Here is a 72,089-nt window from a genome sequence, read left to right on the forward strand (position 1 = left end):
AATGAGACTAGTGTTGGTGCTAGTTCTTAGGAGTCCTGATAGAATTCTGCAGTGACTCCATCTGGTCCCACTGTTTTGTTTGGTTTTGAGACTATTATGGCTTCGGTCTCATTTCTGGATGCAGATTTACTTATCTCATCTCAGTTTAACTTTGTGTGTATGCTTCTAGTAATTCGCCCATTTATTTTAGATTTTCCAATTCCATAAAATAAAGGTGTGGTTTGGATAAAAAATGCCATCCATGACCTGACTGTCAGCTGCTGGTGCCATCTGAGGGGGTGAAGGAAGGAGGAAGGAAGGAGAATAAAGGTTATGTAGCCTTGCTGAAGGAAGCTTGTTACTAGGGACAGACTTTAAGAGTTTACAGCCACACCCCTCTTCCAGTCCACTCTGTTTCTTCTATGCTGTGATATGTAATCTCCTAGTGTCTGCCTTCAGCTGCCTGCCACCATGCCTCCTCTCCCACTAACCCTCAGGAACCATAAGCCAAAATAAAGTTTTGTCCTTAAGCTGCTGCTAGTCACCATGCTGGGAAACCTGCGGGTCAACATATAGAGAAATGAAACTAAATACTTATCTCTCACCCTACACAAACCACCCCAAATAAATGAAGGGCCTCCACGTGAGGCCTGATGCCCTGCACCTGCTAAGGGTAAAGAAGGGACAGCCTCAATTCTAGGCACAGGTAAGGACTTTCTAACTAGAACTCTGATACCTGAGGAAATAAGACAGGCAACTGAAACTAAAAGCTCTGTACAGCAAGTCCCTGATCAGGTGAGGAGGCAGCCCACAGGAAGGCAGAACGTCTCTGCCAGACATGCATGTAACAGACGATTGCCATCTAGAATATACAAAGCACTCACAAAACTGAACTTAAAAAAAAAAAAAGAAAACTACTTAACTTAAAAACTGGGCTATAATACTGACCAGAATGTTTTCAAAAATCCCTTAATAAATGTTTAACACCCATAGCCACCAGGGAAATGCAAATTAAAACTATGTTAAGAACCTCTCTCACCTCGGAATGGCCATGGCCATCATCAGGAATATAAAAGACAACAAATGCATGGGTGTGGGGGGAGGGGGAACTTTGTCACTGCTGTAGGAGCTTACTAGTAAAAGCACTCTGGAAATCCATCTGGAGGTCTCTGAACCTAGAAAATCACCATATGACCCAGCTATACCACTCCCGGGTATAGACCTTGAATCTTGTATTTTACTGTAGAGAGACTTGCACAAGTGTGCTTCCTGCCATTCACAAGAGTTAGATGCTCATCAGTGACAAACGGAAAACAAAAATACGCTACATATGCATTAGATGAACTATTATTCAGCTTCTTTAAAAAATAAGATAATGAAATTTGCATGTAAATTGATGGAACTGGGAGACTTTAAAAAAAAAAGAAGAAAAGAAAAACTTGCTAACAAATGTTGGGTGTTCTCTCTTATATGCTGGTGGTTGTTTCGAACTTTGTGTTTTGTGTTTTAGTGTAGAGTAAATGTAGAAGTCAGAAAACCAGTAAGAGGATGGTGGGATGGGAGGGTTAAAGGTGTATTTTAGAGGCGGGTGGGCAGAAGGGATTACAGGGGAGCTGAGAGTAGAGATGAAGCAGAGAGGTCCAAGCAGCTAGTGAAGTGACATGGATGGGAAGTGAGGGGACGCGGGGAGAGCGAACCAAGTGTGCATGGAGAAGCTACACGGGACATACGATCTTATGACCCAAGTTTAAAAATATAGTAAGAGGAGATGGCAGAACGAGTGTGCTGTGGAAGAGCAGACGGCAGGGGATGCAAGGAGCAAAGGATGCATGGGTGGAGACGTAAGAGGGAAAACCGAGCGGCAGGGGTTAGTTAACCCTAGTTAAGGATTACGAGGGAGCATTATGAAAGCCCACTAGTCTGTAAGCTAATTTAAGCATAATTTTTAAAAAGAAGTTTGAGAATTTCTGCTCCCAGAGGACATAGCTTATTAGGTGAAACTTAATACCAGGTTCAGGTTACCTCCCTATGAGTATCTGTCAGGCTGTTGCCATTGCTCTTGGTTGCCCTTCATAACTAGATGCTAAAATCCTGTTGCTGAAGACACTCGTGTTACATGCAGATCATAGAGAAATCATGAACTGACCAGCAAACTCTACCCCTAGCTTTCAGCGTGATGGAAAGCGCTACGCTGTGGCTAGGGTAGAATACATCAGTGGTTTCGCTCAGTGCTGGCTCCTGATGCTACAACAATGACTTGCTAGGCAAAATATGCCCACTGTGAAAGGCCAGGGAAGGCCACTGGTAAAGGTACAACCTCAGTTGGAGTTGATGGCCCAGGACTGAAGGGGTCATGCAAAGAAGTTGAGGCTTGGCACAATGAAGAAAGCCTATGAGAGGCTATTGGTGAAGCCTAGTTGCAGTGGAAGACCCCAGTCTACTGGAGATGCCAGTACCATGGGATGATCACCAAGAACAACAGCAGCATTGAAATGGATCAACCTAAGCTTAGAGTGCTACAGAGGACAGAGCTGGAGAAATGATGCAAGTCCTTTGGAAGAGCCCAGAAGATCATGTGTGGATCCCAGACAATAGAACAAGAAGCTGTAACAGTGAAGTTGCCTTGAAGACCCCAGGATGTTCAAGATGATATAGCCATGGGCTATTTGCTGAGGACAGCTGCTAACAGGAAGTAGAACCAGCCCAGGAGAAAGAACTTTGTTACAGTCAACAAAGATGAAAAGGGAGTTGGAAATCTGAAGACTGCTTTGACATCAGCCATGGAGATGCAGAGTTTGGAGTGTGTCCAGCTGGTTTCCTGTCTTGCTTTGGGGATTACAGTTAAGTGATTGGATGAATCTCAGGAGAGACTTTGAACTTTGGACTTTTAACATTGCTGAGACTGCTATAAAATATAGAGACTTTGGAAGTTGGACTAAATGTATTTTTTTATTATGCTATGGGTAGGTATGGCCCCCATAGACTCGTGTGTGTGAACAAGTGTAAGGGGGCCAGGGAGTGGAATGTGATGGTTTGTATACGCTCCGCCCAGGGAGTGGCACTACTAGGAGGTGTGGCCTTTTGGGAGTAGGTGTGGCCTTGTTGGAGTAGGTGTGTCACTGTGGGTGTGGGCTTTAAGACCTTTGTCCTAGCTGCCTGGAAGCCAGTCTTTTCCTAGCAGCCTTCAGATGAAAATGTAGAACTCTCCGCTCCTCCTGCACCATGTGTACGTGGATGCTGCCATGCATGGACTGAACCTCTGAACTTAATATAAGCCAGGCCCAGTTAAATATTGCCCTTTTAAGAGGTACCTCGGTCATGGTGTCTGCTCACAGCAGTAAAACCCTAACTAAGACAGGAGGATTGTCTTGATAGTTAATTGATATAGGACAGTCTAGGTTACTGTAGGCAGATGTTCCTGGGCTATAAGAAACCCAGCTAAGTAGGAAATGGTGAGCAAGCCAGTAGGCACTGTTACATCATGGACTCTGCTTCAGTTACCTGCCTGATTTCTCATTGATAAACCTAGAAGTGTAACATGATAAACCCTTCCTCCCTGGAGTTGGTGGGTTTGTTTTTGTTTTTTGTTTTTTGGTCATGTACTTGCCACAGCAACAGAATGAAGCTAATACACAGGTGGCATCTACTTCCCTCCTCCCAACTCAGAGGTGTAGCTGAGGAACTGGGTGGGTATAAAGCAGGTCTCAGGGCTTAGATGATCCTCCCCGCCAACAAAATATTTGCTGGTTGGCCTCTGACAAGCTAGCGGACCCTTGACCCAGGTGAAAGAAATTAAACTGCAATCTCACTCTTTGCATCTGGTAATATCCTTAAGTTCCATTTCTATGTCTCTAAGGCTGGCTGGAATGAAGCCAGGCAGAGTGGGCTGGGGCTCACAGGCTCTGGGTTCTTGTCCCATGGTGACAATCTGCCCTACTGGTTCCCAATCTTGCCTTGAGATTGTGGAATAATAAATGAACTCTGGCCGGGTGGTGGTGGCGCATGCCTTTAATCCCAGCACTTGGGAGGCAGAGGCGGGCAGATTTCTGAGTTCGAGGCCGGCCTGGTCTACAGAGTGAGTTCCAGGACAGCCAGGACTACACAGAGAAACCCTGTCTCAAAAAACCAAAAAAATAAAATAAATAAATAAATAAATAAATGAACTCTGATTACACAGGGTGTCTCTCATTCACCTACTTAACACTTACAAGCTGCTGTCTACTATGTGCCATATCAGACACTCTTTAAGGACATAGACATATTTTTTATATTTTTTATTTACAGAATACAATTCCATTTCCCTCTTTCATTTCCACCCTCTAAACCTTCCACAAATCTCTTTGCTTTCTTTCAATTCCTAGCCTTTTTCCAGTTATTATATACATATGTATGTATATACTACATATGTGTGTATATATACATATACATATATATATATATATACTTAAATTCGTAAGTACAACTTGCTCAGTCTATATGATATTTATACACGTTTTCAGGGCTGACCATTTATTATTAGATAATCAGTTGGTGTGCTCTTCCCTGAGGAAGGCTATTTCTCTCACTCCCAGCATTCCTTGTCTGTTCTCGTGTAGAGCTGAGGTCCCACGAGCTTTCTTGCATCAGGGTTAGCATGTCTATTGTTGTCCTTGTTCAGATCATGTTTAAATGGTTGTATTGGTGAGGCTGTAGCTTCTGACATTTCCTTCAAGACACAATATTACAGCAAACTCCCTGTTTTCTGGCTCTCTTATAATCCATCTGCTCCCCTTCTACAATGTTCCTAAGTCTTAGGCTCAAAAAGCTAGGACCAGGTTTCAAATATATATACACTATATAGTACATTGTGGTAGTGATGTAATTTAGGAGAAATGAGACACGTGGAAGCTCAGCGATGGTGGGGACTTGTTTCTTTAAGGGTCTTAGGTGACATGAACAGACCACCTGTATGAAGCAGTAATACCAATGTATTCCAGGTGGAGGGAGCAGGCGTGCAAAGGCTCAGGGTGCTTAGAGACAGTAGGATGACTTTGAAGCAGAAACAGAGAAGATGCTGGGTTGCAAGGCTTGAGAAGTAAGTAGAAGAAATGTTAAGTGCTACAAAGTCTATGTTCTGGGCCACTGTGTGACCTGCTCTGTTGACTTAGAAGGAAATTGTGTGGATACCAAGATGAGTCCCAATGTCATAGGAGCTCCTTTGGAATCTCAGGCATGGATACAGTAACAGAAAGACCTGCAAGGCTTCAAGTTGGAAGACCAGAGGCTGAGGGAAACCTGGGTAGTGGGGACTGCAGACTGATCAGGGTCTGGAGTGTGTTTCTGGCTAGACAGTAGAGTGGACAGAACAGTTACCTAGGCCTTACCTTCTTCAAGATGACTCTGCCATGGTTTCCAGATTGTTCCAGGGCCTCATTTCTGTCTCCCCCTGGTCCAGCCTGCCAGACCAGTATGCCTATATTCACCCAATTTCTTCTCCGAAACAGAAGCTCCTGGATAGCAGTGAGTAGGCTGGAAGCGAATATTTAACCAAGCTACTAAAGCCTTGAACAACAAACAGAAGCTGGAGGTGGGGATGGGGCATGACTAGTGGGGTTCTGGATAACTCCTTCCACTGGCATGAACACTGACTTAGTTGGGTGTGTTGGTTGGTTAGTAGTGTCAATCTAGAATTCTAGAATCTAGAATCTACTGGAAGATGAGCCTCTGAGAATACCTGTGAGGGATTATCTTATGTTAGTAGATGTAGGAAGACCCAGCTTGGGTGGGAGCATTCTGAGCAGGAGTTCTAGACAATGCAGAGAAACAGCTGTACTGCCAGCATGTATGCATTTCTTGTTATCTCTCCTGGCTGTGGTTATGATCATCTGCTTCAGCCTCCCACCATCCTGACTTTCTAACTAGGACTGTGAACTTGTTCCTTTAAGTTGCTTTTCTTAAAGCTTTTTTATCCTAGCCACAGAAAAAGAGACCAAGATAGAAATTGGCTCCAAGTGGGACCAACGTTGTGCTAAACCTGACCCTGTAGTTCGTAGGCCTTTGAAACTGTTTTAATGTGGACTAGAAAGCCCTCAAGTGCTAAAAGCAGAATGGTCTGTCCCGATAGGTGCTTGGAAGACAAAACTGCTGAGAAATCCAGGCAGTAGAGGCCCATTTCGAAGTTCCTTAAGTTGGGCTGAGTGTTTTTTACAGTGAGGTATTGTGTCTTTGACAAGGGGTAGAGTTGGGGTCGGTGTAGACTCTAAAATCAATTAAAATAGGATTCTGGGCATCTGAAGGATTTTCTTGATCATATTAACAGATGTGGGAAGACCCTGCACAGTGGTTCTAGAGGCTTTCCACATATCCGTCTTGTTCCCTTTAGATGTAATCACCTGCCTGAAGCTTTAGCATCTGGACTTTCAAACTTTTTAAGTTGAATAGTCCTTCCCCTGTTGAGTCCCCCACCCCCATCCCAACATAGACCTAGCTAACCTGGAACTTGTTATGCAGATCAGGCTGGCCTTAAACCCAGAGATTCACCTGCTTGTCTCCCTGGTGCTGGGATGAAAGGTGTGCACCACCACACCCTGCTGTTAAATTGCTTCTGTTTGGGTTTTTTACCAATGTGCCAACTGCAACTAAGACACTGGGTGTTTTAGAACTTTCTGCAAAAGATCTAAATGACAAACCTCTAATCCTTGAAGCACAGTGTTTTACTGCTTTGCTTCATGTTCGCAATGACCAAACACGACCCACCCTCCTCTTTCCCGTTCGAATACTATCCTAATTCCAGTGTCAGAGAAAAGACTGGGAGAAAATGCTGGTGGAAGAGAAGGGGCATCTTGCTTTTCCTGTAAAAGGCCTTTTTTTTTGAGGGGGGGGGACGTCCTTTTAGCCATCCTACTGTGTGGCTATTGATTGCTCTGTAGGTGAGAAACTGAAGTTGGAGAGAAGTGGTCAGCAGAGCTGATCCTTGTTCCTTTAATCTTGCCAGGCATGGGCGTGCACCTCCTTACTGGATCAGTGAGTCAAGAATCTAAAGAATCTGTTGGCTATTGTCCTTCCTCTCTGTACACCGAAGGAGACATCTATATTTCACACCCACTCAACTAACTGCATGGGGATATGGCAAAAATGCATTTATTGGAAATGTTCAAAGTTTGACAAAAGCAAGATCTGGTGGTGCATGACTCTAAAAAAAAAAAATCTTAACACTCATACACATAAACTTGTGGTTACATTCAGTGCCAACTCATTACCAGGGCTGAGGACAGAAGAATCCTTTCCAGAAGGCTTTGTCCCTAAATCCAGGATCTAAAATGGAGTTTACACAGTCCAAGTCTGTGTCAGAAGCCTTTTCCTCTAACACATATTCCAGAGTCCTGATTCTCGGATGTTTTGCTTTGCTGTTCCTTCCTAGACTTGAGGATCTCCTTGGGTTAAGATCCAAAATGTGTTTTTTTTTGGGGGGGGGTGGGGGAGACTATGTCAAACACTGAACAGTTGTGCTTTAACAAGTGCTGCACAGTGCCAAGAAAGTCAGAGCTCAGCTTTCCCAACTACGAGAATCCCAAAGGTGACTCTTCAAGAAGAGAACTATGAATGTGCTGAGACCTGGCCCAGCGTGGGTTCTTTGCTTTACTTGCTCTGAAGGTAGCCATTGTACTTCCACACCACATGGAAAGACAGAGGTCCAACAGGGCTGTTGTTTGTCCCAGCTAGCCACCATCTCATTATTACTTTAACTAGTCTGTTGAGGGCAGGTCAGGTCTAGCTCCGTCAGAGGTGCCAGGGCTCAGGCTCTAACTCTAACCTCAATCATAATATGGTGGCTCTGCCATTCGCCCGGTAGCAGTAAAAATCACAAAACACTCATTTTCAAATAATGTATGGCTTTTTTGACCCCATCAAATAACTTTATTCACACAAACGTCCCTTAATTTACAAAGTTTCAGTCATTCATACACATTAGGGGGAATCCACAGTGTTCAAAGAACTTAAATATGTTATCATACCAACCCAAGTAAGCCAAGTACAAAAAATATTCATATAAAGTTGTTCACACATAGGTCCTATATTACCAGCTTCTGTGCAAAAAAAAAAAAAGTAAAATTATTTTAACTAGTATTTGAAACTAACCTTGTGCCTGGCTTTAAACCTCCCTTAAAACCAAGTCTGACCCACATGAGCATTAAGAGTAACTGAAATATCCTCCAGTTTTGATGGCAAGGAGCCCTTGGGGTAAAAGTGTTTTGGGGGTGGGGGGAAGTCCCCTAAATAGGCTTCCTTCTTCCTATGATCTCATCTGGATTTAGAGGGGAAAAAAAAGGCCCACTCGTTCTGGTACTCTCCCCGATCCTAGGGGTCCTAGGCAACGAATGGCAGTAGACTTGCCCCTCAGTGATGGCTGTGGATACTGGTATCAGCCAATGGTATGAGTACCTACTGGGTTCTCCTTCCAGAGTATGTGTCCAGACTAGGCTCCTTTCCCTCAAAGCCGGGCCCGTGCTGACCTGTGTGCACAAGCTCAGAATCAGAGAAGGCAGAGGCCTCAGCCTCCAGAGTCTGCTGGTCCGGAGAGCTGAATAACCAAGCTTAGCCAATTCTGAGGTAGACTCCCAGTAGCTGTTTGGAGCTGACAGATAGGGAGAGAGAATCCAGTTAAGGGGAGAGGTAACCAAAGACCCATCTAGAGTTGAGCCACTAGTGCCCCCAGATGGGGACGGAGGAAGAGAGGTGGAAGAGCTCATGGTGGGCAGGGCTGGAAGGGGCACATCAGAGTAAGGCGAGGGTTGTAGAGTCCCCTCCTTGGAGGATAGCAGTCAAGCTCTTGCTCTTCCCACTCTTCAAGATACCTAAAGGTTAAAAGCCATATAACCCATCCCTCCAAGTTGTCTTCTCAAACAGTAAACAGCTAATAGCATAAACAGACTCCCACAATGCTCTTTTCCTCTTCTTGGAATAAGATTCACACAAAAACAATATAACTTTATTGCTGCAAACACTGGTTTTCTAAAATAGTGATATGTTAGAGCTGAGAATCTTGAAGGAGGGAAATGATGGTGGGGATTGGTGGGGCAAGAAGACTATGAGGAAAATAGGGAGTGGTCTTAGCACCACAGGGTTAGGAAGCAGAGTAAGTCAAGGGCCTCTGCTCACTCCAGGCTTCTCTGTCTTCACCACCACTGCAGTTACTACTGGCAGTGCCACAAAGGAGACCAGGCCCTATCCAGAGTCAGATCTTCACCTAGTGTGGCCGCATTTCTCCTCCAGCTGTAAACAGGTTATTTTCTTTAAGTAAACATTAAAACATCCCTCAGGCAGCCAAGGGCAAACCCTACAAGGTGGGACTAGTTCCTACTCCCCGCCCCAGTACCCCTAAGCTAGGTGAGGCTAGAGCCTGAACCTTGGTCTCCTGTGACCAGAGGGGGTTAGCTGGTGCCAGTTTGGATGGTGCAGTTGGTATCTTCCTGGCTAGAGCTAAGAACAGGGAGGGACAAAGGCAGTGTGCATATGTGGGCAGCAGCATTTGGTCCTGGTCTAAAGCTGCTGTGAGGGCCACAGAGGCAAGAGGGAGGTGTGTCTGGCTATAGCCCACAGGAGGTGGCGGGGGCTCAGGTTTCTTTCCCCTGTGGCTATATACAGGTCGGAGACAGTGACAACAAGTGACAATGAACCAGAAGACAGCCACCTGCTCCTGGCTGAGTCTGGACAGGGGAAGACAATGGAGTAAGTAAGGCACTAAGATCTGTCCTGCTGACTCCCTTCACCGACAGGGAGCTGAGCTCAGAGCACAGGGAACTGAGGCCAGGCTAGTCTCCCAACAGGCAATCCTCACCACCACCCAAAAGGACAAACGTTATGAGTTCTGCAAACTTCTAGAATGTGAACAGATTTAACAAACTTGGAGGCACCTAAGATCAGATGCCCCAGAGCTACTGGCAAGCCTGCACCCCAGATAGAGGCAGCAGAGGGAAGTAACAGGAAAAGGATGTTGGCCCCCAAAAGGGACAGGGAGCTGGACACTGAGAAGACTACAGAGCCCACAGGGGTCCTGACCCACCTGCCACAGCACAGCCAGCATGTCATGGGGCCAGTTTCCAGCTAGCTGGCAGGTGATGGCGTGGATTACAGGGAGGGAAGGATGCAAATAGCAGGAGCAGGCACTTGGGGCTCAAGACCTGGCTCTCACTGGAGCCAGAGAAAGAGGTGCAATCTCCAGGCCAGAACCAGCTGGGAGTTATGGAAGATAAGGTGCAGGGAAACAGGTACCCCTCACTAGGCTACCCACCTGCAACCTACAGGGGCTACACTGACACCAAGAACAGTACGGTGGGAAGCACTATAACTCAGGTCTTGGTTAGAGACGAGAGAAGAGACGAGAGAAAAGAATAAGGTAGACAGATAGTGATAGGCTAGGCTGAGCCGTGAGCAGGATGAGTTGGGGTCCTGAGCTCAGAGGCTGCTTTTCCCATCTGCTCAGGCGCAGAGACAGCAGCACCCCTGGGAAGGGAGAGCAGCAGAACAGAAATGGAATGTATCTTGCAATTAGGGGATGTCACTGTTCCCCCCCTCCCAGGTGCCACTCTGATTAGGCTCAGGAGGCTGCTTATAAAGTCACTCAAGGAGACGAGATGCTATCACAGTGCAGCACAAGGTGAGGTTCCCACCTGCAGTCATGCACCCACAGGAACAGCAGCTGATCTCTGGCCAAGAGGAGAAAGAAACTTTGGTGCTGAGTTGCCTAAGAGAAGGCTGGAAAGTGAAAAGTGGACAGAGCTAACTAAGCAAGGTCAGCTGTCAGGGTCAACTGTGCTAGCCTTCCCTGCACTAGAGGAACAAGGGACCCCTGCTTCAGGGAAAGCTCCTCTGACCTCTTATTTCTCTATCCATCCTGTGCTAGTTTAGGAAGGATAAACAAGAATAAACACAAATACCTTGTTTCCTTGTCCAGAGACCCCATCCCACGAGGCCAGAACAAGGTGAAAAGTCTGGAAGCAACCAAAGGTGCATCTAAGTAGAGAGCAACACCAGAGAGAATGGTGGGGTCCTTGAAGCAGCTGAAGGAGGGGAATCTTCCCTCAGGAGGCTGTAAGAACACTGCAAGGGAGTTAAAGTGTGTGCGGCAGTCATGGGGATCTAGGTTGGGGGTGCTTTATATGACTAGCTGCTATATGGGCCTCTAATAGCCACCTGGGCACCCCATCTGCCTCATACCTCCCTCTTTAAGGCAGGTCTTTTCTCTTCTTAGACAACAGTTGACATAGAGGTTGATCACCTAACATGAAGTCCCTGGGGATAAGAGAGATGGCGCTTGATAGTGTTACCCAGTGGTGACACTAGGAATCCTGGTACACGGGGCACACTTTCACTGTGAGGAAATGATGGCGGCGGCCAGTTGAGGGTACTCTGCAAGGATCAAAACTGGATCTTGGGACCTAGGTAGTCTCTATGACAGGCTGAACCTATAGCACATAGAGAAGACAATCCAGGAGGAGAAAGTGGAAGGTACTGGCCTCAAAGTAGTGACAAGAGGCCAAGGAAGACCAAGTCTGATAGGAAATTGGCACACCAGTCCTAACAGAAGATAGGCTTGTGCAAAGAGAGGGGGGTGAGGTCTCTTCATCCAAGTGATGGGATGACCATTCTTGGTCTCTATCCTCAGGGACCCCGGTTGGAAAGGGCAGAAGAGGGAAGCAACGCCCACTGTAGTGAGTCCTGGTGTGGCCTGAGGCTCCCAAGAACTTAAAGAGAACCAAACCTATGGTTTAGGTCTTCTTTCTAGAGTCCCTCTGGCCAAACCCTGGTGTTCCTCTTCTGAGAGGTTCTTCATCTCTGATCCTGTCTGAGGTCTGAGGGCTGGTCAGGCCCAGCCCATCCAAGGAGTTCAGCAGCTCCCACATCTGGAGGGAGGCAACTCAGAGGCTGCTTCCTTAGATCTTCGTATCCCTTTCCAGGAGAAATACCAAACTCTGGGTAGACAGAACTTCTGTGGGAACTGGGATGCTAAAGCAGAACTGAGATGTGTGTAAGAAAGAAAACAGAACATGAAAGATAAAACCAAAATTGCTTCCTAACTTAAGAAATTAACAGATTAACAGTGACTATATGCATAAGCTTTGTCCACATTCAATGTTCTTAAAAAAACAAAACCAAAAAAAGAAAAAAACCCAACAATAAAAAGGTGCCTGTCCAGAGTGTAGCCTTTTGCTCTTCAGAAGTCTTGATGGTTTAATGTTTAAAAAAATTATTATAATAATAATAAAGGAAAAAGAAAAGGGTAGAGTGGGAAACCCAAGCAAAAGCTTCACATTGTGGGAGGTCCAGCTGTCAGGAGATCACCACCACCTGTACCCTCTGCCATCCTGTCCGAGACATGATGAGACTGTGGGTCCCGAAGGATCGACCTGGAAGACAGAAGGCAGGCAAGGAGTGGACATTGGATCAGTGGGTGAAGGTATGAGCCAACACCCAAATCAAACTGACCCCAAAGCTGTGTACACTGTTTTCTAAATACTTTACATGAAATAAGCTGAGCTTCTACTACCTTTTCAGGTAAGGAAACTGATGTCTCCAAGGTCATATGACTAAGGGAAGACCCTGGAAGAGGGAATTTAAGGCATGTTGGTTCCAGCTACCAATCTGATCACAAATCCTATACCTTTTTCCTAACTCCAGCTTCCCTGTACCCCACAGAACCCACTCCAGATAGGTTGTCCCCAGACAACCCTAATAGTATTGGTTCTATTCAGCCTTTCTTCTCCACTCTTTTTGTTTGTTTTTTGTTTTGTTGTTTTGTTTTTCAAGACAGGGTTTCTCTGTTTAGTTCTGGCTGTCCTGGAACTCACTCTGTAGACCAGGCTGGCCTCGAACTCAGAAATCCGCCTGTCTCTGCCTCCCAAGTGCTGGGATTAAAGGCGTGCGCCACCACTGCCTGGCTTCTTCTCCACTCTCATCAATAACTGCTGTCATAGCCTCGAAGCAACCCCTGTAAGATTTTGCAATAGTGTTCAGCATCTGCGAATCTGCATACACTAAGTTAACCAACAAGTTTTAAGGAGACTACATTACCTCCTCCCCTTCCCGCCTCCTTGATCAGGTAGATGCAGAGCAAGGTTTCCCAGAACCGAGTGATAGGTCCCACTCTGCCACAGCATCATCTACTGCCGTTATAACTAAGTAAGCATTTTGGAGACAAAACTGTGTCTTATTCAGTTCTGCCAGCTGACTGTACAAATTCAAGCCCTCTGTTCTTTGGTCTCATAACCTATGTCACAAGCGATTTTAAAGATCACATAAACTAAGCTGTGCATGGCTAAATGAGACAATAAATGTAGAGCTGTCTGAATATTAGAGTATACTTATGGGACCACCATTGTGTTCTGTCTGCTATTGCCTGAAACATCATTACATGTAACTGTGCATATATGCATATGCATATGCATACACACACACACATACACATACACACACACAGTTCCTGGTCCTATGAGCACTGGCTGCTGTTTGGGAAGAGATTTGATGCCAGGCCTCAGGAATAAGACAAGAAGCTGCCCTTCAAGGAAATCTAGCACACAGAAGCCTATAGAGATTAGCCTTGGGTCAGGCCCATATTCTAAGCCACTTAATCACATAGCTAAGTACAGCTTTGTCTTAGGGCAGGTCATCTGGGTAGCAATGTTCTGCAGTTTTCAAAGTGCCTAGTTTCTCCCTAGACAACTGACCCATACAAGCCCTTTCCTGTACACGTGCAACCCTTCAGTGGCTTCCTTGTTCTATAGACACACCAAGCCTATCTACAGCTTCAGAAGTATGCCCTGGCTCCAGTCCAGTGTGCACAGTCTCCATTGAGCTGTGCTTAGTACAGTCAGACAACACTGGCCCTATAGCCTTAGGTCTTGAACAGGTACCCTAGCTCATTCACAGAGTGATACCAGAGTGGGCATGTCTGCCTCTCTCTTCCTCTAGAAGCCTTCTGTCCCTTTTGGGCTCTGAGAGGAATGAATATAAAGTATAGGGTCTACAGTCGTCCTGACATCCAATGAATTTACTTCTCCTTTGTCAGGGTCTCCAGCTAGACTCTGAATGTACCTTCAGCATTCAGCCATCTCAAGTGGTTGTAGGTGCCATAGGGAAGACATCCTTCACACTGATAGAGTGTAAGCAACCTCTGGGAAACAGCTGGTTAAAAACTTTTCAGAATTTCAGGTGTGCTGAGAGCTGGAGCCTGGTACTTCCACTCCTGGAAACCTAGCTTCACTGATAACTTTAAGTATGGAAAAGAATTCATGAATAAAAATGTTCAATTATGAGGCAATACCTCCGAAGTCCAAAACTAAAGAGACTAAATAAATGATCCACCAGCTCACTGTTAAATTCAATGAGAGAAGGATGGCATTTGTGTATCAGTAAGAAGACTGTTAATGGGTCAAGAGAAATACGTTGACTTACAAAGCTGTGTGGTAGAGAGCAAGAGTATAGTTTGTCTCTACAGGAGGATGTTACGGTCCATGCAAAGGTAATAAGGTGGTAAACTTGTGGTGTTTGGATGAATGAGGCCTTGGGAGGTGATGAGGATTACATAATCATTTGGGCAGAATCCCGTGATTAAGCTTTGATGGTCTTCTAAGAGGGAGACCCTAGCAGCTGGAGAGATAGCTCAGTGGTTAAGAACACTGGTTGCTCTTCCAGGACCAAGGCTCGAGTTCCAGTACCCACATGGCAGCTCACAACCATCTAGAACTCCAGTTCCAGAGGATCTGAGGTCCTCTTCTGACCTCCACTGGAACTGGGCATGCATATGCTGTACATTCATACATGCAGGCAAAACAGACACATACATAAAATAATGAGTAAATCTAAATAAAAAGGGGGGGGGTGGCGGTGCAGATCCTGGACACACATACACCATAGATCTTGATACATGATACCCTGTGTTGCCTCAAAATACAGCCCGCACACAGCAAGAAGGGCCATCCCCAGATGTGGACCTCTGACTTGGAACTAAAACCAAGAATCCCCTCTTTTCCTTATTTTTTAACAAACTTATTAAACAAAATAAGACATACATAAAAAACAGAACACACTGGAATTAACCAGACCCAATACATAAAGACTATACATAAAAGCATGTGCTCTGGAGACAAGTTAGGTATAGATTAGGGAAAACAGAATTATATAGTTAATAGGCAGAATTGGGGGTGGGGTACAGACTAGAATGGGAGGATCAAACTGAAAGGGGAAGGGAAAAAAGGAAACAGAAAGGGAATAACAGGAGGGACAATTAACACTGAGGACCACTGGAGGGGGTCACATGAAAACCCACTACTGTAGAAGTTTCTTAAAGTATATACATATGAAAGAAATCTAAATGGAGTCACCAAATAATGGAAGAGACAAATCCCCCAACTGGACATTTTTCTCTGCTAAGTGAAACTTCCAGTGCCAGGAATGGGTCACATCTAATTCAGTTGTAGGCCAAAGGCGTCCCAGAGAAAACCACCAACAACCCAGGGTATAGCCAAGGATATTGGTTGCTTTCTACAAATTGATGGGAAGGCCTTATTGCTAAAAACACTTACAGCCGGGCAGTGGTGGCGCATGCCTTTAATCCCAGCACTTGGGAGGCAGAGGCAGGTGGATTTCTGAGTTCGAGGCCAGCCTGGTCTACAGAGTGAGTTCCAGGACAGCCAGGGCTACACAGAGAAACCCTGTCTCGAAAAAAACAAAAACGAAAAAAAACAAACAAAAACAAAAAACAAAAAACCACTTACATATCTCTGTAACATACATCAAGCCTGCCTAACTAGAACCTTCACCCCTACAGACAAGTTTCCATGATACTGGAAGGTACTCTGCATGCTACCAAAGCAGAAAGGGAACCATAAGCCAGCTACAAACCCTGTGATCTACAATGGTAATCTGCTTGTATAACACACTTGTGCAATAGTTGAACAAACACTGTGGGAATAACCAACCTTGGTCTATCTGAATGGATTTAAGGTCCACTCCATGAGATGAAACCCATACCTGACACTTTACCGGTGGCAAAGAACCTGAGACTTTCTGCTATGCCACAGATCAGTGCTTTGTTCAGCCTCATCAGAGACTCTTTCTCCTGAAGTAGATGGGAACCAATAAAGAGATCTGGTCAGTACACAGAGAATGAGAGATGTCAGAGGAGTTGGACGACACCAAGGTACAAGGCCTCCTAGACACAACAGGACTGTGTTACCATGACAGGTCCAAGCTCGATAGGGTTCCAGCACTGAGAGGGAAAAACAGACAGAGCTTCATCAATAAGCAAGAAGCTATCTTCAATTGACAGCAGCTTGCAAAAGCAAACCTAGTTTTCTCCAACAGTCTCCTGCTATATTCAAGGACACCCCATCCCTGTGCCTAGCAGTAGATGGCCAATATAAAACAAACTCAATGGTATTGTGGATTGTGTTGTTTGTCACATATTGCTTTGTTTAGGCTTTTTTTTTTTTTTTTACTTTATTGGTCTTTTGTTTGCGTATCATGGGTTCCAATTTTGTTTTGTTTTTTTAATGGGTTTTGTGTGTCTCTCTGTGTTTTGGGTTTTGTTTTGGGATTTTTGTTTTAATTTGCCTGTTTGCTTTCTTGTTTTGTTTTTTTTCTCAAGACAGGGTTTCTCTGTGTAGCCCTGGCTGTCCTGGAACTCACTCGGTAGACCAGGCTAGCCTCGAACTCAGAAATCCGCCTGCCTCTGCCTCCCAAGTGCTGGGATTAAAGGCGTGCGCCACCACTGCCCGGGGCCTGTTTGCTTTCTAAGGAGAAAAAGAAAGCAGGAGTAGTTTGGTGGGTGGAGATGGGGAGAGCGAGCCTGGGAGAATCAGAGGGAAAACAGTCAGAATATATGAAAAAATTTCCAATTAAACAAACAACAGGGCTGGAGAGATGGCTCAGTGGTTAAGAGGACTTGCCACTCTTCCAGAGGTCCTGAGTTCAATTCCCAGCAACCACATGGTGGCTCACAACCATCTGTAATGGGATCCGATGCCCTCTTCCGGTGTGTCTGAAGAGTATACTCACACACATTAAATAAATAAACAAATAGATAAATAAATAAAAATTAAAAAAAAAACAAAAACAAAATCAGCATGCACAAAATTAACTAGGCCCAAAGTCTATACATAAAGAGCATGCACTCTAGAAAGAAAACTCTTCTCTCTGAGGCCTACTCTGTCACTGAATGCAACTGTTCCCCTACTAGCAATAGGAATTAAAAGATTCCCCTAAAAATCCACTTGGGGATTTCTTCTTAGTTTTCTTTCAACTTGGGGAAAAACTCATATACTCTGATGATTTGGCAGCTATCCCAGCCGTATATAGCTTTGCTTGTTGCTTTTGTCTGTTTTCTGTAGATCAGTAGGTGAAACAGAAGATAGACAGGTAGGTACACCTTCCCCAAGTAACACACACCACAGCATGCTTACAGGACGATGGGGAAGCACATTTTACCACCCCAATAAGAGTAGTAAAGGCCATCTGGTTTGGAGTCAAAGCAACCAGCCCTGAATACTTGTTAGCGGATGAACAGTGCAGGTCCCAGCCATGGGACCTTAGCTCCTCTCATCCTACCAGACACCATCCTTGGCTCCCTTGGTGAGCAGGGTATATAGCATGATGTGGTTCCTAGCATCAACCAGGGTTTTCCTTGTTGTTGTCAGTGGGACTCCTGATCAGAGCCCTCCTGAAAGTCAAAGCCACTTCTGCTAAGCATAATGATGAATGGTAACCATCTGTAGTAGACTTCACAGTTTGTAACTACATCCCACAATTCCTGTCAAGATGATCTTGACCGCTGGGCGGTGGTGGCGCACGCCTATAATCCCAGCACTTGGGAGGCAGAGGCAGGTGGATTTCTGAGTTCGAGGCCAGCCTGGTCTACAGAGTGAGTTCCAGGACAGCCAGGGCTACACAGAGAAACCCTGTCTTGAGGAAAAAAAAAAAAAAAAAAAAGATGATCTTGACCACTTTTTCCAAAGGAAAGGCACAGAGAGAGGGAGTAATTGGCACACATCACAAAAGTGAGAATAGTAGATCTGACTTAAACTGAACCTCTCCCAGTCTTCCCACTAGAACATTTTACTATGTGCTTCAAAGCTGGTGAAGCCACTGATCCTAACAGCTTACATTAGATTTGGTCTTGGGATAGAAGGTGATCTATCAGGTTTTCTATAAATGTTTACCTTTGTTACTTCAGCTCTTGGACTAAGGTATTTCAGGACAACTCAATTTCCCTATAACACATCTTATTGAGCACCTACAACTTGACAGGTGACCCAGCGAGGTGACTTTCAACCCTCCAACAAAGCTTTTCAATTTAAATTTGCCTCCTCCAGCAACTCTGAGGTAGGAGGTAGTGTCACCCTGGCTTAAAGAGGAGGAACTTGAAGCTGGAAGAAGGGCTACAGCAGTTTATACAGAGGCCAGTCTCTTTCAAAAGCCTCTACTTTTATCACGTGACTCTGTAGTGTAGACTTCTTTTAGACACAAGAGTCAAGTGTTAGTGCTCGAGGATTAGGCACCTGTCTTAGGCACTTGTCATATGCCCAGGGAACAGGGTAGAAAGGGGTGATAGCCACCAGGAACTCCAGCAGTCCCTCTGCCAGCTGAGCAGCGGTTTGCTCTACTCAGTGAGGGGAAACTAATGGCTCCTATTAAAGCCACAGCATCTCAGAGGTCAGACACTAGAAGATCAGGAGCAAGGGATGGAAAGATGTGGCCAGAGACAGGAATAGTGTTGACCTCCTGCCCTCCCCTTGACAGCCTCTCGTCCTGTATGTCTAAAATGTCGTTTCTTTAAATAACTGTTGATAATGAGTAGGAATAGTTTAAAAAACTGGATCCCTCCACTGGCCCCTTGTTTAATTGTATTCTCTTATGAAATGAGTTTAGAAACATGGCAGGTGAAATACAACTTTCGCATTCCCAAACTCCATGAAGGAAGGCATAGGCGACATCTGAGGGTTTGGAGCCAGACTACTACCTAATACTCACAACCATGAAGGGTGCCTTCAACCCTTTCCTTTTTTGGAAAGCAGACAGTGCAATGTACACTAGAGTCTGCTGCGAGGAGTGAGACTCTAGTCAACTGTCAGCAGCTCATTTTCTTCACTTACACTACTCAGCTCAGAGTGACACTCAAATTACTGCACTGTCATGTATTAGTGGTTATTTCAGCTCTTGGGGTGTCAGTCCAGACTACCTAGAACTTAACTTTTTTCTTTTATTGAAATAGGATCTTATTCTGTCACCCAGACTGGCCTAGAACTCAGATTGGTCTTTAAGTCAAGACAATCCTCTGACTTTAGCCTCCCTGAGTGCTGGGATTACAGGCACAAGTTATCATGACTTACTTGGAGTCCTCAAGGCTTAATTCAGGATCTATCCTGTATCTTCCCTATTAGGTGAGAGAATAAATGGTGGTAAACTCCATTCAGAGGATAGAAATCTTTACCATAATGGTCCCAGAGACAATTCTCCTGCTTCAGCCTCTTAGGTATTAGGTTTACACAGCCACACACTATGATGTCCAGCTTCAAGCAAATTCTATAACTTGGTGCCTAGTCAGCCTTCTCTTCAGGTGAAAGCGTCCTTCCTGCTTTAGGCTTTAGTGCCCACTGTTCTGCTTCCTTCCCTGTCTAGCTGTCACCTTAGCCTTTCAGATCCCTTTCTGTACCTTTTCTCAGAAAGCACATCCAAAGAGCAGTCTCTGCAAGGACTCTGCTTTGTGGTAAGTGGGCGGGCCTAACAATCAGTCTCTATCTACACTGTGGTCTGCTGATTCTCTTAGGGCTATTATAGTAGTGTTGGACGCTACAATGAACTCATACTGAATGACCGATAGAAACTGTCCTATCAGTCATTGCATATATGGCATATAAAACTAATTTACAAACTTCTCAGAGATATTTAAAAGGACAGCATTTTAAGAGAAAAAATATGGTTATAAAAACTTCTGTGTTTGACTAAGTTCCTACTCCATTGCCAAGTACTTACACACACTCACACCAAGTACTTACACTCACACCAAGTACTTACACACACTCACACCAAGCTTCTGAGCAGCACATCTATGAAGACTGGGCTACTTACTTCTCTTCACTCTGACACCTAGCAAGGGGCAGAGCTACCATGAAGCCCACACTGTTCTGGCACCACACTATCCATCCCTCGGCTCTCACACCATCGCAGCAGGACAAGGAGAAATAAAGCATCTGGAGAGAACGGACTCTTTGACATTAGACAGTCTACTGGTTAGAGGTTCCTGTCTCTGCTTTTTCTTCCCAGCTTCTGAGCATGAGAACCTCCCTCAAAGGAAAAGCAGATTCTACATGCATGTGGAGAGAGTTCCTGAAGCCCAAACGTGGCAAGGCTGAGAGGGATGGCTGCAGACTATGTCCCCTGGGTATAAGTCAGGTCAAGTATATGATTCATATCAAGAGCAGAATTAGAATCTGGAAACTATCTATCTATAAACTGGCAAATAAATAAATAGGAATTAATTTTTTGAAATGGCTTTACTCTCCTTAGCTGGCAAGCAGCTCAGGAGGTAGTCATGGAGTTCTGGTGGTAGTAGAAAGACTCAGACTCCACATTCCTAAGTCAGTGTCAGGAAGGGTAGCTGTGGACAGATGGCAGCTCTCAGAGGAAACCAGCAGTCTTCACTAGGAGACAGGAATCTCCCTCTTGGCCAGGGAGCCCACGCTCCCATCTTCTGCATACACATACTTTGCTCAGAGTCATCTGGCCGACAGATTCTTGGAAAGGCAGAATACCGCCTGGTATTCTAACACTAAGTCTTAGGCACAGATTCCCAAGTGGTGACCTATTCAGAAGCAACAGGAAAGACCTACACCTCTACATGATGGTAAGAGTAGATGAGAGGCCTAGCTTCCAGTGCCACTGCTTTTTCCTCTAGAGACTTCATTTTCCCCCCCAAGTGCTCAATGAAGAACTTGACAAGACAGAAGGATTTTTAATCCAAAACTCTTCTAATCTCAGTAATGTAGCATGAGTTCTAGAATCCCTGAAAGGCCTTAAACTCTCACAGTATATATGTCGTATGCAGTTTTCCTGTACTCAGATTCTGAGAAGCACCCATGCATGGCACAATGAATAATCAAACACAGGAGCCTGATTTATGCAGGCAAAAACTAACCAGAGGTAGCACATGAACGCCAAGAGAACTGGTCATGGCTTGGCAGGTAGGCACAGGTAAAGAGTACAGTCTGTGTGGCTGAGATGTGGGGAATCTGGTCAGTGGGAAACATTGAGGCCAACCTCAACTCAACCTATCAGAGCCTTTCCTTGTCTCTGAAGTCTTCAAGCAGAACCTGTAATCCTCTTTCAAGGACAAAACACCACTGAGAGGCATGGGCTCCATGTCCCATCATCTGAAGCTGGATCCACAGCTACCTCACCACTCTCTTAGAAACACATATTTAAAGAAGGCACAGCTACCAGGCCCAATGGACACCTGAGCAAGAAGGCTTAGTAAGAGAAAGGACACGAATAGCACGCTGCTGAAAACACATTAGCTTCTCCTCAACTGTGTCAGAAAACTCCACAGGGCAGTGAGTCTATGGCAACAGCACAAGGAGGGAGCTTTTATAAATGGAGACTTACTTAGTCTTACTATGTCAGTGACCACATTGTATTACTGACGTATACTATTTTAAATCATCTGATTTAAGTGTGCTGCCAAAATTGCTAGTATTAAAAAGTTTACCAAATGCACAAAAAGAATTACTAGCCAGGATGGAAGATTCTAGACTTAGAAGGCTCCATGGTGACCAACAGTAGGCAGAGTTGCCAGCTGAGTCATCCTGACTGTGTGAGAGCTTGGAACCACTGAGACTTCTGCTCTGCTCTGGCCTTGAAGGAAGACAATAGGTCTTAGGGCCGGAGCTGGGGCTTTTCTTTAGCACTTTAACTGTAAATGGGTCCTAAATTAAAAGAGAGGACATTTTTGTTCCTAGAAATAGCTCTGATAAAACTGGCAGTTAGATAAGTGGACATCATAACAAATACCCTTCCCTAAGCTTATTAAGTGTGGGGCTGAAATAAAAGCTGCTCACTGCCTCAGTGGGTCCTCACAGAACCAGGTTCAACTGTAGCTGTTATAATTAGCAGAGAAAGGGCTCCAGGAAAAAGTCAGAGATCCTGGGATTTCCCCAAAGGACACTTTCCCACCAGGAGGAAGCTAAGTCCTTGTTACTAAAGGAGAGGTCACTCTTCCATGTGGTGACAGAACAATTTGTGGTTATAAAAGGAAAGGCTCAAGACCAGAATGGTCTAGGCAAAACATTGTCTGGTTACAGCTCAAAGCCAAGCATGCTAAGGGAAACTCTCGGGGGTTCTTGCTTAAGGAATCTGTGGCTTTCTTAGGGGAAAGAAGAGCTCCACACAGGAGGGAGAGATAGTCAAATTCATGGTTAGCCTAGAAAGGTTTACCAAAAACCAAATACCATGATGGTGTTAAAAGGAGGCATGGCACTTCTGAATTCTTTGCTTGCTGAACTGCACTGCAGATAATGGTGTGAACACACAGGTAAACAACCCAGAGAGAAATGAGATACTCAAAGACACTGAGACAGAAGGGGGAGGTGTGGTTTAAATGAAGATTCCACAAATCCCTAAATGTCATTACTGTAAAAACGCAGGGTTTCCATGACCCTGGTTGTCTTCCCTCCTTTCACACAGAAAGGGACTGTGAGTTAGTTTCATGCCCTCCACAGAGGTATCCTGCCAGGTGTGGTACTGTAGCTCCTGCCCAGAGGGTCTGACCCACCCTCCTAAAATGCTAGAGGCTGTTCCACCCACTCTCCAGCCTCACCTTATATGCAAGATAAAGTTCCTCCTCCTTAGGCAGACATCAGAGCCCCTGGCAGCTGAGAGATATCTGACCTTTGTATGAGCCAACCTAGGCCTAAGCTCTTTGCATATATATTCTTGGAGCTCTGCCAATGCTCACTCTTGAGTTCTGCTCAGGATGCTGGCTGATGGCCTTTCTCCAAGTCTATCTAGACAAATGTTCCTGTCACCTACTTCAAAATACAGCACTCTTTTTCTCTGAGCTTCTAGTGGCCTTTAAGACAGCTTAGGATCCCTCTAGGGTAACCTATGTGGTCTCTTTCTTTGGGAGCTCAATGGAGGTGATCGTGGGCTAGAGCTCTTGCACTTGAGCTAGCAGATGTCTCCCATATGGCTAAATCCCTTACTTCCTCTCTGGAATGGAAGTGAGCACCTAGAGAAATGGCGGCCACACCAAGAACACAAGTAAGGATTGAACAAGATAAACAGTGGGAGTACTGAGTTAAGGAAGCAGGGTCCCCTCCCTTTCACATCCCACCTAAGAAGCCAGCTTGTTCCAGGCCGGCTCATCTGCAATAGCAAACAAGTAAATGCACATGTTCCTTATGTACAAGAAAGAGGACCAATGGATTCCAGGTTCCATTGCCAACAAGTGCCTCTCCTTTGTCCCATGTATCATTCAAACCAAGGTGTGAAAGGATACTGAAAGATACAAGTCTCCTCTCCACTAGGCAGAGGTCAAGTTAAGGCTACGATCCCCTAAGCTTTTGAAAACTGTACTCAGAGTCTTAAAGGCAGCTGAAGAGGACTGTGACGCAATGGCTTGAAGTTCTCTCTGATAGCAATTTACAGTCCTTGCTTATGGCTGTCTTAAGGTCTTGACACTGCTAAATTGGAATCACCTTCTGACACTGTCCTGTTTCTCCCTAGGCTATGGATTGGGACTGCACAGGACTCTCACCTAGTCTGTGCACAGCACCACCAGCAGCTCTCCGAGCAGGTGGGCAGTGGGGTTCTGTATCAATGGGATGGAGCTGCATGCTCGCCAAAGGCTTTTTATACCACACTAGAATGAAGCTGGGCCCTGAGATGGTCAAGGGACCTCTGGACTGTGTCAGTGCTGACGGCTGCACTTTACTTTCAGTACTTGGCTTAAACCCCAGAACAAGTTTTATAAAGGTAAGAAGTCACCCTGTTGTTTGTCTGGGGTGTGGTATTTTTTCACACCCATTTCTGCTACCCCATGCAAACCGAGAGCTCCTTCCAAACATTCACCAGATCCAAACAGGCAATCTGGTTACTAACAACAAATGAGTCTTTACTTGTGACTTCCAGTTTTCTTTATGTCTGGTACAAGGGGCTGGGTCCTGCTGGCAGTGTCTGTGGAGTCTGCCAAGATCTCACAGCAGCACACTCCTACTCCATGCCTGAAATCTGTCCTAGACTGAAGCTTTCTAGAAGAGCATGTCTTAGGCATGTCCAATAGAAAGTAGAAAAGGAAAAGCAAAGGGGTATGATACGTGGTTGCTAAGGGGGTTCCTTTCCCTGGAGGATGTATGTCAGTACATGCACAGTCAACTAGCTGCCTCACATCATCTTGGTAATTTTACTCGCTGGAAAAAATGATAAATATTAAAATCCAAAATGATACAGCCAATGTTTCTCCCATCACTGCTCTAGGACCACGCCTCTGCATTCAGAAAACACTTAAAAAAAAATTCAAACCATCATTCATAAGACTCCTTCCCCAGCCTCAAATCAGGATTAGTTCTGTAGCCAGGAAACAAGCATCTCTAGCTTCCTTACCATGCCAGGGCAGCTCTAAGACAGTCTTCCCAAGTCCCCAGACATCATTTTCTTTAACAAAGAAACAAAATACAGAATTCTTTCTGACCTGTTTATGTTGTGGGCTGAGTTACAGCTTTCCCCTGGTAGCTCTTACTGAAAGTGAAATTCCTTTAGAGTTGGGAAATTCACTGCAGTGTTTTATAGTATTGATTTATTTTAAACTTGGTTGGCATTTTTAAGAGCTGCCATGCCTCTGAGCCCTACAAATGCTGAAAGAAATCTCTATTTCTTCTGCTTTTGGAATAGTATGAGGTATTAGTTAAAATGAAGAAGGGCTGACAACTTGTCTGCTCTTCCCTACTTTGTCAAGACAAAATCTTGGGTCTCTCCCCAGGCCAGAATCAGCACTTGGGAACGGCGCCCTCCCTTCTCAACAAAGCAGCCCTGGGCAGTCTCCTCGGTCCAAGTGGTCTCTTCACATCCCAACTATGCTAGGATACTCCAAAGCTCCTCAAGAACCAGTCCTAAATACTCCTCCACAAAGACTTCCCTGCTATCCACTGAGCCAGTACCTATAAGTAAACTGCAAGCTCTCAGGAGACAGCAGTAAAATCTAAATGACCAATGTCACCAATGGGCTACACTGCTTGCTTGCCTTGGCCCCAGAATTTTAACACAGGGTTGCAGTAAGCCCCATCCAGCAGAGCAGACATTCTTGAGGACATCCCAGCTTTTTAGTCAGAATTTGAGAATTGAGAGAGAGCGGTCCCTGAGAATTACAGCAACCCTGTTGTTCTGTTCTGGGTCCTGGTCTACCTGGAATTCCTGGCTAATTCTTGAGAATGGGTTCCAGACAGGATGTTATGGCAGCTTCTCTTCTTTTCAAGCTGGTACTACACGGCTACAATGAAGACACTCCTTGGTTATATGGGTGTCTCTGTCCTAGACTGCCTTCCCTGCCAATGTCTAGGGCAGTGTCGGAGTAACTCAAAAGGAATCTGTACACAGGCTAATGATACCTAAAGCAATGGCTGAGCTGGTGGTCCTGCTGTGGTATACATAGCCAAGAGCAGCCGTGGCTGTGGAGGATACCCACAGGAACTATGTATGGAGTGCAATCGGTGTAGTTTTTTCTGGAAAAGAAAGCATTACCTGCTTCAAAGCATGAACCCACACAAGTGTTTAAGAGACATCAGAAGGCAGAATGGAAGGATGGAACCTCCAACCACATACACTTGTATCAAATTCTTACCCTTAGTGAACCACTGCTCTCTCATGTACAGAATGAGGACAAATGTAGAACAGCAAGTACATAAAAACAACTTATTCCCTGAATAAGTTCATTCACGGATAAAGAGATATAGGACCATTGGCCCAACTTATATGGGCCACTCAAGTAGGCTTCTTTGATAGAATGAAGCTATTACTTGGGTCAGTGAGAATATCTTTATATCCCCAAGGTCTCAAGAGATTCAAACTGAAGAAAAACAAGCTTTCAGACAGCTTTGCTGGCAGCTGGATGATAATCATCAGAGCTCCTTACCCAAGGGATGAGACCTCTGCTGGGTGGAGCTGAGGATGCTAGGGAAAGCCCTATGAGCAGCATATAGGCCTTGCTACCAACAGCCCCAGGGCAGGCCTGTTCCTTCCAGATGCTAGCATAACAGAGGACTCCTGCGTGGGTACACAACCCATTACAGAACCAACAGCTTGGTTTCCTCCTGTCAGAGCAGGAGCCATCCAGAGGTGGCAACAGGATCCCCCAGGAAGCTGCCTGGATCTGCTATCAGCCTTCCTCATCTGTGGAGGACAACTCCAAAACACCTAGAAAGACAAAGCCCTAGGGGACATATGTGTACACTGGTACCTAAGCCAAAGTCATCATAGTCAAAGGCAAAGTTTCTATTTCCTAGGACAAGAGAGAACCAAATATGGCATCGTCCTCAAAGCTCTCTCTTGGTATAACACTGTGAAATACTAGAGACACACAGCCCTGACCCAATCTAGTTCATATATAGACGGGGACTCAAAGAGATTAAGACAGAAAAGTCTCACAAGTCTGCCTAAGACAAAAACAAAACCCCCGCTAACTGTAATGGTTTGAATAGGTTTGGCCCCCATAGACTCATGAGTTTGAAAGCTTGGCTATAGAGTGGCACTATTAGGAGGTGTGGCCTTGTTGGAAGAAGAATGTCGCGGGGGGGGGGGGGGGGTGTAGGCTTTGAAACTCTCCTAAATCCCTGGAAAAGTCTGCTCTTAGCTTCCTTTGGATGAGGATGGAGAACTCTCAGTTCCTTCTCCGGCACCCAGTTTGCCTGCATGCTGTCATGCTTCCTGTTATAATGGAGTAAACCTCTAAATCTTTAAGCCAGCCTCAATTAAATGTTTGCCTTTGTAAGAGTTGCCACAGTCATGGTGTCTTCATAACAATGGAAACCCTAAGACAGTAGTCAATGGATCCCCTGTAGCCAAGTGATCATTCTACTTAAATAAAAGCCTCAGTCTTATATCTTATGGGTGCAATAATCTACTTGGGGCCACAAGTGTCAAGTCCCTCCTTCAACCCCACACACCTGAAGGGGGGGTGTGCATTGTGGCCAATTCAATGCTAAATAGACTAAAGCTAAAATCAGCTTCTGGGACAGAAACCAAAGGCCTTGGTCCTTTAGCTACCACACCTTTCCTTGAGACATTGCTTGGACCAGGACACTAAATCTGATTTAAGAAACTATCTCCCATGGGAAACCTACCAAGTTCTCTAGCCCCTGCCTGCACTCCAGACTGCTTAGAGCTAGACAGCCAAGCTCAGGCTGATTCATGCTAAATTATTCACTGAATTCAATTATGAGGATTTCTTAAGACTTACAATCTAAACTACACACATTAGCTCTATGACCTTCATCAACAACAAAAACTAGGCCTACTTCTTTGATATTAGATAACTACTAAGACTTCATATGGAACAAAGACTATTTTCTATGACCTCACCTCTCCACAGACACTTCAAGTCACATTAAGATCTGATTTCCTTCAGCAGGCTTTAGCTGCCCAAACCCACCACCCAAGAGCTTGACTTCAAAAGGTCCCAGTAATAGAAATGTGTGTACTGGACCACAGGCTTGGCTCTTAACGCAGAGGCCCTCACTCGTATCACAATCCCCTCCTGGTAAAGTGTGGGCTATGGCAAGACCACCAGTTTGACTGACTTCCTGCTTGGGATAAGGCTTGTGGCCAACAGGATTCATGAGAAATGGCTCTCTTCTAAAAGTGACATAAGGGGAGAAAGATAGGCTGTATCAAGTACTTGCTAAATGCAGACATGCCTTTCTAGAGCAATCAACTGGACAAGTTGGCTTTGACTTTAAAGGCAACCCTCCCAACACGAGGCATCAGCATGCTTCCATCTCATCATAAGTACACACCTAAAACCCACTGCTTCACTCAAACTGTATGTTTAGGGCACTTCAGCCCTATAAAATATAAATGGGAGTTAAATCCATTTTGTGAATAATAAAGCCAAAGCCCAGAGTGGTGAAATAACCAGCCTGATTATCACATAGCCAATAAACCAGAGATATAAGACTCAAACCCTACACTGTAGCCAATTATCTCTGCACAGGAATTCTACCTTTCCCCACCCAAAGTGCAGTTTCTCCCTCTTTTCACTGCTGCAAAAACTGCTCTTTCAGCAGGCAGTTGTATGTGATTGGGTTTATTCACGCTGGTACTGGGGCCAGGTATGCTTAACACCCCCAGCAATGACAAGTCAAACAGAAAGTTACCTAGAAACCAGCGTATTCAAGTTCTATCCCTAATTTGGGATAATCCTCAAATAAATCCTTTTTTTGTGTAGGATTCTAACTAGCATACACTTCTCAGATCCTCTTCACAGCACAACTACTCACAAGGAGCCGCCTGCGTTACTACTTCTCTACCTCCTGTCTAGTCTGGGAACGTATGAAGCTACACTTTTCATAATAAACAAGACACTGTTTGCCTTTTTCACTTTCCTTCTCCCAGTGGAGTTTTTCAGAAGTTACACAATGAGTTGTCTACTATATTATAATGCAGAACCCAATGAGACTATTAAGGCAAGAATTAAACAGATTTGCAAAAACAATGCTAGTCATCCTTAATTTTTAGAAATAGTTATCTTCATAAAATATAATTACTTATGACAATAACTGGTATGATGTTATTAATTCATTCATTCATCTGAAGAGAACATTTAAAAAATGTTTATTGGGGTTGGAGAGCTCAGTAGTTAAGTGGCTTGCTGCTCTTCCAGAGGACCTGAGTCTGGGTTCTAACAGCTAAATAAGGTGGCTCACAACCTGTAATTCCAGCTTCAGGGGACCGTCCCCCTATTCTTACAAATCGCTTTTACTAAATGTCTTAACCAATCAAACTCCTGAGTTGCGCCTCCTGAGCAGCCGTGCCCTGAGGTGGGAGGTATGAGGACTCACACCTCCAACTCTAGCCTCTGATTCTCAAAGCTAAGCAGATATGGCTCATCTGACAACATAACTCAAGCCTGAGGCACCAGTCATACAGCTGGGACCCATCCCACGATTCAAAGTACTCAGCTATGACAGGGCAAAACAGGCCTGTCAAACTAGCACCACAAACACAGCACTGACCAGCTGTCGGAACCACAGAATGATCGGGACATGTACTCAAAACCTAGTCCTCTCCTCTCAAGGTCATTTATTCCTTTTATATGAAGTTATTTCTTGGGGTTGGAGAGAGCTCAGTAGTTAAGCGGCTTGCTGCTCTTCCAGAGGACCTGAGTTTGGTTTCTAACAGCTAAATCAGGTGGCTCACAACCTGTAATTCCAGCTTCAGGGGCCATCATCCTCTTCTGGCTTACAAAATGCCTAACTAATCCACCTGACTTGTTTTCTTTAGCTGCAACTTTGTCCTGTAAACAAGCACACATCTCATGTGCTGAACCAAATAGGGTCCCTGATCTTAATTTAATTGAGACAATCCTATAATCCTAACCTAAATTCAGGTCCTTTTCCCGATGACAACCTTTCTCTTAAATAAGGAAAAATTGAATTCCAAGAGGTCTTTCAGAAACGCAAAGGCTAGGATGGAAATGGAAAGTTACAGTTAGAAATACCATCAGAGCACTGGCTAGCCAAGTCTACTGAGAACAAGACAGAGGTAAGCTGCTCAGCTCAGTACAAGTCACCTTTGCAGAGGTTCAGAGGAAGAGAGAAGCCAGGTCCTGTGCCAGATGGTCCATTCTTGACCATGAAACCAGCACTACCCCCACCAAGACATCAGCAAAATCTATGGACAGCTTATTTCTACCCTGTCATCTTGATAATCCAGGAAAAGGGGATAGGTAGATTCGGTAAGATATATTTGTCCTTAATTTAATGGGATAGGATATAAAATACCTACGATATGTGTAAAAACATCTAGCATATATGGTGGTCAATTTCTAATGTCCTGCCTTGTCCATCACACCTCAGACTTTGGTATAGTCTTAACCGCTTTGAATAGAAAAGTCAAGCATCTCCGGATACTCTGTTCTTTATCCTAGCTGGTCCATGTCCTCGTCCATCTCTATATTATCGGTATTCCACACTAAGACAAATTGGTCCATTCTCTCCATGTCCCAATTTTCTCCAGCATTAGGTCCCATGTGGACAGAACTGGATCCATAAACAGCAAGAACATAGTTGGGACAAAGTGCCTTCCCTGAAAACTGTATTCCTTTCAGCACCATTTTATAGGAGAATTTATTACTTGATAATAAGAAAAAGTGTTTCTAAAAAACTTGAAAGATTCAGCCTAATGTCTTTTCTCTTAAAAGACTTCTCTACATTTCTTATTTTGTACTCAAATAATCTGACCTATCTCTACTTGCCAAAATTTGAGGGCCAATCTGTATCAACAAGACTTACTTCCTGGCCCTGAATTTTCTCTACAACTCCAGAGTCTAGCCCAATACAGGACACACAGCTAGCCCAGGGAGTGTGTAAGTACAATAACAAAAAAGCACTCACCTAGTTTAAAAACACCCAAGAAGTTCAGCCCTGGAGTTTAAGCAGCACATGTGACCTGGTCCATTCGGGTTTCAAGTTCAAAAGCATCAGGTCGGTCCTGTGGGTTAGCAGCTAACATGTCTTTCAAGAGCTGCTTGACCCCCTCAGACATGGAAGTCCTACGTTTCTGAGGGATATGCAACTCCATCTTTGGGTTTTCTAGCAGCGCCTCACCAACAGGGACGATCTCAGTCCCTTGTTTAATGTAGGTCCCCAGGAGCTCCTTCTTGGTTTCAGAGTCAATAAAAGTAATTCTTTCTATCATTGCCCAGATGATAATGCCCAGAGCAAAGATGTCCGCCTTGGCTGTATAGTGTCCCTCCCAGACTTCAGGAGCCATGTAGAAGTCTGAGCCACAAGCTGAGGACAGCCAGTACTTATTCACATTCACATTTTTGTTATCTTGATTGCCCTCTTTGCCTCGAGGTGCCAGCCCTGCACAGACCTTGCTCAGTCCAAAGTCTGCCACCTTGAGGATGGGGGTGCCAGACCGCTCTGTGATCAGGATGTTGTCTGGCTTTAGGTCCCTGTGCACGATGTGGTTTTTGTGCAGGAAGGCAATGGCGCTTGTAAGCTGTAGCATGAAACTTTTGTTGGTGGCTGGGTCTGGTCTCCGGGACAGGACATACTGATTGAGGTCTCCACCTTCACAGTACTCCATGACAAACCAGAGATAGCAGGGCTCCTCAGCATAGCCCAGGATCCTTTCTCCTAAACCAAAGGACAGGAAAGAGCTTGAGTGGACATTCAGATTACTATATTAAAGAAAGAAGACGGTGACAAATAACTGTGCCAAGAGGATTTACACAACTGGCACCAAGCAAATTCTCTGCCCACAGTCCACTTCTACCCATACAGAACAAGTCAACGTATGGCAAAGGCATTAGGGCTAGGTGTCAAGCACCTGGGGTTTGAATTTAAGACACTACATTTGCTGCCATCTAGTTGACTTTGAGGCCATTTTGCGTATTTGTATGTTTTGAACTGGTGTACAATTCTATCCATTCTTTGTAAGACCGCTGGAAAGATGAGAATAAAAAGCAAACAAAAAGCTTTGTAAAGTGTGTGCTGTTCCTGCTACTACCATTTAGATAGTGCCCCAGCTTCTATGATTTCTAACCCATTCGAGGCAGATGTTCTTGTTCTTCTTTCCTGATGCACTAAAGCATTTTTATTAACACAAACAAAATGACATTACAATTTTATTTCAGAAGTACACGGCATCCCATCCATATCTTCTGCTAGTTCACCATACACCTAGTCCAAGCTAGGTCTGCATCACGCCCCTGGCTCTATGAACCTTGGCTTCACAGGTACCTATGACAGCAATTATCTTAAATGGAATGATGGCAATAAGGTCAACTTCTATAGAAGATCAGCACACACATGCAAGAATTCTAGGCAGAGATTAAAAAGATAATGGGACACAGGACAAGTGGATCAAGAAGGTATAAAGAAATGGAAGATACACTTAGGAAAATTTAACCTGATGGCACAGTGAAATCTGAAGTAGACAAATAAGGAAGGCAGAATTGGGTAATACAGATTCAAAACCAGGAAAGCTGGTGACTGGCACTTCCATGTCAAATCAATCCCAGCATGCTTCATACTGCAACTGATGGAACAGAGTTCTTATGTGTGAATTACTGGATGACAAATGCCCTATAAGCTAAGTCCAAGTAGGCAGATGTCTTATTTTGACAAAAAGAAGACTGATACTGTGTGTGAAGGCACGGGCCTTTAATTCTGCCACTTGGGAGGCAGAGGCAGGCAGCTCTCTAGGAGTTTGAGGCCCACCTGTTCTACATAGTTCAGTTCCAGGACAGCCAGGGCTACATAGTTGAGACTTTATCTCAAAAACAAAACAAAAATGGAAGGAAAAAAGAAGACAGACAGACTAGACTATACATTGAATGGCTACTTGTTAAGTGAATCAAGACCTGAAAATAGGTCCCTTGGCTCAGAGTATGCTATGTCCCAAAAGACAAGGCTAACATTTCCTCAGCCTCTGGAAGGAGGCTCTTTCTCCTAGCCATTTACTACAATATCATACTACAGTGACATAATAAGCCAAATGAGTCTCTGCTTCCCCAGTGGCCCTTAAATGACTAAAGTACAAACAAAATCTACCAAAGCCAGAGAGGTAGGAAGAGACATGACAGACATTTTTGGTTTTAACCACAATCTGTCAGACCTAACTTTCCCTGTAATTGTACAATTTATTTGTTTATATTACTCACAAAGTGATACAAACCAAACCAATTCAGAGCATATGGCTTTTTTTTTTTTTTAAATCAGTGTTGAACTGTTCCCTCAACCCCCACTCTATAATCCTTTTTGGTCACCAGCAAGCAGGCTAAGTCTACCAAAAAAAAACAAAAAACAAAACAAAAACCTGAAAAATGAAGCCACAACAACCTGAGGCCCCACCTAGAAACAGACAGAAAAGGGACAGCAAGAAACGTTCCATAATAGTACGACCAGGAAGGAATGCCATCAAATTCCTTCTACAAAGACCACATCACATAGCAATGAAACTTCTAATCTGAGATATGAATAGGGAAATTATTATTTTATACACAAAACTGGTAACTATGGTAACTAAGAGGCATAAAGAAAACAAGTTGGCCAAAGGAACTATAACACAGATCTAGGTTATAAGAATTCAAGAAAAGTAAAGTTAGATAAAAAGCGCTCTAAGCTAGTCTTTAGAAGGGGCACACAGATCCTAAAGATGCTAGAGAAGCCCTAGCACAGAAATGCCAACAGAAGCAGCAGGCTCAGAGCCCATCAACATCACTGAGCAAACATGGAACACTACAGAAGGACTTTTCTAAGCAGGCAAGGGTCTAGGCTTCCTTCAAGGGAAGAATGAGTCCCAGCTGCCCACCCAGAACACAGAAGAAACATTAGGATTCCAGTCCTCCCTTCAAACTGACCTAGGCCTCTGCCAACTCCTGCCCAAGACCAAGGGAGGAGACATGAACAGTGAAGAAACCAGGAGGAGACAGAGCAGCAAAGAGTCTGAGTGACTGCAGACTCACCCCAACCTCTGTTCTAATGGATTGTTAGCTCTTTGGCACAAACAGAAGGTAATAGGAAACGTTGGAAAAATCCAGAATTCTTATGCATCAAATATGAGAAGTTAGTATTTTGCAGAGCATAAAGATACTTTTTGGAGAATTATCTACTGACCATCACTAACATCCTCATCACCATCTGAACCAAGGTCCTTCAAAATCAACTGGGGGTTGGGGACTGTGTGCAGCTGCTGAAGCCAGAAAAGGGCATCAGATCCCCTGGAGCTGGAGTTACAGGCTGCAATAAGCCACCTAACACAGATGTTTGGAACCAAACTAAGGTCCTCTGGAAGAGTGAGAGAGATCCTCTTAACCTCTGCTCCCTTTCCCCAACCCCTAATTTTTTTGGTTCTTTGAGACAGTCTTGATATGTAGCCCAGGCTATCCCCAGTACTGGAATTGCAGGTGTGCCACCACACTCAGGTTGGAAATCATTGATTTCAATAATCCCAGTACTATACAGGTTACAGAATGTTACATGTTGGGCAAAAGATGAAAATTTAGAGCCAGGCAGTGGTGGCGCACGCCTTTAATCCCAGCACTTGGGAGGCAGAGACAGGCAGATTTCTGAGTTCGAGGCCAGCCTGGTTTACAGAGTGAATTCCAGGACAGCCAGGGCTACACAGAGAAACCATCTCAAACAAAACAAAACAAAAAGATGAAATTTAGAAAAAAGAAAGGTATATTGCTCCATCTACATACACCACATTTCTTGGGCCGAAGCTAGATCAGTATAGGTTAACTTATACAAGGGCACATCTCGGATCCTGGATGAGAAAGTTCCCTCTGGAGGCTGAGAGCCAGGGAAGACAGATGCGCAGCTAAGAAGTCATTAGGAGGTTCTGCAGCAGAGTGAGGAGGACAGTCAAGGGAGGAAGGTACAGGGGGCAGGGTCAAGGATTTGAAGGTTTACATCAGAATTTAATAACTAATCTCCTGTGGTAACTAATCAAAAGAATTAAAAACATTCTCTCTAACTGTCTCTGCCCCGAACTGTAATCCTGATAACTACACCCTTAATCCTGACAATTACACCCCATTTTCAGGTGAGAAGACTGAAGCTCAAAAAATTAACTATTTGTAATCTTGAAGCTAATTGGGGGGGGCGCAAAACTCAAAACTTCTCACTAAAGCTCTATTGTTTCATGGTGCTAGCAGCAATTTCACACTTGAATTTCCCTTGCTACACAAGTTCTTAGATGCAGGCTCTCACATACACCAAACAATTTAAGCTTCATCAAGTCCCTAGTGCTGGATTATCCAACTATAGAAAATACAGATTCCTTTTTATGGTACAGGATTTTGATTGACTTAAATGTGCTTTGTGAAAGCTACTCAGCAGGATTCAACTAAATAAGGATGAGAATTTGAGTCACTCAGGAGGATTCCTGCCCTAAGGATAGGGCTTAGAGGGCAAATCCAAGGTGAACTGATACTCTACTGGGGAAGTTAAGGTCTCCTGGAGAGTTTACACTATAAAAAACCTTCCCCAATGCAACCTCAATCAACCAATGTTCTCAATTAAGACAGGGTGACTTCTATCTCCTGGGGCTAGTCCCTAAAATCCCTACACATGAAAGGAAAACACTCAGTAGCAAAGAGTGTGCAATTGCCCCAAGGCATCCAAGAACAGATCAGAAAGCAGATACAAACTCTTTGGCTGCAATGACAGAGGATGGCGAAGAAAACAGTGCAATGAGCACTAATAAAGCATAAGTTAACAAACAGCAACAATCAGAATACATGACTGATACAACAGCATTAAATTCTATTAGCAAAGTATAATTACACATATTTTACAAGCAAGCAAGCAAGCAAACAAACAAACAATAACAACCAAACCAACAACAAACCACAACTTTAACCTTGAAGCCTCTACTTGACATACCCCTAGGCAATTAAAAGACAAGCAAGTCTGTGCTTGAATCCTGACTGGGTTACTTGTTTAGCTATTTTACATTATGCAACTTCTAATAGTTTTGGATGTCTAACCTGCAAAAGATGGTCAGGAAGGCTGGCTGAGCTCTGGTATAAAGCCTTTACAATAGCACCTAACACATACCATCAAGATTTTGTTTCTGAGACATGATCTCAGTCAGGCTGAGGACTCAGTCTGTAGTCCTGGCTGATCCTGCACTCACCCTTAAAGAGATGTGGTGGGTGGGAGCTACCACAACTAGCTTCATCCAGTAAATTTTAGTAAAATTGGGAATAAAACCTTTGGACTCTCAATCATTGTTCTATTGTATCCCATCAATTTTGAAGGTCCCCAGTGCCACTTTATTTCAAGATAGTCAAAGATCATCCAATCCTGTCTAAACGGAGGGTCTCTAAATTCCAAGGCCCATGCCACAGTAGTAAAGAATTCAGAGCTGCTTTGGGGAAGCCTGGGTAAAAGATAACTAACCCTGCTCAGAGCCCCTCTAGGTTCCCTTAGGCACTTAGTAGCCAGGAGTCTGCAGTTAATTCACTTCCAGACTCAGGTTCCCTTGTGTCAGCTACTTTTGTCATGCTTTCCTAGGCCACTGATGAAACTCAACAAGAACCTGTTTAATAGGATGCCACCACTTGCGACCTTGCAGCATAATCATTTAGGTGTACCCTCTTAGGAAGGAAAGCCTGCAAAGCCTCTTATGCAGCAACCTGGCTCACAGCAGCATTGGTATGCAGGGAAGAGTACTGCCCAAAAGCCCAGGTCAAACTCACCTTGAGCTACGAAAATATTCTGAGTAAACATCAGTACTTACTAACAAGTTAAGCTAGTGTCTCAGCTTTTCTAAATTTCTAGTTTTATGAGAGTTAATCCAAAATTCATGTGTTTGGGGTACATAAAAGTCAATCTTTCTGTCAGAAAAGTTTAGACTAGGGTAACAAATTTCTGAGTGCTTACTATTTTCTAAGTGGTGATGACCTTAAACTTTGTTTTAAGTACATTCAGGACGGGTTTTTAGGGATGGAAAACAAGGTGACAAAAGCAACCGTTAATACCTTAATTCCCTCTTTCCTTGAAGGACTTCAAGTTGAAGACATCAAATTTATAGGCTTTTTTAAAAAACCGTTGAGCTAGTTAGTGTTGTACCTTTCATTTGGGGCAAGTCTTGTCCTCCTTCCAGAGCTCTTATTTCTTTGTGAAACACAGGCTGGGGACAGAACACTGCTGGGAAAGTGTTTGCACACAGAGCTCTAGGTTTAATTCTCAACAGTGCATACGCCAAAATGATAGACAGTGCATAACTTTAGCCCCAGTTCTCAAGGCAGAGAATCCTTAAAGTCATCTTCAACTACATAATAGCCTGAGCTATGTGAAACCCTGTCCCCCATGATATGGGCCCCACAAACCACTGGACTTCTGAGTAGGACTTGCTTGGTCCGTGCTCAGAAAGGATGAATCTGATGTACAGAAGCTAATGGAGTAGGATACGACCAAGAACACAGTTTTGTGTTCTTTTTAAAAATGTATTTGATACTTATTTGTACATCAAGTTATTTCAGTAAACTCTAAAACTGCTTTCTGTTTATTCACTAGAAGCTGAGGTGAGAGAAGATAACTATCCTCGGCTACTTAAGGCTGGGCATTGTCCTCTCAAGATCATCTTTTCTGCTAACCATTCTCTTTCTCTCTTAAATCTCTCTACAACCTTCTGTTTAATGAGCTAGCTTGTCACACTGGAGAGTGACTACTATCACTATTATGCCTTCGAACTTTTCGTTTTGTTTTTGTTTTTTGTTTTTCGAGACAGGGTTCCTCTGTGTAGCCCTGGCTGTCCTGGAACTCACCCTGTAGACCAGGCTAGCCTCGAACTCTCAAACTCAGAAATCCGCCTGCCTCTGCCTCCCAAGTGCTGGGATTAAAGGCGTGCGCCACCACCACCCGGTAACTTTCAAACTTTTCAATAGCCATAAAAGTATTTTGTTTTCTTTTTTTCCCCTTCCAATACTACCAGAGGCATGCAGTAAATCATTCTGAATTACAAGGAACAGGGCAAAGTAAGGTTGTAAAGAACTTTTGGGTTTAAGCAAAGCTTTGATATCACTGGACATCAACAGCATGCTAAAAACACAGAACCATAGGCCTAACACAAGACTTGGAGGTTAGAGTCAAGAAAGCATACCCTAGAGAAATTTGAGTCTTTGTTTTCTACTTTAATGTTAGCAAGCAAAAATTGGCTATGTACTATTTTATCTGCTACAACATGTAAGCTTAGCTGTCATTTTTGTAAGTAGAGGCAATACATATTAAGACTCCAAATTAGCCGGGCAGTGGTGGCGCACGCCTTTAATCCCAGTACTTGGGAGGCAGAAGCAGGCGGATTTCTGAGTTCGAGGCCAGCCTGGTCTACCAAGTGAGTTCCAGGACAGCCAGGGCTACACGGAGAAACCCTGTCTTGAAACAAACAAAAAAAAGACTCCAAATTAAAACAGACATTTTAAGTATGTGGCCCAAAGGAAAAAATTTCTCTAGTTTTAGATCGCAAAGGGAGAATGAAAAAACTAGCGTGCCAGGCAGTGGTGGCACACGCCTTTAATCCCAGCACTTGGGAGGCAGAGGCAGGTGGATTTCTGAGTTTGAGGCCAGCCTGGTCTACAGAGTGAGTTCCAGGACAGCCAGGGCTAAACAGAGAAACCCTGCCTCGAAAAAAACAAAAAAGAAAAAAAGAAGAAAAAACTAATGTAACTTTCAACCTACTATTCCAACCCCACAGGAAATGTGTTCCATATTCAAAATTTGAGAAACTACAATAAGAACCCAAATCTCGAAGATGAAGATGGAAGAAATTCAGAAAGTAGTCTGAACTTAACCGGGCAGTGGATTCCTTATAGAATATTACTGACATTTCCAGCATGCACAACCTCATGACAGAGATACCCTATCTTAGGATAAAGGTACACTCCCTGTGGGTTTTCAACTTGTCATGGATCAGTTCAGAACAAACCAGGACTGCATCCAAGTCCCAAACTCCAGGGTGTTAAACACTTGCTATCCTGCCACTATTTACTGTAAAATTCTTTTTAAAATGCTATCTGTGAAGAAAGTTTTTATATACTGGAAGAATTAACAAGGGCTGTTAGCTGAAGTTCAAGTTTCAAGCTGCCAACATCAATGAACTGAAGTTAGAAGATATTGTTTGGCAATACAAATTCATGTAGCCCAAGGGAGTATTAAAACATGAACACACCAAACTATCACTAAGCATGTTTCACTCATTTGTATACCATCAAGAAGTCGTGTGTAAAAGGACTAAGAAAGTGAGGAGACTGAAGGCAAAGTAGAAGGCACTCCCCTAGGAAGTTTTCAGGCATCCACCATCCTGGAAATGATGGCCTTTTCAGAGTGGACAAGCAGGATGGGAAAGGCCCCCAGAGAATTCCATCACACTATCCAATCCACTGTTAAATGACTTCAAAACTCTGCAAGGGATTCTCCTGGGACATTACAATAAAATCTGATTTTAGGAAATCTAGTCCTGAATCCCACCCATTCTGCTAAATTCAACCTCAGGTAGGGAAGGCTGCATTACACCTGCGAAGATCTGTGAGTACAGACCATTGTGGCCTCCAAATACTACAAGGACACAGGAATTTGAAGCCAGGAGTCCCACCCCTTTCAAGCTGATTAACCTTAATCAAGTTGTACTTGTTCCCCCTAAGCTTTAGTTTCTCTATTTATAGAAAAGAGACATAATTTACTTTTACAGATATTATCCAAAATTGTAGTGCTCAGATTATACTGTCCATTTTCCCCTTGGCCTCTCCCTGCCCCAGGAAGCCTCAGACTTCAAAGCCCACTGCCTCTCTCCTCTAGCAGACTCAGGAAGGCAAGGTGTTTGGCCTCATGGAACCACACACTTCTCAGACAGCCCCAGGGGTTAAGAAAACAACTAAGACTCTAGCATGGCAGGAAAAGATGTAATGTGTTTTGTTATTCAACAGCTCTTGGCCCACCTGTGGGGGTTATTACTCTTGTGTGTAAGTTAACCTGCATGCCTCAGGGACTAAGCAGAGAACCAACTGAATGATTGTCTGCCCTCAGGTGAAGGGTTGGGGTTCTCAGAGAAAACCTCACACTTAGAGATAAGGTTTGAGAACAGAGTTGGAAGAAACTAGAAATCAGTAAAGGAGACTGCATGGGTGGGTCTGCTACTTTTTTTTCCTCTCTATGTTCTGAAGAGAAAGAGGCACGAGTGGGGCTTCTGCAGTTCTACCAACAACTTTGAATCCCACCAGGACTACTCTTCATCCATCTTTAAAATGCTAGACTTGTAATTATGACTCGCACCTACTGCGTGTGAGTACTTTTAAAGATCGAGGTTACCACTTAGTGAGCTTGTTATGGAATGCTGGCTAACGTTTAGGGAATAAGACTGATTTTGCAGCATTCACAGAAAGAAGGTCCCAAAGCCCGGACAAGGACCTTAGTGAGCTAGAGACAGTTATTAGAGCTGAGTGGTTCTGAGAACAAGGGAGTCCAGGAGAGGCCAGGACTGCCTGCTGTAGTCTACCTTTGAGCGAGGTCTCCACCAGGCGCAGGTAAAGCTGTGAGTTCTTGTTGCCGTGACTCATGCGCTGGGCTAACCCGTTGCGTTGTAGGACACACTCCTCAAACTGCACGATATTCTGGTGACGCCGCTTGAGGCTGGTTAGGGCCCAAAATTCTGCTAGTGCCAACTCCACGTTCTCGGGAGCGTCGCAGCGGATCTTCTTGACTGCCACCCTGGCCCCACTGCGCCCAGCCACAGCCTCATAAACCACGCCGTAGCTGCCGCGCCCGATCTCCGCCAACAGGCTGTAGCGCGGCCGTGCAGGAACATCTCCGCCGCCGCCATCCGGTCGCCGCCGGGCCAGGAAGGCCTCACCCGGGACCTCGGCCATAGCCGGATCCATGGCCTGGGCCACCGGCCTCAGCTTCTCGCACAGTACCCGCTGCACTGGGCTTCGCCTTTTCCGCTCCGGGCTTTTTGTCCCTCTGCGGGCTCTGTTCTCTTTCCCCGTTTCCATGGCTGCGGGGGGCGGGGGGAGCAGCAACGGCGCCGCCCGGGCCCCCCTTGCCTCATCCCTCCGTCTAGCCCCGAGATGCGGAGGAGCGGTACCTTGGATTATGATCTAAGGGCGAAAGAATCTGTTAAAACCACTAGGCCGAGAAGGGTAGATGAGGAACTTAAAGCGTCCAGCGTCCCACCTCCGCCGCCAGTCGCGGCCCCTTTAAGAAGGAGCCACTGTCTCGAATTGAACGGGGGAAGGGAAAGGAAAGCGGGAAAGACGGAACCACCGGGAAGTACCGAGGGAGGACCGGAAACCGAAGCACAAACCGTTCCCTCTCTCCACTGATTTATCCGTCAAGAGTAGGAAAAAATAAAGCGGTAGGGACCTTCACCGTTTAAGACAGCCGTCTTCAGGAGCGATGCGGCTGGCTTAAACTTTCCTGGGGCTTAGTCCCCTCCCAACGGCCCCCTCCCCGCGTCCTACCCGGAGTTCTCCCGGTGTAAACAGTCCGGTGAATTACCCAGCAGAGGCCAGTGCGACAACCCAAGCCCCTGGGGACAGCGGGTGAAGGGAAACTGGCTAAAAGTTCGACTTCCGAGTGCCCTCCCGGAGTACTGTGGGGTGCTGGGGCTCCCTCTTCGGCCCTTCCTCCTCCATTGGCTCTTACCTGGCCGGCGCTGTTCCTCTTCCGGGCGGACCGGTTCCCCCTTGGAGCCCGCGCCGGAGGATGGTCCGTTCCGAGCCGGGGTTGTCTGCAGAGCCGAGTAGGGCGCGAGGCGGGGAGCCGGGTTGGACGTGTAGCGGGTCGCGGCGCTGCTCCTGTGATGACAGCAACGCTCCCGGGGGAGGCCTCGGCTTCCAGGTTCCCGTGGCTGTCCTCGAGTTCGCGCCAGCTGAGCACTTTACGTAACCTCTTTATGTAAGCTGCACCTCCCGCCGCTGCTCTGGTCAGCGGAGATTCCTGGTGGCCCATCCCCCAGGAGGCCAGCGAAGAGCTGCGCCGCCTCTCCTCAGCCGAGGTAGACCCAGCAGCCGCGACAGCCCGGAACCAATCACTGGCGAGAACACCCAGCCAACAAAAAGAGCGCGCCAAAATCCCGCGATTTATACCGAGGGCATTCGCGAGTCGTCTGCACTCCGCAAACGCCTTTCCGGACTTGACCTGCATAGTACCTCCACGCCCGCAGTCGGCACTTGATTCTGATTGGGTGGATGGCTTAGGTGTAATTGATTCACAGCTGAGACCGGGGTTAGAATGCTAATCCCCACGCCCACTAATGACCTCAATGATCTCAGCCACACATAATCCTCAATATCCTTCTCTGCCAAACCGGGTGGTCCTCACTTCCCAGGTTGTAAAGGACCAAATGAAATATGATGGCTGGCTAATTGAGTGCCTGCTATAAGCTGCTTTGGGGTTGGATTTTGATACCCTTCACCCCGGCAGCCCATTGTCGTGGGAGGGATCACAATGGCTGCGTAGTTAAAAATGATCTTGAACTTTTCCTCTTGCCTTGTCTCCTGAGTAATGAGATTAAAGGCGGGCACCACCACACCCGGTTTATACACCCTATTTGTTTGTACAGGGATAGGAATCAAACCTAGGCCTTTGTGCATGCTAGACAGGCACTTTACTAAGCTACATCCTCGGCCCCTAGACATGGATTTTTAAGTATTTTGTGCCCTGCTTTGTACTCCAATGACTAGAAGGTGCCCAGTATTTTGTTAGCTGATATTGAAGAACATAACTAGAGTTTCTGTTACACACTATTTTAAGTCTGGAGAAAGAGGAGTGGACATGACAGTCTTTGCCTTCATTGTGATTCTTTGCCACTGGAGGAGACCATCAACCTTGTGTCTCTGAAGACATTTCACAGTTAAAGTAATTAGAACAGAATAATGTTAAAAGCACACAAGAAAGATTAAATGTAAAACAATAAACAACTTTCTGGAATTTCTATAGCTTTTTGTATGTAAATGGTTAAGTATACACACAAAGTATAAGAATAGAGAAGTCTCACCTTTTTTTGCCAGAATTACATTGTTTTGCTTTATTTTCATGTTCTGTGTGTGTGTGTATATATACATACACACATACACACATACATATGTATGACATTTATATATATATATATATATATATATATATATATATATATGGTGTATATGTGTATGACATAAATCTAAAAGGATTTATAAAAGGATATATACATATATGCCATACATATATATTAGATTTATGTCATACATATGTATATGTGTGTGTGTGTTTTCCTGAGGACAAAGATACTTTCTAGCACACTCAATATAATACAAAATCAGGAGCTTTAACAATACCATGCTTGCCGGGCAGTGGTGGCGCATGCCTTTAATCCCAGCACTTGGGAGGCAGAGGCAGGTGGATTTCTGAGTTCGAGGCCAGCCTGGTCTACAGAATGAGTTCCAGGACAGCCAGGGCTACACAGAGAAACCCTGTCTCGAAAAACAAAAAACAATACCATGCTTTTGTTTAATATGCCATCTCAAGTTTTACTGATTGTCTTCTCCTTTCTCTTCTAGTCCAATATACCAATCATCAATACCTATCCTATTGTAGCCTTGGCAATCTTAGAACTCAATCAGCAGACCAGGCTGGCCTTGAACTCAGGGATCTGCCTGTCTCTGTCACCCAAGTTCAGGGATTACATTCGCCAGTATGCACCACCATACCCAACCTAAAAACTTAAAACAACTTAAACTTCTTTAAAGGGGTTATCTCCAAATATTGTTACCAACCTATTGGGGGTTATAGCTTCAAGGCATGATTTTGAAGTAGAGCCACAATTCAGTTGGTGGCAATCTCTTTGGGAAATGACATTGGTCTGAGGAATGAATGTCAAGAAACTAGTCTTGCCAAAACTAGTGGTGGGGCACCACAGGAAAAAGAGACAGCAAACACAAGAGTGATCCCATAGGTCAAGACCGCAGCTAAACTTTAGCCAATTAAAGAGACTATTAGAATGTAAAACAGCCTGGGTGATGGCTTAGTGTGAACCTGTTGACTTGATTTCAATCTCCTGAGCTGACAAAAAGGTGGAAAGAGAACCAACTCCACAAAGTTGTCCTCTATCCTCTACCCTGATACCCACAATCATACAGAGATGGTGATGAACCCCAGAAGCTCAAAAGTGTGAGTCCCTTGCAGCTGTTGAGTTACCTATAAATCCTGAATTCAAATTTTATTCTTTATTTTTGGACTTGCTTAAATTACTAAAGTAACCACTTACTTTTATGCTTGATAGCTAACATTTATGAGCATTTTCTATTTTCCTGGCCTAAAGATTGACAGAGTATTTATGACATCCTTGAAAACAACAGTTTCTTTCAAACTTAAATGTGTTACATCTGCCTGTGGCCTAGCTAGTTCCCTGTCTAGATGTTTACCCAAGATAAATGAAAACTTAGATTCACAAATAGATTTTTGTATAAAACTATTCGTGGTGGCTTGTCCCATGAGAATCCAGAAACTGGAAAGTGCTACTGTGTTTGTCAATAAATAGACAGATTGTGTCACTTCCAGATAATGGGAACAAAAGAAGGAACAGACTCTATAGCATGGATGAATTTAAAACAACAACAACAAAAAAAAATGCTGCGTGAAAGAAACCAGGCACAAAAGAACACCCAATTGGTTAGCTGGGTGACTCCACCACCCACTAGAGAAAGAAATACAGGCTAATTTATACTAGAGGGAGTGAGGGAAAAGAGGCAAAACCTTTTTGGGGTTGAACAAAAAGGGGTTCATTTTTTATGTGGTAATAATTTTAATGGGAAATGCTTCAAAAAGGGGCTGGAAAGTTGACTCTGTGGTTAAGAGTACTCGCTACTCCTTCTAAGGACCCAGGTTCAGTTCTCAGCATCTACATGGCAGGTCACAACTGGCTGTAATTCCAGTTCCAGGGGATCTGACACCTTCTCATAGACATACAAACAGGCAGAACATTAATGTACATAAAAATAAGTAAATTATAAAACATTTTTAAAAAGAATTTCTCAAATTGTGTCCTTTACTGGTTTTGGTTTATGTATAGCCATTTCAGACTTAACTCTAAAAAGCGCTAAAAAGAGGTAGTGAGGGAATGCTACATACTGTACCATTCCATTAATATCAAGTGTAGCCACCAGCCTTTGGTAGCAGAATGCCAGTGGTTGACTGCCAAGTGGCACAAGGGTGATGGAATCTGTAAATTGTGCTACAGTAAAACTTAAAAGTTGAAAAAAATGAAAGCCCCTCAACCATGAAGATTTGTGGGTTTTGGTTTTGTTTGTTTAGTTGGTTTGGTTTTTGTTTGGGCATTTTCTGATTTGAGACAGGGTTTCTCTATGTAGCCCTGGCTGTCCTGGAACCCAATTTGTAGACCAGGGCTGACGTCAAACCCACAAGTACCTCTGCCTTGTGGTACAGCCTAGCCCACTCTCCCACCCTCTAGTACATAGTCTGAGAAAAAGTCAAGAACCTCTCTCCTCCTAGCTACTGTCCTTGCCTGAATTTGGAAAGATGGAGCAAGAAGCTCTAGAAGGACTGTGGGTGTGAGTCTTCTGCAGCTGTTAGATTACTTAATTTCTTTTAATTTGCTCAAATTACAAATATAACTTTATTATTTTGCCCAGTAGCTAACATTTATGAGCATTTATAAAATTGACAAAGAACATTTATGACATTGTGGAGAGGTGGTTTCTATCACCGACCCATTTTACAGACGATGAAAATGAAGGTGAAAATTCTTCAGAGAGTGGGGAATAGGTAAAAGAAGTGGGAAAGGGCAGGTATTATGGGACCCACAGTGAGGCAGGGGCAGGAGCCATGGTAAAGACTCGGTCTTCCTGAGATGATCTGAGCAGCTTCCACACACAGCCAAGGATGGCCACACCCACCAAAGGCTGGAAGTAGGGAACTCTAAAACCTCTGTCATCAAGACTGACGAGAATTAACCCCTAACTTATGCACTAAGTCAATGACCTCAAGACCCTTTCCAGTAACTGGGAGGCCTCACCATCCTAAGAGAAGAGCTCAACCAAATGGCTGAGTATTCAGAGACTGGAAAGGGAAGCTACGGTCTTTTGTTCTGACCCAAGACAGGCACAGTTTCCATAAGTTTTCCCAGCCTTCCCTTAAAAAAAATAAAAATAAAAAAATAAAAAGGGGGACTTGTTGGGAGCCGACTCCTAGCAGAAAGCGGCTATCATCTTTGCAGCCATCGCAGGCCATATACCCTGACAAGAGACTTGTTTTCAACAGCCCACAACAGCTGAGCACACTCTGATAAACATCTTATTTTTCTCATATATCTTGTTTTGTTGTTTAATGCCCCCAGCTGCAAGGCACACGTGGTAAAGTGTCTTCAGCTGCATTCCCCTGCTTGTGCTTATATATACCCAGGATTTCCTTTCAATAAACGGGACTTGATCACACACCCTGTCTTGTCCTCATTCTTCATGTCTCTTGTCCCTCCATCCCCATGCTCTCTCTTGCTAGATCCTGTTGACTGACCCGAACGGACTAGGTCACTTGGCCCCCAAACGTGGGGCAGAACGGACCGGGACACACACCTACCAAAGTGAACACACTGACGGCCACACCCTCCAAAGTGAACACACTGACTGTTGAGGCTGGAGCTGGGAACTCAGCCCTTTTCCCCATCTCACACTTCAGGGGGCTAAGAACACCTTACTCTGGGTCTGGTTCCGCGAGAAAGTGGGAGGTTCTGGCTTGTAGAGAAAGACTAGGGGATGGCTAGAAGAGTAAAGGGATAGGAGAAGAGCTGAAAGCTCAGGGGCTTGGAGAAAAGTAGGGGGAAGGACAAGGAGAACTGCTCTGGGCCACACTGTGGGATTGTGAGAGGGTGGGAGTGGTCTAAGGAAGGGCAGACACAGTAGTACCAGGTTTAGGGAGGACTTCTGAGATGAAGGAATACTGAAGGCAGACACTCAAGTACCTCAGTGGAGTGATTCTCGAACAAGGGACCTGGGAAAGACCTGGGCTGACTAAGCAGCTAGTCTGTGGAGCAGCCCTGAGCAACAGAACTCCAGCTCCAAGGACTCTGTATTATTTGTTTTTCTCATCTCTAAGACCAAAAATCTGACAAAAAGCAATTCACGGGAGGGAAGATTACTCTGGCTCACAGTTCCGAGGGATGAAGCCCATCACGGTGAGAGAAACGACACTGGAAGTGGCTTGGTCCAAGGCACTGACCAGAAGCAGAGTGCACTTAGCAGTCCCTTCCTGCCTTCTTTCTCTATCTGAAAGTCACAGAATGGGACCTTCTACATCACGAAGGCTCTTCTCTTCTCAGATCTCGTTAAAAGGCAAGCCTAAGGATGTGCCTCATTAATGCCTAAGAATTTTTTTTCCTTTTTCTGTTTTGTTTTCAAGACAGAGTTCCTCTGTGTGGCCCTAGCTGTCCTGGAACTCATTCTATAGACCAGGGTGACTTTGGAATGCTAGGACTAAAGGCATGCCCATCACTAAGCAGTGTCCTAGGTATTCTTAATCCGATCCAAGATTAATGGATCTTGTCTGTTAGATTGTCTGTTTGGTTTCAACCCAGGGACAAGAGACTGAGCTATATATATTTTACATACCAAAGCAGACCTGGCCTCTATGTTCTCCCAGCATCCCTCAGTCTCTACCTGGCATACCCTGCCCCCAACCCTGAACTTTCCAGCCCAGGGGCCAGGCTGCCCTTCCCACAGAGGCTTCTCCCTATATAATCCAGATATTTTGCGCTCTCTCTCTCTCTCTCTCTCTCTCTCTCTCTCTCTCTCTCTCCCTCTCTCCCTCCCTCCCTCCCTGTCCCTCTCTCTCCCTCTCCCTCTCTCTCTTTCCCCTCCCTCCCTCCTTCTCCCTCTCCCTCCCTCTCTCCCTCTCCCTCTTCTCTCTTTGCATGCTCAAGCCCCTTTTTCTCTTTTTCTCTCTCCCTCCCCTACCATCCCCCCCCTTCCCCGAGGTGATTTCCATGGCTGTGGGCCTTGGGGGCAGTGAACTCGCCCACCTGAGATCAGCTTCCCAATAAACCTGCCTTTAATATAATCTAATCTGGCTCAAATTGGCTCATTTCACCAATGGAGTGGAGAAATAACCTTTCAGTATCCAGGAGAAAGGAGCTTCCTGTAATGCCTAACACCATGCCATTCACAATTAAGCCATATGAAAGAGAATATGTCCCCATTTTATGGAGGAGAAGACTGGGACTTGCAAGTTGTATGCGCATTCGAATTCCTCAGAGCTGTTTAAACCTGGATTGCTAGGTCCTCTGCAGAGCCACTCATTCAGTAAGTCTGGGACAGGATCAGATGTGCACTGAAGTGCAGAGGAACATATATCTGGGAAGAGGGAGTCTCAAGTGAGGAATTACCTCTGTAGTGCCAGGGAAGTCTTAGTGATCCCCTCCCCCCCAAAAAAAAAACCAGGAGCTGATCTGATGTAATCACAGTAGGGTCTTTTTATTTCAGCTAGCTGGGGGGTGGGTAGCACAATTCCTTCACACAGGACAGTTTTGGTGATGGGGTGCCCTGAATATCTATCAGGGAAGGCTTTATAGAAGGCTACAAGCAGGGGATGGGGTGGGGGTGGATGTGAGTGTGCAAGCATCTAATGGAAAGCTACTGTGGCCTTTAACATAATAATTGGCTGGTGCCGGGGGTCATATAATAAACTTAATTTCTGCTCTCCTCTGCATTGGTGGTCGTTAGGCAGGGGGTGGGCTTGTAACCTGGGGGTGCAGGTTTGTTGGGGAAATAACCTGCAGATGCTGGTCTTGTTGGGTGTAACCTGGAGACTGAAGCTAGGCTTGGGTTTTGTTGGGGGGGTAACTTGGAAACAAAGTTAGGTACCACCTGTTAGTTTGACTGAGTTCAAACTTAGGTAGGTCAGGTTCTCTAAAAAAAGTCTGAACTCTTACCTCCATCAGATTAGCCTGTAGGCAACTCTGCGTGGCATTTTCTTGAGTGACAACCAATGTGAGGGTTGCCAGCTAACCAGGTAGTCCTGGGTGGTGTAAGTTCACAGGCTGAGGAAGCCATGGTCTGTGGCTTCTGCTTCAGTTTTTGCCTCCAGCTTCCTCTCTTGATTTTCCCTGAGGATGGACCATAACCAGTAAGCCTCTGTTAAAAATTCTTTCTCAGTAGGAGGTGTAAGCAATGCCTACCCCTTTTCCTAAGGTCCTGACTACAAATCAAGATACCATTCCACCAAAGTTCACTCCGATGAACCAATGAGTTTATTTCTTTACAGAGCATAGGTGAGGGGCTACTTACAGGGATGTGGGTGCTTCATCCCCTCAACAGGTCATACCCGGAAAGCCTTTTCTCAGCAGAAATGAAGGCTTCCCAGTAGCCACACAGATGGAGCCCTTCAACGGATACAATTTAGCCCTTACCCTGCCCCAAGGCCACATGCTAATAAGGCAAAGTTGTATGTAACAGGTGATAGAGAGTGGACAGGCTATGTAGAGCTATACATTATAATATAGTATAGCCATCAAAAGAAGGAATTATCTGCATGTATGGGTATATATTTTAAATATATGCATACATTATACATACATATATTATACAGACATACAATATATACATTTGTGATATTTTGTCACATAGGAAAACAGATACAACGTGGGATGGAGCACTTTGGAGGCAGATGCACGCAGACCTTTGTGAGTTTGAGACCAGTTCAGACTACATAGAGAGTTCCAGGCAAGCCAGAATTACATGATGAGAGCCTGTCTCTAAAAACAAAATAACAATAAAACAACAACAAAACAAAACACAACACCCCCCCCCAAAAAAAAACAAAAGAGAGTAAAGAAAGAAAACATGAAAGATACACAGTTTGAGCTCTGCCAGGTGGTGGTGGCGCACACCTTTAATCCCAGCACTTGGGAGGCAGAGGCAGGCAGATTTCTGAGTTCAAGGCCAGCCTGGACTACAGAGTGAGTTCCAGGACAGCTAGGGCTACACAGAGAAACCCTATCTCGAAAAACCAAAAAAAACAAAAAAAAACCCAAAAACCAAAAACAAAACCAAAAACAACAACAACAACAAAACATACACACACACAAAAAAAACAACACGGTTTGAGCTCATAACTTACTTAAATATGCATATATATATATATGAGGGCTCATCACTAGCTATACTGACAGTCCCAGGGTATCCCACATCCCACACCCTCTTCTAACCTCTAACTTCTGGGGAAACTGTTTATATATATATATATATATATATATATATATATATATATATATATATAGCACAGATATACATGCAAGCAAAATACCTATACACATAAAATAAAAATTAATAAAATCTTTAAAAAACATATGCATATGCAATTGCTAATCTTCATCAAATTATATAGGTATTTAAGACCACCCTAAGTGTTTGTGTGTGTTAGGCAATTTACTTTTCCAATAAATCTGGGGATAGGGCTGGAGAGATAGCTCAGTGGTTAAGAGCACTGGATGCTCTTCCAGAGGTCCTGAGTTCAAGTCCCAGCAATCACATGGCGGCTCACAACCATCTGTAATGGGATCTGATGCCCTCTTCTGGCATGCACCACATATATACACAGAACACTTCATACATAAATAAATAAAATTTTTTAAAAAATCTTAGGATATATTTGATCATTATATTAAGTTCCCAAAGAAATTTGAAGCAGAAAGAGTTTAAGTGACTTTCTCAAGGCCACACACAGCACTAAATGGTGGATGGGTTCAAATGTAGGCATAGCTAATTCCACAGCTTCTGACCCTGAGCAATCATGACATATATACCTTTGTAGTTATTATGAATTTTGCATACAGAAAGGAAATATTTGAGTAAATAGTGTTCAAAAAGTCAAGGAGAATTTCTTTCAGTTGACTCCTTTACGTGTAACTTAATGTTATATGATTTGAACATTTTATGTGTTATTTGCAGCATTAACTTTTAATAATTTTTTCAGGTATGGAAACAATAAAATTCAATTAAAAACAAATGGTACCTAATAATATAGAATGTTCCTTATTTGTACAATTAGTACTTATCAAGGCCCTGTTTTTGTTGGCCTGGCGACTGAGATGAACAGAACCAATTCTTGTCCTGCAGGAAGTCATGGTCCCTGTGAAGGCACGCACAGGGAATTGAGGAATGCTCATTCAATGGTCTGTTCTAGATGGATTCTTGGGTTCCTTTAGGTTTTGGTTTGCAAGTGAGAAATGTGTGTGCGCCACAGTGCAGAGTGTGTTTCTTTCCAACACACAGAACTAGGGTGCATGCTGTTCCCAAACATGTGTATTGTCGTCCTCTGTAGAAATGAATGGCTCAGCAAATTTACAGTACTAGGTGTTGTTAGGCCTTGGAGGGGCCATGCTAGTAAAAGTTCACAGAACAATGGGGAGACAGCTGAGCTTTTAAGTAGTTGGGAAAGTACCTATGGTAGAATGTCAGCATTTTAGAGCACATAGGATAACTAGCAGGCAGTGATAATTGAATATTCAAAGTATCAAATAAAGGATATTTTTAATATTTCCAATGCAAACACATAATAAACATCAAAGGTGATACATATCATTTGCTCTGATCCAATCACCGCACGTTATGTAATGTATCGAATGTGATACTGTATCCCATTCTCATGTAATTATTAGGCTTCTATTTAAAATTAAATTAATTAATTCATTAATTTATTTTTCATTTATTCTTTTATGCCAGAGATTGAATCTAGAGCCTCACACAGACTAAGCACATGTTCTACTATTAATCTATACCCTCAGAAGAAATAAAAATATATTATTCAAAGATATTTTCCAATAGAAATAAAAACAATGTTTGTTCTATGTGAATATAATTTTTATAACCACTTGGCTTTTCAAGATGGAGTTTCTCTGTGTAGTCCTGGCTGTCCTAGAACTCTCTCTGAGGACCAGGCTAGTCTCGAACTCAGAGCTCTGCTTGCCTCTGTCTCCTGAGTTTGGTGATTAAAGGCATGAACCACCATTGCCCAGCTTCATAACCAGTTTTGTTTTTTTTTTTGTTTTGTTTTTTTGTTTTTGTTTTTTGTTTTTTTGTTTGTTTTTTGAGATAGGGTTTCTCTGTATAGCCTTGGCTGTCCTGGAACTCACTCTGTAGACCAGGCTGGCCTCGAACTCAGAAATCTGCCTGTCTCTGCCTCCCAAGTGCTGGGATTAAAGGCATGCGCCACCACTGCCCTACCATAACCAGTTTTTAAGAAGCGTTTGCCAAGCACTAGTTCAAACACTTGCTGCGGTACATGAATTTAGCGAGTGATCGATTGGAAAGGTGCAGTTACTATCTATTTTACAGATGAGGGAGCTAAAGCTCAGACAAGTTTGCCACAGGCCCATTTTTTTCACAGGAAGAAGATTGCAAAAAAAGAAAATGTGTGTGTGTGTGTCTAGTGGAATATATTATTCTAAGCTGTAGATGAGATACTTAAATGCTTGTGTGTAATATTTAATATTATTGCAATTATTTCTACTCCTGCATATTGCTAATTTTTCATTTCAAGATTATTTAGAATTATTAGGGTTTTTTCCCCACTCTATCATTCCAAAAAACAACTTCCTTCCATTTCTCCTTGGACATGTGGGATCTTGGTATCTTAACTGTCCACAGGATGGTTTCCACATCCTCCAGGTCACTTTTTAGATTGCATGCTTCTCCATCCTATTCACAGTGGGATCTAGCACCTTTTCAGCATTCAGATATCACTGCTTCTAAATTACTTCTTCCTGGCTTTCTTAGATGGAAGACATTTTTCCCCCCATTTCCAGACTAAGTTTATATTCATGGCCACAGAATACTAATATTCAATGTAGCTTTTCTCCCATAATATATTTTTAAAGCCTGTTATAAAACTTGCCTAAGATTTGGTTGTACAACCTGTGCAACAGATCAGTCAGCAACAGGCTTGGCCCAGGATTGTTCTGAGAACTTTCTCCCTGAGGAGATGTAAACATTTACTCTCTTTTCCCAATGACAAACCAAAGTAGGATTCCATCAGAGTTTGCTCTGGGGAACCAATGAACGTATTAGGCTTACTGAATAGAGTGTGGGTGAGGGGTGAGGGGTGAAGGTGAGGGACCAGAGTGTGGGTGATCCTAAAGCAGGCCCAGTGGAAGGTCGTTTATAGAGCACGAAGGATGGCTTCCTGACGGCCATACAGAGCTCTTATCTACTAGCCTTCCCTAGCTTATCTACGCTAGCGCTTCCCTCAGACCTCCAGGCTATATGCAATTAAAGCTGACCTGGCTGAGAGGAATGTCTGGATACTCAGGTGAGAGTCAAATGACCTTTCCCACTCCTTATCTATCATTCAACAAGCCCTGCAGCGGTGGCCTGTCACAGACGTGCACAGCTGGCCTTGTAGTGATAATGGTTCTTTTGATTTGAGGATAGTAACAAGAAACTGAGTCTGGTTTCCTAGAACACACAAAGAAAAGTCAGGTAAACCGGTACATGCTTGTACTTCCAGGACTGCAGAGGCAGAGACAGGTAGATTTCCTGCGCTAATTGGTCAACCAGCCTTATCTACTCGATAAGCCCCCAAGCAGTGAGAGATCTTATCTCAACAAGCAAGGTAGTCGGCACCAAAGGAAGAATAGCCAAGGTTGTTCTCTGGCCTCTACTCAAATGTTAGAACACCTGTAACAGAGTGAAGAAACAATTCTACCCATCAGAGGTAACGAGATGTGCTACCATTTTTATCAAAGGGTAAACGAGACAAAAGAAGCCCCATCTTTAAGGAAATTTGTAATTTGTAAAGTTGCCACTTAGCACAAATCCCTGGCCCGTTCGTTAGTTTTCTTTAAAAACAGATGTATTTACTTTTATTCTCTGCGAGGAATGTTTTACTTAAATGTATTATGCCTAGATCTCCAGAGGTTGGAGACATTGGGAGTTTAAACAATTCATACACATTTTCTTTTGTTTTGTTTTTTGTTTTGTTTTTGTTTTTTGAGACAGGGTTTCTCTGTATAGCCCTGGCTGTCCTGGAACTCACTCTGTAGACCAGGCTGGCCTCGAACTCAGAAATCCACCTGCCTCTGCCTCCCAAGTGCTGGGATTAAAGGCACATACACATTTAAAATATATATATATATATACAAAATGTTGCAGCTAAAAGTATTTTTTCCTGGGCTAGAGAGATAGCTCAGCGGTTAAGAGCATCAACTGCTCATCCAGAGGTCTTGAGTTCAATTCCCAGCAACCACATAGTGGCTCACAACCATCTGTAATGAGATCTGATGCCCTCTTCTGGCGTGTCTGAAAAGAGCAATGGTGTACTCATACACATAAAATAAATAAATAAATCTTTGAATAAAAAAAAAAAGTATTTTTCCTCAGCCTGGGCCATCCTAATTCCTATTCTCAAAGGCAGACTGTTTTTCTATCTACTTCCAGAGATGTGCCCTGTACAATGTACACATACTATAAATAGTAGCATGTCACCACAGTGGTTAGCTCTGTGTGTGTGTTGTATAATATGCTGTTACAAAGCATATAAAATCTCAGGGATTATATCATTACATTTGTACACGCATATATACATACACACATGCTTACAGTCTCAGAGTCTATTCTAAATGGGTACACCTAGATCTGCTTGTTTTCTTCTTTGACACAGGGTCTCCATAGGTACCTTTGGTTGTCCTTTGTCACAGAGATCTATTTCTGTCTCCTGAGTGCTGGGATTAAAGGCATGTATCACCATGCTCAGCCTTGATTAACTTTTGAGGACTGCCCATCACTCCATGTTTGGACTTACCATGGTCCAAAGGTGTGAGTCACCACAGCTAGTGAGGTCTTAGGGTTTTAAGAACAGCTCCTACTCCCTGTTTGATCTCGGCTTCCTAGTTTATTTAACTGGTCCTCTATGGATGACATCTGTGTTATTACCCATCTTTTGACAGCGGAGATGAATGGCATTTGCCATAATCGTAATCTTAGGCCCAGACTTATTTTCAGGGTGGTGCTATTGGGAGTTTGTGGCACTTTAGGGAGGTAGGCCTTTGGGGAGTGCTTAGGAGAGCAGTTTGCTCGGTCATGCCCTGCTGCTGTGATATACTGCCTTCCTGAGAGCCTACATCATCACTGTGATCAAATACTGGGCAAGAAGCAAATCCTTCCAGGGAGGAAGGATTTGTTTTAGTCAACAGTACATCATGGTGGGGAAGCCATGGCGGCAGACAGGAAAGCCATGGTGACAGGAACCTAAGGACAGCTTTTGCCCTTTACGTAGCATTCTTAACCAGGAAGCCAAGATTGAACAGGAAGTAGGAACTGATCTTAAAACTGTAAGGCCTCACTAGTTGTGGTGGCTGACGCCTCTAATCCCAGCACTCGGGAGGCAGAGGCAGGTGAAACTCTGGGAGTGCTAGGCCAGCCTGGTCTTCAAAGGAAGTTCCAAAACAGCCATGGCTGTTACAGAGAAACTCCATCTCAACAAACAATCAAACAAACCCCAAAGAAACTTTAATACCTACCCTGAGTGGCCCATTTCCTTCAGTGAGGCTCTGCTTCCTAAAAGTTCCATAACCTTTCCAAACAATGCCATCATCTGATGACTAAGACATTTCACATTAAGCCTCAAGGCCCTCAGTCTCGAACTAGAGTCCAAAGTAACCATTTTTTTTCTGTTTCCTTGGGTATTTAGTGATGGTAACAGAAAGCTTATTAATACACTGAATAGCCTTATCTTTACACTTGCAAATGAGTAGTTTGTTTTGACACAAGGTCTATATATCCCAGGTTGATTTTGAGTCTTCTGTTTCTCCCCAAAGGGAGCTTGGATTACAGGGTCTGAGCCACTACGTCCAGCAAACTTCAGTGTTTCTCCAAACTCAATTCCTGGATATGGAACTATAAAATCAAAGAGTATGGGCATTTTAAATTCTGATTTGGTTGACAGGGTCCCTTCCAGGGTTTGCGTTAGATTATGTTCCAACTGACAATTTAGGTTAAGTGTCTGAGCTCCCCTGGCCTTGAGACATTGCTGTTCTCTGGGGCCTTATAGCTGTTGGCACCTTGGACACCTATACTAATCTCCAGCATTGCTACTGGTGGGGAAACCCAGGAGTGGTGGGAACAAGGACTTGCTCAACACTGCCCATCTCTAAGATTCTGCCTTCAGAGCTAAGAAGTGATGGCTATAAAGCCTGGCGCTATAACCTTGCCAGGGAATGGTAAGAGACCTCAGGCCCTAGGTGTCTATGCTGTTTTTTTCTAGGTCTTTATTAGCCTTGTTTGTCTTCAATGCAAAGTCGTAGGAACATGAGGATAAAAAAGACACTCTGGATGCTGTCGTATAGCATGTTGTCAGTTACAGATTCCACTTTCTGAGTTACAAATGTTACCTTCCTTTCCAGAGCTTTTTGCAACCACGCCCCTCCTTTATTTTTTTCTTCAGTTTCTGGAGCAGAACACCTGCAGCCCTGGGAATCTAGTTAGAAATGTATATTTTCAGATCTACTGAAGATTTACTCAGAACTTTGGGCATAGGCCCAGCAACTTGGAGTTTAACAGCCTTTCAGGAGATGCAGATGGCTTCTAGAATATAGTGTTCAGCTAGCCACTTCCCATAGACCTTTCATTCCCACTAGGTCCTCCCCCCATGGTTCAATTTCTGAGCGTGCTTTGGCTTCCAGCTTCTGAAACACTTTGGGCTCAAGGAGAGGTCTTCAGTTGACCCCAGTTTCTCCAGCAATGAAAATCTATAGTTTAAGATGCATGGATAGATAGATGATAGATAGATAGATAGATAGATAGATAGATAGATAGATAATAGACAGATGATAGATAAATAATAGCAATTGATAGATAACAGACAGATGGTAGTTAATAGACAGATAGATGTTAGATAATTGATAGATAGGTGATAATCAGTAGATAGGTAGACAGGTGATAGATAATAGATAATAAATAGATAAATAGTAGGTAGATGATAGATAATAGGTGATAGATAATAGATGGGTGATAGGAAATCAATAGATCAGTAGATAGAATAGATAGATAATAGATGATATATAGATTATAGATAATTAATAAATAGATAATAGATAGATCGATAGATAGATGACAAATGACGGCATCAAGGGAATTGTATATGCTGGCCAAGCACTATAGCACAAAACCATATCCCCAGCCCATTTCTCAGTTTTATGTTGTGACAGGGTCCCAAACTGGCCTTAAACTTGAGATTCTACAGCTCCAGCATCCCTGAGATACTGGGATTTTAGGAGTGTACTTCACACCAAGATAACACTAAGTTTCCTAAGAGTGTATATGTGTGTAGCAGGGTGTTGGAAATTTATCTCCAGTTCTTGTATTGTGGGCAAGACATCTACCTCTAAACTATACACTCCAAACCCTAGTTTTGTTTTTGTTTTTGAGATGGCATCTCCCTTTGTCACTCAGACAGGCCTGTGATCTTTCTGTTTCTCCCTTCCAAGTGCTGAAGTCACAGGTATGCAGGACCACAACTAGCTAGGAAGCCTACATTTCAAAATTGTATTTTCCAGGTTTCATTCCTGTTTCAATCTCTGGGCCTGCAGATCAGGGCATGGCTCTCAGCTACTGTTCCAGAGCCAGGCTTGCTACTATGCTCCCGACACTATGATGACAATGGATGAAGCCTCTGACTCTGTAAGCCAGCCCCAATTAAATCCTTTCCTTTATAAGAGTGGTCTTGGTCATGGTGTTGCTTCACAGCAAAAGAACACTGATTAAGACAGTTTTTATCTGATTGGGTTTTTGTTGTTGTTTGTTTGTTTTTGTTTTTTCAAGACAGGGTTTCTTTGTGTAGCAGTGGTTGACCTGAAACTCACTCTGTAGACCAGGCTGGCCTCACAGAGATCTGCTTGTCTCTGTCTCTCCAGAACACTGAGATTAAAGGCATGTGCCACCAACACTGGCTTGCTTACCTGGATGGCAGCTTTTCCTTTCCAGAACAAAATCAATCTGCTACTGTTCCCTGGTCCTAGGAGACTCAGTGTCTCTTCCATGGGTCCTTAACCACTTGGAGAGTTTGTGATGATTATCAGTGTGGCAGAATCTGGGATAATAGGAGACAAGCTTCCAGACTCTCCAGTGAGGGCTAGTTAGGGTAAATTTGCCCCTGGGCATGTCTGTGAGGGATTGCCTTGATTAGGTTAAAAGATCTGGAAGGCACTATCCCCTCCCTCCACTCTACTCCCCTTCCTCCATCACCACTACTTTGGGTCTTAGAACAAAAAAGAGAAAACTGGGCTAAACAGCAGGATTTGCTGTTGTCCTTCCTGACTGTGTATTCTTGACCACTTGCTTCAAGCCATGTGCCAAGACTTCCTCGCCACGATGGACTTTACCCTCCAACTAAGAGCCAAAATAAATCTTGTCTCCCTGGAGTTACTTTTCTTGGGATATTTTTTTATCATAGCAACGAGGCTGAGTTCCCACCCTCCTCTAAATTTGGCTTCCAGTCGTTTTGTCTAAGAGGGCAGTGGTGGGGATGGGGGGTATCACTGTGACTGGGGCTGCCCTTGGACAACCCACAGGACCAGCTAGTTCAACATCCAGTAGAGAGTGGGTGTCATTAAGAATTGTTCTAAGCCAGCACCCTCACCTATGCCCCCAGCTGAATTAAGCTTTGGTTAATATGTTAGATGAGAACTAATATCAAACTCATAATCAAACTGGACTCCAATTTATCCCTTCTTCTAGAGTTTCTGTGGGTCTAGTGAACTGAGCTGGGCCGCCAATGGATCCTTTGGGAGCAGCCCAAGATGTCAGGAGTATGAAAAAGATGTACATCATGGGAGAATTGTGTATGATGTTTCTATAGAACCTGCTAGGTCCTTTTTCCTTGTGCCTGTTCTGAATGGTGTGGAGAGGCCATGAGCACAAGGCTGAGAAATGGAGGGGGTGGTGAGGGGAGACCTTTGTCAAAGGCCAGTCCGTCTACATGCTCTGTTTTTTATGCCCTATGAGCCTCCCAGAACAGTGTTTGTTCCCTGGACCAAGCTAGATCAGAACATTCTGACCTTTATTCTGACTCAGAGCTAGAAGTCTGCAGTAATAAACTGTCAACCAGATTGTCTCTCTCTCTCTCTCTCTCTCTCTCTCTCTCTCTCTCTCTCTCTCCCAACCCCGTCCTTGGCAAATAAGTCATTAATATTTCATTGGTTCATCAAATGTTTATTTGGTATCTGCATAGCACCAGGAATTATATAAGGCAGTTGAACTAGGAAAAGGAAAGCACACTGTGCCCACCTCCGCCTCGCTAGCTGTGCGTGCAAGAGCACATGTGGATGCAAGGTCACAAAACCATGGGCTTTCCAACATGTATTTTGGGAATTTCTGAGGTCCTGAAAATGTTTGAAGGGGTCTGTGAAGTTGGAAATTATTTTCATAGAAACAATAAGGCATCTTATGCCTTTTATTCTATTCCAGAACTGCATACTCTGTATTACGCATCCCCCCGAGAACCTTCCAGTCTCCTCACATGACTGTCATGTGTTATGGAAGCAAATATGAGGCTTCAGGTGTCAGAACAATGCCAACTATAGTTCATACAAATTTTAAATTAATATGTAAAGATTCATAGTTATTTACTAAATAAAGACAGGGTTTCTCTTTGTAGCCCTCGCTATCCTGAAACTCACTCTGTAGACCAGGCTGTCCTCAAATTCAGAACTCTGCCTGCCTGTCTCCCTAGTGCTGGGATTAAAGGCGTGTGCCACCACCACCTGGCCTAATTTCTAACATAGTAAATATCATTACAGTTCTCTTTTGATTTTGAGACCATTGTATACTAGCATGCAATTTTAAGAAACAATCCGGGCAAGTCCTGTAGAGTAGTGTGTCCACGAACTAGTGGGTTCCCCTACCTTCTCCAGATTCATGCTCAACTTTGCATTCATGTGTATGTGCTTATATTCAACAACGTGTCAACTTGTCTCCCAGACTGGCTGTATTATGATCACACATGTAATTTCATGAGAAAATGCCTTACTCTAGGCATCTGAGCCATTTCACATCCCCAGCCATTTACAAGTGAGCTGTGCTCACGAGTCTCACTTTTCCCTGGGTCTGTACATTCGTCTGAGTTATTGTTCTCTTTTAAGAAGTCCTGGTAGCTGGAGCCGATACCTCGCTGACTTTAATTTGCATTGCCCTAATGTGTAATGGTGCTGAAAATATTTTCACACACTTACTTGGCAACTGTAGATATTTTCCAGTGCAGTAACTCCTAATATCTTTTGTCCATTTTCTGATTAGACTTTTTTTTATCTGAATTTCAAGAATTCTTTGTATTTATAGGATCTCACTACATTGTCAGCTATGTGCTTTGCTAACACGTTCCTTGTTTCTCTCCCTTTCCTGGGATCTTTTTCAGAACAACACGTTGTCTCTTTGAATGGTCAGCTTTCATCTTTTTTTTTTTTCTTGGCTAGATTATGCCTTGGGAGTTGTCTACCAACATCCATCCATCCATCCATCCATCCAGCTTCCACCTTGGGGGACATCTAACAACACCTATCCAGCCAGCCTCCTGAAGATCTTCTCCTGTTGTTTTCTAAGTGTAGTGTAGTGATAAATTCACATCTAATCTTTCACCTATTTTGAGTGAAGTTTTATAAGATCTGAAGTTTAAATTGAGTTTCATATTTATCTATGGATGCTGCTGTGGTTTTGGATATGCTCCTTACATTTCATGTGTTCAATATTTGGAAAGTCATATATTACTATTTGATCAGTGGATTTGGGGGAGGCGATTGGTTTTACTCATGGATTTTTGGGTTAGTTTTTTCTTTTTTTTCTTTTTGTTTTGTTTTGTTTTTGTTTTTGTTTTCGAGACAGGGTTTCTCTGTGTAGCCCTGGCTGTCCTGGAACTCACTCTGTAGACCAGGCTGGCCTTGAACTCAGAAATCCGCCTGCCTCTGCCTCCCAAGTGCTGGGATTAAAGGTGTGAGCCACCACTGCCTGGCATGGGTTAGTTTTTTTCTTTTTATTTATTTTTTTTAGAACTTTTTATTGTTTAAAAATCATAATTGAAGCTTCAAAAACATAGAACTCAATGTGTCCCAACTCCAGGCCCTAGTCCACACCCTGATCCATGGTTCTGTCCGTCCCCTCTGGCCGCCTACGCCACCATGAGGCAGGACCCTGCCTCCAGGAGGCTGCCACCCGTTCTCCTGCCCTCAGTGTATTGTCACCAGCTACAGAGAGGCATGGTAGCAAGAAGGGGACGGTTGGCTCCCAGCATCCCTGACCCCTGCACATATCCAGTCTGTGAGCTGTGTGTGGGAAACAGAACAGTTTCCCTGAGGGAAAAGACAAAAAGCCAGTCTCTACTCAGCCCACCCCTCCCCAGGCCCTGGCTCAAGGGAAGCTGTCTTCATCATCCTCCGCCATCTCCTTGGCAAACTCTAAGTCTTGCTGCTCCCGCTCACGCCGTTCCTCTGCAGACTCCAGGTCCTTGTAGGATTTGGGAGGAAAGCGCATGGCCTGAAACAGATAGAGAAAGAGAATCAGGAATCACTGGGCCTTCGCATGACCCAGACACCAGGGTCTGAACATGATGGACCACACTTTCCCTCCTGTCTAAGCGGGAAGTGATCATCCACCCATCTGTTTATCATATCTATCGATCATATCCATCCATCCATCCATCCATCCATCCATCCACCCCGGGTTAGTTTTTTCTTAACTAGCTAACTTACTCACCTTCCCTAAAATCCAGGTTCTTCAAGGACTCTTTGAGAATTAATCATGATAAGCATATAAACTGGTGAGGACATTTCTGGGAGCTGCTAGGTGCTGGGGAGATGCTGTTACCTTTTCTTCTCCTCCCATCATTTTCTCCTTTCCAGGCTGGAGATCTGAACTCGCCTTGGGTGTTCAGCTTGTACTTGATTTAGTCTTTTTCTCCCTAGTTGATGTTCGATCAGTTGTAGAGGGCTTCTTAAAACACAGTTGCTGATTTCACTCTCAGAGTTTCTGATTTACGATAATATAGCCGATGAATCTGGAGTAGCCTGGGGAATAGACCTCTGGCAATGTTTGATTACATTCATTGAAGCTGGAAGACCCGATCACTGTAGGTGGCACCATTTCCTAGGTGTGGGATCCTGGACTGTATAAAAGTAGAAGTGAGCTAAATGCCAGCATGCAGGCAAGCATGCATTAACTCATTGCCCTAGCTCCTGACTATAAATGTAATACAATGTAACTAGTTACTTTAAATTCTTACCACATGACTTTCCCATAATAATAGACTATAACCTAGAACTGTGAGCCAAATCAACTTTTTTTTTTTTTGCCTTAGGTTTTTGTGGTCAGATTATTTTATCACAGCATTAAGAAAAGAAACCAAGACAGTAGGTTTGGGGGAGAACCCAATAATTTACTTTTCTGACAAGTTCCCATGTGTACTGATAGTCTGGGAGCCATATTGGTGGTTAATTTTGGCTACTTTAGACTGAGAGATGTCCAAGAGACTAGTAAAACACCCTCTGGATGTGTCCATGGGGACACAGAGAAGGTTAACTGAGGAGGAAAATGTGCTCTGAAGATAGAGAGGTATGTCCCATTGGACAGGGGCTCAGAAGGGGTCCTTGCCACCAGGAGCTGTACTGCCCTGCCACACCCTCCCAGCCATAGTGTCCCCAAACCTCTCAAGCTATGAGTCACAATACCTTTCTTCCTTTTGTTGCTTTATTTGAGGATTTTGTCACAGTGACAGAGAATTGAGAAGTTCCTCTTTTGATGGTTCTTGTATTAGCTTGAATAGATTGTGTAGAAGTGATTAAAATGTTCTGTCTGTGATGGTTGTTCTTATCAGCTTGATTGGTTAGCTTCACATAACAGAACTTCTGGGTATGTTCCTAAAGGTGTTTTCAGAGGGCTTCACAGCTAAAGTGGAAAAACCTTCCCTGCATATGGGGGGCACTGTTCCACTGGCCAACATCCTAAACTGAGTAGAAAGGAGAGAGCAAGCAGACTGGCAGCGTTCATCTTTGATTCCTACCTGGAGACACGGTGTGACGAGCTGCCTCACACTGCTGACCCATGGCTTCCCCGACGTGCTGGACAGTGTCTCTTCTTAAGCTGTGCACCAAAATAAGCCCTTTCCTCTTTAAAATGCTTTGGTCAGGCATTTGGTTACAGCAACAAGAAAAGTAGCAGTACATTCTGTATACAAACAGACTCCAAAGGACATACATGGCTTACTGTATTTGTTTTCTGAAATTTACAGAAACTTAATGGGGAGTTCTTGTTTTTAAATTGTAACTGAAAACATATAACATAAAATTGACCACCTTAATCATTGCTCAGTACAGTTCAGTAGTGTTAAACATATTTAAGAATGCCTGATTTAGGGGGACTAGAGAGAGCTCAGCAGTTAAGAACGCATACTCTTCTTGCAGAGGACCAGAACTGGAGTCCCAGCACCCACCATGTCCTGGAACTCCAGATCTGACTCTTTTGGCCTCTGGGGGCATTGACACTCACACAAATATACCCACACCTACATATATAATTTAAAAAATAATAAAACATAAAAAGAATGACTGAGTTTTGTTTCTGCCATCTTCTCCTTAAATCCTCTTTGGACAATAAGAACATGCAACAGAAACACTGTTTCCATCTTTGATAAAACAGACAGGAATTACTAACCCAGAAACAGTGTGTATAAAGGTGGGAGCTGGTTTGTGTAATGGCAAAGTTTGTCAGAGTAACAGAAGATCCCTCATGGTCCGGGAAGAGAAAACACTCAGGAACATTCAGTTCATCTAGAATGCGAGAACGACTCAGGAGTTTGTAGAACCTGATGTTGAGGAGAAGGAGGGAAAGTAGGGTACTCAGACAACAGGACTAACTTTGAGATGGGCATCTTGATGTCGTGAAGCCAGTTATTTCTATTCCCGTAGACTATGGACTTAATCCCTAAGAACTTTTGTTTTCTTTCTTGAGATAGGGTCTTTCATTGTATCCCAAGATGGCCTTGAATTTTTGGTAATATTCCTATTTCAGCTTCTTCTCTTTTTTTGTATACTTTTTAAAAAAAGATTTATTTATTCTTTTATGTAGCAACAGTAGATTGTTGCTGTTTTCAGACACACCAGAAGATGGCATCAAATCCTGTTACAGATGATTGTGAGCCACCAGCTGGTTACTGGAAATTGAACTCAGGACCATTTGAAAGAGCAGTCAGTGCTCTGAACCACTGAGCCATCTCTCTAGCCCCTATTTCAGCTTCTTGACTGTTGGAATATGATGCCATGTTTGACTAATCTCTAGGAACTTAGAACATACTTTACAGATTTAATGACTAGAGATTGTCCTAGCTAATGGAAAGTTAGGAGATGGAACTAAATTAGTTAACTACAATTCTGTATCCTGAATAATAATGCTCTCCACACTCACAGACCAGTTCCAGAAAGTTTCACATCTGTGCTAGACTTTTCATTGCACTGTGAAATACTTGATCACATTAATTGAGCTTGGAAGACCTGATCACTGTAGGTGGTACCATTCCCTAGGCAATGTAGAAAAGGTGAGCTGAACACTGGCATGCCTGCAAGCACACTTGAACTCATTGCTCTATGCTCTCTTGGCTGTGGATGTAATGCAACTAGCTACTTCAAGTTCTTGCTGTTTTACTTCCATAATAATTGAATGTAACCTGGAATTGTAAGCCAAATAAACCTTTTCGCCTTACATTTTGTGTTCAGAGCATTTTATAGCAATAAGAAAAGAAATTAACACAGTAGGTTTCGGGAAGAACTCAATAATTTCCTTTTCTGTCATGTGATGCCACTGAATAATAATGCCCTTGATACTCACAGACCGTTTCCAGAAGTTTCGTGTCTGTGTTAGTTAGAATTTTCATTGTAATGTATAATACTCAAGAGAACAGCATGTAAGTAGGAAATGTTAATTTCAGGTCATAACGTTGGAGGTTTCTCTCAGCTCCATTGCCATGAGAGTGGTTAGATAGATCATAGTGGTGACATCATGGTGGTAGTGAGTACAGTGGGGCAGAGCTGCTCACCTCTCAGTTCACACTGAGGTAGAAAGGAGCTCAGAACGAGATACTGTGCCAAGGACGTGTTCCTCAGTGACCTTATTCTTGCAAGCAGGCCCCACCTCCAAGAGTTTCTATCATCTCAATGTCATCAAATGATGAGCATATCCATGGATTAATTTACTGATTAGGTCAGAGCCTTCATAATCCAACCACCTGTCAGTGATTGGGTATGCTGTACTGGCATTACCATATGGCCCTTTTTGGTGAGAAAAGTCTGTGTAAAGGCTTGAATCTAAGCTCATTAACACCAAATATAGGTTCCACTGGTCACCCACAGGCAGTCGATTGGAGTACATTTTTATGAAGAAATTCAACTGCCCTCGATGAAGGATCTGTAGTCACAGCCCCTTGAGGCTGCTTCATGAAAGAGTTTGCTGGATGCCAAGTTGCTCAACAAATGACATGTGCCAGTTGTCACACAATCTTCTTGCTTGAAATTTTTCCAATCAGCTTTTACTTGACTCCCTTTGAAATAAAGATTATCAGTCACTTGAGGCAAATACACAACCCAAGTGAGAGAAGCCATGTACACCATCCTCGTGAGTCACGGCTTGGCTGCAGCTCCTGCCTCTGCCTTTTCTGGGCCTGTTTGTGGATTGACGGGTACAGTGGATTCTTCCCCTGGAACTCTTGCACCTCTTTGCAGTGGGAGCCTGTGTCTGTGTCTCTGTGACAGGAGCTTAGTTCTGGGGTAGAGTATGATTCTCTAAGAGTCCCTAAGAAGTGATGGACTACTTATTGGTTGGGTCTCTATGTACTCTTCCTATGTCTGTCCCTTAAGTACATTTTGCCTTCTGGCCTCTTGAATGAACAAAGTACCTAAGATGGCTTAAGTGCATCTTATATCTTCAGTCCTCTGCACACGCAGGACCTTTTATGGAACCAGATTTTCTCTTTTAGGTCAAGTTGATTTTTACTCTCCCTGTTAGACTCATGGGCAACCTTTGGTTTCCTGGAAGTATTCAGTCTTCAATTTGTGGTAGAGGGTTCCTTAGCTTTCCCCTCAGCTACCTATGCACTTTCTCCATTCTCCTTAGAAAGCTGTATTTTCTGCATCCGGACGGAATAGCTCATCTTTTCCTGACAGTCAGGCTGCAGAGCTCAGCGCCAACCTCTCAGCAGCACCTGTGCTCTCTGTTGCAGGATGAAGTACTTGTTAATTGGGCCAAGAGCGGGACAGGAGCAAATCAGCTTACCCCTTTGAATTACACTTCAGAGTTCAGTGCAGTGACATGAGGAAAGGGATGAGGAGATAAGGCTTGAATGAAAGGGCAGAAGTCAAGGGAGATTAATTTCCTGCCACAAGGATGACTATGAGCCCAAGGAAGCAGCTCTCCTTCCTGCAGGAAGGCTCAGCCACACAGCTACTATGCCTACCACATTTCCTGATCAGAAGTGGCCTCCCAGACAAGCTCTATACTTTGATTTCCAGCATGGTCTAAAATCTGTAGAGGACTTGTCTTCGAGTTTTCCCAAAGACAGAACTTGAGATGAGAAACAGGTAGAGGTGGTTTCCTGAGGTGTCCCTAAATTTGAAGCACGTGTGAGAAAACAGAATGACAGAGAGGAGGGACAACCTACAGACAAGCCATTCCAGACAAGCCATTCATTTAAAGCAAGTTGCAGCATAGAAGATGCTCAAGTCCTTATGGGCCTCTGGAAGCAAGAGGAGTGCTGAGCCTTCGTCCTCTGTGCCCTCTCCTGTGTGCTCACTCTAGGGGAAGTAAGGTGTGTGCACTCTGGACTGTCTCTATGCCTGAGCTCTGCAGTCTTCTGAAGTTTCTAGAAAGCTCTAAGGTAGGATAACACAGGGAGATCGGGCTCCTGAGGTAGAACATGGTCACTGTGAAGAGAACTGCCCCCGCCACTATATCGGTTTCTCCCTAACCTGTTTCTTTGGTTTTCTTGGCAGGCCTGCATATCTCTTAGTATTTTCCAGCTCACTTACATTCATTTGTGTTATATCAGTCAGGACTGGTGTCAGTGGCTTGAAATCCCAACAGGAAGAGAGCTAAAGCAGAGTGTTTGGCTAACACGCACAAAAACTCCAGCAGTGCATAAACCTGTATGATGGCCCAGTCCTGGAACTCCAGCACTCAGGAGGGGAGGCAGAGGCAGGAGGAACAGAGATGAAGTCTTCATGGGATGTATAACCAGCTCAAGACCAGCCTGGGACACAAAAGAGCTGTTCCAAAAGAAAAAAATTTAAAATATAGATCTTACAGACATGAAAATTCTTTCAGTAACTCCTGCCTCATACCTTCATCTTTTAGGTACTTAAACTATAGCCAGTTCTCAGACCCCGGAGGTCATGCACAGGTCAGTTTCTATAGAGTTTCATTCCAAGTCCAACCTGATAATGGAGCCACTTCACAGGGTTGTTGTTTATATTAAACTATATGTATTTGCAACAAATGCTAACTTCTTCCTCTTAAGAGTTTTAACATAATTTATTTTTAGAATACTTTCAGATTCACAGCAAATTACCAGATTCTAAACCAGAGTGATGCACTTGTCATAACTGAGGCAGCGTCATCATTTAAATTCATAACTCACTTCAGGTTCACTCTTGGTGTTGTACATTCAATGGGTTTTGATGAAGTATGACACGTATCTGCCACTAGAGGGTTTTACAGGGTAGTTTCACTGATAACAATCTCTGTGTTGTCCCTGGCTATTGCCTCTTCTCCTTTTGCCTGGCAACTACTGAACTGTTTCTGAGAAACCAAATCTTTTGAGTTCAGACTCCATTTTAGATTACCTGACCTCAGGTTGAACTCAAGTTAACTAACAGGCTGGTACCTACCACCAGTTTCCAGGTTATTTCCCAACAAATCTACACCTCCAGCTTACAAGCCTGCCTATGACACTTCACTTCCTAACAACCAATCAGGACGAAAGCAGAAGTTAAGTTTATGGTTTAGCTCCCAGCACCAGCCAATTATATTAAAGGTCATAATGGCACCCCCAATCAGATGCGTACCAGGCTAGACACCCCCCTCTTGTCTCTATAAATGTTTGTCTGAAACCAGGCTCAAGGGTCTCACCTGTTCTCCTACATCAGAGACTGTGATGTGGTCCAAGCTTGAACTTAAAATAAAGAGACCCTAATGGGATTACATCAGAATCAGCTCCTTAGTGGTCTTTCGGAAGTTCACAAATGTTTCCTGGCACAACATATCCATATGATGCCTTCCAGAATATCATACATTGGAATCCTACAGTCTTTAGCTCTCAGAATGACTTCTTTCATTTGGCAACATGTTAAATTTCCTTTATATATGTTTATAGCTCGATAGTTCAGGTCTTGGTTCTGAATTATATTCCATTGTTTAGAAGTATTACAGTTTATCCTCTTACTCACTTACTAGTAGCTATCTTTGTTATTTTCAAATTTCTCAACTATAACTAACATGTCTATAAATATCCATGCACAGGGTTGTGCAGGAACATAAGGAAGAAAATTGTTGCATCATTTAGTAAGAGCATGTTTCATTTTATAAGATGCTGGCAAAGTGTCTTCCACTACGAATGTACAGTTTTATTGTCCGAAGAACAATGAACTAGAGCTCCCGCTGCTCAACCCAGCATTTCATTGTGTCAATGTCTGGTATTTTTACCACTAGGTAACAAAGGTACATGGCTATATATTTTTTTTTCATTGTGATTCCCCATTGGCGTATGATGCGGAACATATTTTCATGTTGGTATCATCTCTTTTTTTTTTTTGAGGCAGGGTCTCACTAAATAGCTCTGAGTGGCCTGAAATTTGCTATGTGGACCAGGTTAACCTCAAGCTTAAAAGGTCCACTGGATTCTGCCTTCCCAGTGCTGAGACTAACGGCATGTAGCACCATGCCTGACTTCATAGCATTTTTTTTCAAAAAGCAAGGATATTTTCCGTATAGTTTTTAATTTTAATGAGGTCCAGCTTATTAATTCCTTCTTCTATGAATCCTGTCTTTGGTGTTGTATCGAAAAACTCTTCACCATACCCAACATACCTTGGATTTTTAAACAGTGATTTGTCTTTTATTAGTTCACTGAGAATTCAGCATGACATGGTCCGATCATATTCACTCCCTCCCGAACTCCTCCCAGATCCACTCGTCCTCCCTCCCTACCAAACTCCTTCCAGATCCACCCCTCCTCCCTCCCTACCTAACTTTGTGTCTTTTTTTTTCACCCATTAGGTCCAATTTGTGCTGCCCATATATTCTTGGGTATGAGGCCTTCTGCTGAAGTCTGATCAACCCACTAGCAGCAACCCTCTTACAGAAGACTCTCCTTCTCCCAGCAGCTATCAGTTGCCAATAGATCCTCAGCTAGCCATGAGACTGATGTCTACCTCCCTTCTCCATGATGGGATTTGGGCTGGTTTGACCTTGCACTGGTCTTGTACATGTTGTTTTAACCACTATGCATCCATATGTGCAGTTACCCTGTAATATCTGGAGGACCCAGGTTCTTTGTAGTCATCCACTCCTCTGGCTCTTACAGTCTTCCCATCTCCTCTTCGCCAATGATTCCCAAGTCTTGGGGATGTAATATAGATGTTTCTTTTAAGGTTGAGTATTACTCAATACACCTTGGCCAGATGTGAATCTCCATGTTAGTCACCATCTACTGCAAATAGAAGCTTCCCTGACGAACGTTCAAAGATGTATAACAATGTTGTTAGGAGTGAGTTTAATATAATGTCCACATTAGAAGAATAGTAATCAGGTTTCTCCTAAGGGCCCATGACTTGTCTAGCCATATGTTCTTGGCTCAACGATGGTGCCAGGCATGGGTTTCATCTTGTAGAGTGGACCTAAATCCAATCAGAAAGTGGTGTGTTGCTCCTATGACGTTCATCCACATCCCTCGTCAGGACAGTCATTATCATAGCTCACAGGGGTCACTCCTTCGTAAGACTGATCAGTAGTTTTCTTATTGGGAAGTGTCCATAGCACCTTCTAGCATTATGAAGGCCAGACTCCAGGTCAAGCACCAGCATATTATTTCCACATTCTGTGACTCAAGAATATGATGTCCAGTAAAAGGATCTTCCCATCAAGTTCTAGAGGGTAACGAATAGCATTGAGCATAGTCTGTAATGTTTGAGGTCTAAGGGATCTCACTGGCCAATGACTTCCCACAATTTTATAGTTTTGTGTTTTACATTCAGGCATAGGCTCCACTTTGAGTTAATTGCTATAAAGGGTGTAAGCTCTGTATCTAAATTAACTTCCTATTTTCAAATGTGTCTTAACTTGTATTTTATTGCTGTGAAAAGACACCATGGCCACAGCAACTGTTATAAAGAAAAACACTTAATTAGGGCTGCTTACAGTTTCAGAGATTTAGTCAGTTAGCATCATGGCAGCAAGCAAGGAGACATGGTGAAGGAAAAGGAGGTGAGACTTCTACACTTTGATCTGAAGGCAGCAGGGAGGGACTGTGTGTCACATTGGGCATAGCTTGAGCATGTAAGACCTCAAAGCCCACCTCCACAGTGACACACTTCCTCCAACAAGGCTACACCTCCTAATAGTGCCACCATCTACAGCCAAGCATTCAATCACATGACTTTATGGGAGCCATTCCTATTCAAACCACCACAGTATGTTCAGATGTTTCAATATCACTTGTTATAAACCACTTTCTTCTTAGATTTATTTATTTTTATGTATGTGATCATTTTGTCTGCATGTATGTGCTTGAATTATGTATGTGCCTGGTGACCACAGAGGTCAGAAGATGACATCAGATCCCTTGGAACTGGAGTCACAGATGGTGGTGAGCCACCATGTATGTGCCAGGAACAGAACCCAGGTCCTCTGCAAAGGTAGCCAGTGCTCTTTTTTTTTTTTTTTCTGAAACAGGGTTTCTCTGTGTAGCCCTGGCTGTCCTGGAACTCACTCTATAGACCAGGCTGGCCTCGAACTCAGAAATCCACCTGCCTCTGCCTCCCAAGGGCTGGGATTAAAGGCGTGCACCACCACCGCCTGGCTGCCAGTGCTCTTAACCACTGAGCTACCGCTTCAGTCCTGAGAAATCCTTGTCCATCCCTCTATTGTACTGTCTTTACTCTTGTGTCAAAGGCCAGTCTACTATACTAATGTGGGTCTACTTCCGTGATATTGATTCTGTTCTTGTGATTTATTTGCATATTTTGAAATCCCAGCCAAAATGTCTTGATTTCTTTACTGCAAAGTAAAATTTGAAATTAAGTAAGGTTAGTCTTCTAGCTTTTCATCTCCAATATAGTATTGGGGTTTCTGAGTCTTTTGCCTCTTAGTTTGTTGACATCCACAAAATTATTTGCTCCAATTTTAACTTTTATTGCATTTAACCTGTAGATCAAGTTGAAAAGCATTATGTTTTGTCAATCTGGAGCCTTTCTAGCCACAAATATGGGATATTTCTCCACTGACTTAGCTCTTTGATTTCTTTCATCAGAAATTTGTAGTTTTTCTCTTATATACATATGTATCACATACACATAAGCACAATCATATATACATGCACATATACACATGCATATATATGGTTTTACTAGATTATTATATTTTAAAAGTTAATATAAATAGTACTAAATTTTAGATTTTCAGAATCCATGCATTCATTGCTGATACATAGGGAAGCAACAAACAGGCTTTATTGTAAAGAAAAGAATGATTGAACATATTTCAAAGTGGTTCTTTTCTCCATTCCCATGCAGAAATAACAAGGGATTTTCTTTTTTTCTTTCAGTATTCATGACAAGAACCTGGAGAAAACTCTATTAAAAAAATCCCTTTGCCCATCATTGGGCACCCTGGAGTTCTTAACCTTCATTTGTGTAGTGTGAGCCTCCGGTGGCCTGAATCACAGCACAGGCTTCCCTGCCCTGGTGCTCGATCTTGAGTTTGTAGTCAGAGGAGTTTGTTCTCGGGAGAGTACTTTACTATGCTGTGTTTCTGAAGCTTTGGGACAGTAGTCTGTGGCGATGTCACTTCTCCAACAGGAAGCGCTCTTGACTTCTGAGTTTGCTCAGCTTTTTCCTGGTGGTGTAGGAGTGAGTGTGAGCTGTAGTTCTTTACGTGCTGGATAAAACACCAGAAGCCACTGCAGTTTGTTTTTCTAAAACTATGGAACATAATTATGAAACACAAATCTTTGCCATCTACCTATTTGTAGAGCTGAATTCAATGATGTCACTTACTGCTGTCCAGTGATTGCCATCGTCCACCTCCAAATGTTTCCATCACCCCTGACTGGAAATTACATGCTATATACTAA

General features: G+C 43.8%; 1 protein-coding gene across 15 annotated transcripts; it reads right to left on the bottom strand.

Annotated features, from left to right (window-relative positions):
* Positions 1-7,833: 7,833 nt before the first annotated feature.
* Stk35 (serine/threonine kinase 35) lies at positions 7,834-42,721 on the bottom strand. Of its 15 annotated transcripts, none has more exons than XM_028755702.1 (6): positions 41,379-42,721; positions 40,231-40,831; positions 30,612-31,361; positions 11,176-12,365; positions 10,896-10,971; positions 7,834-8,471 (listed from the first exon to the last, which is right to left on the bottom strand). In XM_028755702.1, the coding sequence occupies exons 1-3, from the start codon at positions 41,877-41,879 to the stop codon at positions 30,649-30,651; spliced, it is 1,815 nt and encodes a 604-aa protein (XP_028611535.1). In that variant the 5' UTR covers positions 41,880-42,721; the 3' UTR covers positions 7,834-8,471; positions 10,896-10,971; positions 11,176-12,365; positions 30,612-30,648. The 15 variants fall into 15 exon arrangements, with proteins under 15 accessions (XP_028611535.1, XP_028611485.1, XP_028611477.1 ...); XM_028755652.1 differs by having other exon boundaries at positions 7,834-9,231; XM_028755644.1 differs by having other exon boundaries at positions 7,834-9,231; positions 10,896-11,047.
* Positions 42,722-72,089: the final 29,368 nt, after the last annotated feature.

Source organism: Grammomys surdaster, unplaced genomic scaffold, assembly GCF_004785775.1.
Source record: "Grammomys surdaster isolate TR1022 unplaced genomic scaffold, NIH_TR_1.0 129, whole genome shotgun sequence".
Classification (NCBI taxonomy): Eukaryota; Metazoa; Chordata; class Mammalia; order Rodentia; family Muridae; genus Grammomys; species Grammomys surdaster.

Bases quoted from the DNA above. Each gene is read 5' to 3' on its own strand.
- Stk35 (XM_028755702.1), bottom strand. From the start codon at position 41,879: ATGCAGGTCAAGTCCGGAAAGGCGTTTGCGGAGTGCAGACGACTCGCG. The intron at 40,832-41,378 runs GTAAGAGCCAAT...TTTCGCCCTTAG, and splicing joins AGAGGAACAGCGCCGGCCAG to ATCATAATCCAAGGTACCGC. The intron at 31,362-40,230 runs GTAGACTACAGC...CCTTTGGTTTAG, and splicing joins GGTGGAGACCTCGCTCAAAG to GAGAAAGGATCCTGGGCTAT.